The sequence below is a fragment of the Benincasa hispida genome, chromosome 12, assembly GCF_027475165.1.
Source record: "Benincasa hispida cultivar pf3 chromosome 12, pf3_genome.v1.1, whole genome shotgun sequence".
NCBI lineage: Eukaryota > Viridiplantae > Streptophyta > Magnoliopsida > Cucurbitales > Cucurbitaceae > Benincasa > Benincasa hispida.
In genome coordinates, this window is record NC_143489.1 from 38,400,001 (window position 1) to 38,472,089 (window position 72,089).

Sequence of the window (72,089 nt, forward strand, 5' to 3'; positions counted from 1 at the left end):
GTTTGGTAAATTTCTGCTCATACTCAGCTACGATCAAAGTTCCTTGCACCAACCTGAGGAACTCATCTCTTGTCGCCTCTCGATAAGAGTTAGAGTAATAATTGTCCTAAAAAATCTTCTTGAATTCAGGCCACAACAAAGCGCTTGAACTATTCTGCCTAGCGGATACTACCTTCCAGCACTTTTCTTCCTCTTTTTGCAATAAGAATACATCCAACCTGACCTTGCAGTCTTCCGGATAGTTCATCACAATGAAGCACTTCTCTATTTGGTCAAACCATGCCTCTGCTTCTACGAGGTCAGCAGTTTCCTCGAAGGTCGTAGCCTTAAGGGCTCGGAGCCTCTCAATGTCATACTACTTTTCCGGGTTAGCCTGTACTGCACTTACACTAGCTACCAACCATTTGGCAATTTTGTCAAACACCTCTGGCTGGGGAAGTGCTCCACTCTCCCTCAGATGTCACCTCCTGATTTACAGGTTCTTGGGTCTTTCTCTTGCTCACTTCTGAGTTCCTCTCGACCTCAAGTTTACGGTCAGTAGGGTCAGTGTTCCCATTCCATCTGCCACCTCTTCTCGACATCTTTACCTAATTGATAGTACACATATTAGAGACTTTAACTACTGGGACTTGGACATACGCATGAACTCTCCCTCATTCCCAAAACCTTATGCTCTCATACCAACTTGTCATACCCCCTCCCAGTTTACCCTCTGAATCCGGAAGAGGATATGACGACAGCAGTTATCGATCTAGGTGCCGGCACTTACTACCTAACTCAAGTGAACCTACTTAAACTGAATATGCAACAACTTGGTACAAACACATCCATGCAATTAAACAGTGCAAGTCTTAATCATAAATCCAAAAACAGACATACATATGTCCAATGAAAATAAGATGACCAAAATAACATGTGTCCCAAAAGAAAATGAGTTCCACAAGTCCCCGACTCCTTTTTAAATGTGTGTACATCAAAACAAGTTTAACCTAAGCTTCTTTCTAAAGTCTTCAAACTTTAGGTGGCAAGCTACAGGGGAGTGAACCTCGAGGGAACTAAAATCTACCTGGAAAAGAGAAAACATTTGAAAATTGTGAGCTGGTTGCCCGGTGAGTGACACCTAGAAATACATTTCTTCTCAAAACTTTCATATGCTTTAATGTAAAATAAATAACATGTTGGAAAATAACCACAAGCAACTTGTATAGTCTCATATATTAATAATAGCATTATAATCAATCATGCTAGCAAACCTTAGTTAAGAACGAGCATTCATAGCTCAAGCTCCCAACGTCTATTCAAGGCCGTGGGACCCATACTTCGGTCCCTTAATAAAGACTGTGGCCGGGAGACCCATACTTCGATCTCTTATAAAGAACTACCTATGAGCACGTGGAGTATACTAAGTACCATCAACACCTTAGGTACTTCCTCAGATACCTTCTATACCTTTGGTACCCGGTACATTAGTAACATAACATCCATAGGAAATTCTAGCATCATTATCAGTCACATGCATGCTTCACAATTAATAACATGTAGTTGCATTTCTTTTCATACTTTCTTGACATGAGCTAGGATTAACAAAACTCATTTAAAATACAAATATAACTTTAGTTTCTTGGAAAACCATGAACATTAGCATGAAATTCATTTGAATCGCATGTCCCTTTGAAAACATTTAGTCACTCACAAATCCTTGGGCTTGGTTCTTCCTAAGCTTTGTAGGCCTCTCCAATGGACGTAATTCCTACACATAAAAGAATAAGAGTTTAGTTTCTACTTGGCCTCCCTTTTGAGACTACTCTTTTAACTAAGCTCATACTTAGTAATGGATTGCCAAAACGTCCAACATTTTCTAGGTTCAACTTCTAACGTGAATAACTTGAAAACTAGAACCCATTTCACTAAAGTTCCATTTCCAAACATGTTTAGAATTTTGTTACCAATGTTACCTCAAAGTTTCAGCATGAAACTCCTTGTGATTTAACCTGGGTCCACGAATCTTTCTCGATAGCCCTAACTGCAACTTCCTATTTGAGTACAGATTATAGGGTTAATTACCAAAATTATAACTCGAATTATAGACCTTGTCTTGCCAAGGTTCCTTCTACAAACTTACTTGGAAAGGTGTTCACGAGAACGCCTTCATGTTTCAGCTCAAAAATCCAAGCGGTTCGGTCTAGATCTATATTTATTCACCGAGTGTCTGGAAATGCTCGAAAAAATATCTCTAACTATTCCTTTCTTCTCCAACCCTCTTTCCTGTGATGTCTCCATTACAAAACTCGATTTCAGCAACTAGATTCGAAGAACATCCCAATGGTACCAAGTTTTCCTAGTTTGCTCGAGCAAAACGGCCAAAACAAGCCCTTGAAGTTCTCTTCCTTTTTATACTACTGTCCAGCCCTTCACATGAAGTCTCCTTAAGCCACCTCACCCATTAATGGAGATCAAGGGCCGAGATTAAGACATCTGTCCAGATAACTAAAAGAGAAGTCTAAAACTAAGCATTTAAGTCTGAGTGTTTCGAGCAACTTGTTACTTGCTAGGGAAACTCGATGGGGAGATGTCCTTACTCAACGGATAATTCCAGGACTCTCTGTCAAATACTTGATGGGAGGACTCGCAACGATGGGGAACTCGACATTGGAAGCTCGCTCGACACACTCCCTTACTCGACACTCGAACCCAACACGCGAACCTTCCTCGCTCACCCTCGACACTCGCCTCTTTCCTCACTCACATATACTCGACACTTAGCAACATCTACTTGATGCTCGACCCTTCTTGATCACTTATACTCGATGCTTTCCTCCTTCCTCGTTCACTCATACTCGATGCTCGGCAACATCTACTCGATGCTCGCCTAACGCTTATTCAATGTTCAAGCATCCTTTAGTACGATCAACACTTAGCCAAAATTTCTCTTGTCAAGCTAGGATGATGTGAACAAGAGCTAAACTTCCTTACTTAACATTTTTCTCCAGTTTCATACTCATCTTTTACTTTGGAATGTACAAATCCAAACTAACTTAGATACTTAACCCAACGTTTTTCTTAACTTAAAAAAGGGAAAAGTAAGGTACATATCTTACAACTTTAACAATGCATTTCTGAATGGAAAACTTATAGAGGATGTCTATATGCATCAACCACCTGGGTACGTTAACTCTGATTTTCCTAACTATGTATGTAAACTGAATAAAGCCATATATGGCCTGAAGCAAGCCCCTAGTGCCTGGATTGACACATTGAGTAAAACTCTGACTGACTGGGGGTTCACACACTCGAAGGCTGATACATCTCTGTTCATACTCAATACAAATGGCTTAGTTATTCTTCTCCTAATATACGTTGACGATATAATTGTCATTGGCGATAATAACTATCTGATTTCTCAATTAGTAACTACATTGGACAATCTGTTTGCACCTAAGGACTTGGGCAAGCTCAGCTTCTTCTTAGGTATTCAAGTTCATTATTTGGAACATGAATTCATATTAAATAAATCTAAATATGTCGATGATCTACTTCAAAGGATAGGTTTCACTGAGCTAAAACCAGCAGCCTCACCGTGCACCATGGGCAAACACCTCTCAATGAATGAAGAAGTCCCTCTTACTGATCCATACCTATATTGAAGCACAATTGGAGCTCTTCAGTACTTGACTCACATATGGTCAGAAATCACTTACATTGTAGATCATCTAAGTCAGCTTCTTACTGCTCCCATGGACATTCACTGGCAAGCAACAAAACGGGTCCTTCGATATGTTAGTGGAACAAAGCACTATGGGTTATTGTTTCAACCGAGTTCATCTCTTGAAGTATCAGCCTTCTCAGATGCTGATTGGGCATCAAATATAGACGATAGAAAGTCAGTGGCAGCATATTGTGTGTTTGTTGGTAATAATCTTGTATCCTGGTCTTCAAAGAAGCAAACGACAGTAACACGATCGAGCACCAAGTCAGAGTATCCTGCTCTTACACATGTGGCCTCAGAAATAGTTTGGATTCAGCAACTTCTCACTGAAAGTTAGCAATCCCATCCTCACAAACCCATCATTTGGTGTGACAACGTTAGTGCAGAGGCATTAGCAAACAATCCTGTGTTTCACACTAGAACCAAACACATTGAAATCAATGTCCATTTTGTGCGAGATCTCGTCCTTAAAGACAAACTTGAAATAAGGAATATACCGTTCTCTGATCAGTTGGCTGATTGCCTCACGAAGCCTTTGACACACTCATAGTTCTTCAACTTACAACCTCAGAAATAGTTTTGCTTCAACAACTCCTCACTGAAATTTAGCCATCTCATCCTCACAAACCCATCATTTGGTGTGACAATGTTTATATTTTGATATTAACCTACGATGTTTAAGTGTTTAAACCAGTTTAAAACCTCACACCACTCACGCAGGCTCATAAAATCAGTTAACAATGCTCGACATTTCGGTCATAATCCCCAGGTAGGAGGTGTTACGTAACCGTCAACTTAAGTACCCCCAACCTTAGACAGGTTTATGAACCGAATTGAGTTTGTAATCAAATTTTATAAGGTAACAATCTATTTGAACTGTTAAAACTAGTTGTTAACCTAAGTGAGCATGTTGTTTATCTTTGTTATAGATTTTAAAGTCTAAATTTATTTTATAACTAACTTAGAAAAAATTACAAAACCATAACATGCTTCAAAGGTATTCAATAAAATTAATATAACAATTATATCAATTTTTAACAAACTCTAAAACATGCATAATATATATGTTATAACTAACTATAGCATTCAATAATGCATGTAACATGTTTAACAATGGTAGGATTTTAAATCTAAAATGACATACTATATGCAAAAACATGTTTAATTTAAGAATAATACACATCACATGGATAAAATTATTAAATAAGACTAATTTGGTTCAACTTTGCCATTTTAAGCAAACAAAATACTAAATTATTACAAAAAAAAAGTACAAAAAAATAGATTCAAATTGGGAAGAACCACTCGAACCGACTCGAATCAGACCTAAACCGCCTAAACAAGACCCGAACGGCTTGAACCGGACCACCAAGGCTTCATAGGATCTTGAACTAGACCGGTTTGAAGAAGAACCGATCGAATCAGACTCTTTAACCCGCGAACTGGCTTGGCAGCGTGCAAACAAATCTACACTGGAATGCACAGCGTCGTGACGCTACATCCCAGTGTTGCAACGTTGTTCATCAACGAGCCCGTGGCATTGCAATGCTCGATGAATAGGGTCATGACACTCCTGGGCAGAATCCTCAGCTCCTTTTTTCTGCTCGACCTTGCTTGTTTCAATCTCCAAATTATAGCCTAATTTAGACTCTAATGACTTCAAATATATTATAGGTTCTAGAGTACACATATAAGCTCATCAATCGAGTACGAATTACAAATTTAACTTGGAAATCAAAGAGAAAACTAATGCCAAAATTGAATTTAAACCATATTAGTCACAAACTCAAACATGCTTAGAAATTCACCCACCAAACTTAAACTAACAATTATTGAGTACTTAAATCATGCTCTTATACTAATTGAAGGAGTAATATAATATGCAACGAAGGAAATTCATAATCAATAAGCACTCTAACTAAACTTAATTTGAGTTTTAAACATGTTACATAAGTAAAGTTCATAATAAGGTTTGAATGGTGCAATACCTTCGTAGAATTCTCCACGAATTTAGCTGGATCTCCACCTATTTGAGCTTGAAACTTCAAGTAGACCACAACCAAGGTCTTCTCTACTAAACTCAAGAAGGAATGTGTGATGGAAACACTCTAATTGAGCTCAATTTTGGTTGATATTAAGTGGGTTGTCAAGAGTTTACAAAAGGTGCAGATTTTCTGCATAAAAGTTCTAATCTTTCCCAAAATCTTAGCATGCAAGTTTAATATACAGACTTACACCATGCAAGGAGAAGAGAGTGCATGTAGGACAGCTCCTACTAAGAGTTATCATTGAAGAAGTGAGTGGGTGATTTTTTCACCCAATTCAAGCTTAGTGGATATTTCCCAAAAAATGTTGGAAAAATCCGCTAACTCAATTTTGAGTTAAAATGAATTTCTTTTTAAATAAAAAAATTTCATTTAAATAAATTAGTTTTGTAAAATTAATTCAAAATAATTAATTTAAATAAAATTAATTTTAATTTTAATTAAACCTTTTAATTAAATTAAAAAACCATTAATTTAATATCTTAATATTAAATTTATAAAAAAAACAAAATATTTAAACCATAATTTAAATATTAATTGATTCTCTAATTTCGTTCAATTTTCGATAAAATTAAACGTTTCAATTATATCGAATACAATTAATTGAAACCCAAAAAAATTGAGTTTGAACGTTTCAAATTCACAATCTTAATTTTATCCAAACATACTCAATTTGTTAATCCAATTTATGAGCTAGTAGGGGAACCTAATGGACCTACAGATCATGCTCTCCAACGATTTGCAATTAATTGGTTAAATGCTTTAAAATCGAATTAATCATTATTTGTTAACTATCAAAGCATACCACTATAGCTCGATAGTTGCACTCTTCTCACTGTAGATATATTTCTGTCCATTTTAACCATAATCGGTAAGTCGATCCTTAACAAGTCATTCGTATTTACAGCTGGGTTAAAATTACTGCTTTATTCCTGTAAATGCATCTAGTTTCTTAAGCTCCCACTAACCCTCTATTGAACTAATTCATAATACCACTTATGAATCATGTCTCTCTCTACCACAAGAGGGCGGGGCTCCGTTATTCTAGACCAGGAATTAGCACTTAAGAGAACAATCTATCTGCTAAACCGAAGATGGGTAAGAGTGTATTCCGTCTTGCAAGACTATGTCCCCAGCTATCTATACAATCCCAAAATGGGAGGCTTATTGAGCAGTGCCATTGGACTACTCTCACCTATGCAGATCAAATGATAATCCCGAATAAACAGGAGTTCATAGTTAACTCAGGATTAAGATTGAGTTATCCTAGGTTATTTTAATATGAAATAGTCAGTTTTAATAGTAAACGATCGTTATAAAGAAAAGTGACTATTTTGAGGTCCAGTCTTGATGCAAACTCATTGCATAAGATGCCCCCACTCACATGTCTCTACATGAATGATCTATGGATCACATCATTTGTGTAACACCCCGCACATTTTATTTAATAATAATGTAATTTTCAGTAACTTTATTATTTGGAAATTCAGTAATTGTACTTAGTTGGAGGGCATTTTTGGAATTTTGGATTTCAAGTATAAGTGCGGGAATTTAAGTGTTGATGTGAAAATTATTCAATTTTTGAAATTCAATTTGCAAATTAATTGCAGGAATTAATTTTCTTTTGAAAAGGAAAGGAAATAAATAGTATAAAGTGGATTAAGGAAATGATTTAAATATAATTATACTATTTCCTTTTTAGTAATTATTATTATTATATAAAATAAAAAGAAACCCATCCCTTCTCCCTCACGCACAAAACCCTTCTCCTCCAAATTTCCTCCTGCCAGTCACGACTTCCCTTCGTCGCACGAGCCAAACCCGATCTCGCCGCCGCCTCCCTCATTGTCCAAACCCGATCTCGCCCCACTCGCCCAGCCAGAGAGCCGCAGACGGAGTCGCACCGATCTCGCCAACGAAAGGAGCCATCTGAGTCGCCGCCGCCTGCTTCGCCCTTGCGCCACTCGATCCGGCTAGTTCAGCCCGCTACTTCTAGCAACGAATACCGTCGCTTCTAACCACGAATGCCGCCGACGCTCCAGCCTCCTGACCACTGCGCGCTACTGCCGCTCCAGCCTCCTGACTGCCGCGTGCCGCGCTGTCTTCCAGCAGCTTGACTCTTAGATTTTGGTAAGATCTATTTTGGTGGTTGGGTTTCTTGAAAGATTTTGGATGCCCACTAAGTTGGATTAAGGATTAAATTAGTCGCATTATTTTGATTTTAGATTTGAGCTTGGGAAATCAAAACAACAACTGTCCAGTAGATTCAAGATCATTCGACAAGAGTTTTGGTAAAAGTTATGGTCCTTATTGTTTATTTGTGGGCACGCTTTGATTATTGAATTAAGTTTGACTTAACCCTTGTATCTTTAAGGTTCCAAGTCGTCATCCATTGGGATTTAAAATCTGTTAGAAGGAGACTTTGGAGTCGAACCTTGTGAGTGGTTATTGATCAAGTTCTTTGGGTAAGCTTTTGGGTATTGTGGATTTGAATATGAGATTTCGCAATTATCGTTGGACTGAAATTTAATTGTTGTATTCGTATGTCAGGGTCGTTCCTTCATACCGTGGTCATCGTTTGGTTGCCTGATTTTATCTGTGGAATTTCGATTAAGATAAGTAATCTCACTACTAGAACTGCCCACGGGGTAGGCTTTAGTTGTATGCTAGCATGATAAGTGTATGTTATGGAAAATGTTAGCATGATAAATTATAGTATGATCTGAATCAGAGTATGTTCTGGCACGAGATCTGAATTGTTTAAATATACATATAGATACTTGAATGCTAGTATGAGATGGTATGTGTTCCCATATGATTGTATCTGATATGATGATGTTGAGGCATAAATGTATGTTGTAGAACTATGATGTTAAGGTATATATGAATGTTGTAGAATATGCTGTTGAGGTATATGTGCATGTGGTAGAGCCATGGTATCGAGGATTACATGTATGTCACAGATTCGTATGGTGATGATTTTGATGTTGAGACCGTGTGAATGTCCTTACTGATTAGTTAGATGCCCATTAGATTTTTTGTTTCCTTCGGGATTCACCAGTTTGTATTTCCTTCAGGATTCACCAGTTTGTGTTTCCTTCGAGATTCACCAGTTTGTTTTTCCTTCGAGATTCACCAGTTTGTGTCTCCTTCGGGATTCATCAAAAGTAGTGGGCATACTTAACTATAGTAGGATAGGACTCAGTCTCCTTCTTGTTTCATGTGTATATGTGCCATAGGTGGGTATCTAGAGGACATAGATGCCCAGCCTGACCCTAGTGGTGGGGTTACTTACTGAGTATAAAATACTCATTCTTTCTCATGTTGTTGTTTCAGGTAAGCGTAGAGACGCACGGGCGATGGACAAGCGGAATTTGTGATCGAGCCACTGGGACTAGTTTTTATGCTTTCGCATAATGAGATTTAGAGTTCTTTTCATGTTTCTCTTAATGCTTGTTTTGACGTTTGAAACCTGTTAGTAAGAATTGTTTTTCATATTTATTTATTAACCTTTATGATTTATGGGTACCCTATTCTTGTTTTAATGTTTGCATTTAATAAAGGACTTTTGAATTTCTTTATCTATTCGCATTTATTTCAACATAAAGGAGTGTCGTTTTAAGTGCCATGCATGCATGTATGTTAGTAACGACCTAACTTAAGTCCTAGGGGGTCGGGTCGTTACAGTTGGTATCAAAACCCATGTTTTGGATTTTGTAGATTGACTTACTACGTAAGTCTAGATAGTTCCGGTGGCATAGTAACAGATTCCTCATCATCGCAAAGTATGTTCTACTAACGAAAGTTTCAATGCATATATAAGAACAATAATCTAGTGTTTTAAATGCATGATGTCTGAGAAAGACCCAAAAATAGTTAGTTAATGTACGAATTTATGAAAGGACATGGCACCTAAACCTAGAACAAGAAAGACAGTTAGAGAAGAAAAGCAAGCTGAGAGAGCTGAGAGTAGCCGACTGCTCGGGCAGCTCCAATTCCCCCTGTGACCCAAGTTGATGAAAAGGCGATGGAAGCAAGAATTAGTGAAGCTGTTGCAACCGCTCTAATGGGAAAGCTGCAGGAACTGATTCGTAGCACGATGGCAGGACAGCCTACCCAGACCCAGGCTCAGGAGGAACCGGTGCCACCCGAGCCGTTACAATAAACCCGACCGTAGGACAGAGACATGCAGGGCTTGTCTCTTGAGGTCAAACATCTGAGGGATTTCCGAAAGTATGACCCTCGCCCCTTTGATGGATCTTTGGGGGACCCCATCAATGCAGAAATGTGGCTATCATCTATTGAGACAATATTCCATTTTATGAGGTGCTCGGAAAAGCACAAGCTTCAATGCGCAGTCTTCATACTGACTGGTAATGCGGAAATCTGGTGGCGTTCAGCAGAAAAGATGATTGATACTGGTGGTGAACTTACAACCTGGGAGTAGTTCAAGGAACGCTTTTATGAGAAGTACTTCTCGGCCAACACCCGATACAATAAACAAGCAGAATTCTTGAACTTGAGGCAGAGGGTTTTATCGGTGGAAGAATACGAGCAAGAATTCGATAAGCTGTCTCGCCTTGCTCCTGAACTAGTAGCCACAGAGGCAGCGAGGACTGAGAGATTTATCCAGGGCCTGAGGAGTGGACTGGGGGGGATGGTGCATGCCTTAGATCTAGAGACATATGCTGCGGCACTGCGGGCCGCCGTGAAGATTGATGCCGACTCCCAGGTGAGAAAGGAATATAGAAGCTCGCTCGGGATTGGCACCTCCGCAGAAAAGGAAGGCCGAGCATAGGGCTCCTGACCATCAGCAGAGGAGCAAGAACATAGTGAATGTTCCAGTCAATTGAGACAATAGGGTTCCCAGGCTGTAACTGGCAGGGAGGACAGGCCGATATGTACCACTTGTGGTAAGCAACACTGGGGACGTTGTATAGTCGACTCTGGGATTTGTTTCCGATGTGGCCTGAAGGGGCATATGTCAGATAGATGCTCGGGGAGGAATGCGCCTAAGCATAGAGGCCAACCCCTAAGCTCATTCCAGGGAGGCTTGAGCCGCCAGCAACAGCAGGGGAGGTATTTTCTACCACTTGGCGTGAGGCCGAGAAGTCAGGCACCGTGGTGACAGGTACACTTCCCATTTTGGGACACCATGCTCTCGTTTTATTTGACTCTGGCTCTTCGCACTCATTTATATCTACTATATTTGTGAGGGGTGCCATGTTAGACTCAGAACCTTTGCCATTTGCATTGTCCATTTCCACTCCATTAGGAAAGATCATGTTAGTTACAGAAAAGATAAAAGCATGTCAGGTAGAGGTAGCCAATCGCGCATTAGATGTAACCCTGATAATTTTAGATATGCGCTATTTTGATGTTATATTGGGTATGGATTGGTTAGTTGCTAATCATGCCAACATAGATTGCTCCTGTAAGAAGGTCATCTTTAACCCTCCTACAAGAGCAAGTTTTAAGTTTAAAGGGGTTGGGACCGTAGTACTACCCAAAGTGATATCTGCATTAAAGGCCAGTAGACTATTCGAACAAGGAGCTTGAGGCTTTATGGCCATTGTGGTGGACACTAGAGAGAATGAAGTCACCTTGACTTTAGAGCCAGTAATGATGGATTTTCTAGACGTTTTTCTAGAAGATCTTCCCGGACTGCCCCCGCAGCGGGAGATAGATTTTGCCATTGAATTGGAGCCAGGCACAACCTCTATTTCGAGGGCTCCATATAGGATGACCTTAACAGAGTTGAAGGAAATGAAGGTCCAATTGCAGGAGTTGTTGGACAAGGGTTTCATACGCCCTAGCATGTCACCATGGGGTGCACCTATTTTGTTTGTGAAAAAGAAGGATGGATCGTTACGTCTGTGCATTGATTATAGAGAGCTGAACAAGGTGACCGTTAAAAACAAGTATCCCCTTCTCAAGATCAATGATTTGTTTGACTAGTTACAGGGAGCTACGATATTCTCTAAGATTGATCTTCGGTCAGGATACCACCAGCTGAGAATAAAGAACGGTGACATACCCAAGACAGTTTTTCTGTTCGAGGTATGGACATTATGAGTTCATAGTGATGTCATTAGGTCTAACGAATGCACCAGCAGTGTTCATGGATCTAATTAATAAGGTGTTCAAGGAATTCCTCGACACTTTCGTGATTATTTTTATTGATGACATCTTGATTTATTCCAAGACAGAGGCCGAGCATGAGGAGCATTTGCGGAAATTTTTGGAGACGTTAAAGGCCAATAAGCTATATGCTAAGTTTTCTAAATGTGAATTTTTGTTGAAGCAGGTGTCCTTCCTAGGGCATGTAGTATCGAAGGAAGGTGTCTCTTTGGATTATGCAAAGGTTAAGGCAGTTATGAGTTGGGCTCGTCCAACCACAGTCAGTGAGGTGCACAGTTTTCTGGGGTTAATAGGCTACTATAGACGACGATTTGTAAAGGACTTCTCTCGCATAGCGGGCCCATCAACTCAGTTGACCCAGAAGGGAGCAGCATTTGTTTGGAATGAGGCTTCTGAAAACAGCTTCCAGGACCTCAAGCATAGGCTGGTTTCAGCCCTAGTTCTCACAGTACCGGATGGATCAGGTGGTTTTGTCATTTATAGTGATGCATACAATAAGGGGTTGGGATGCGTATTGATGCAGCTGGGTAGAGTAGTTTCTTACGCTTCACGTCAACTAAAGAAGTATGAACAGAATTATCCCACACATGACTTGGAGTTAGCAGTAGTGGTATTTGCTATCAAGATCTAGAAACATTACTTATATGGAGAGAAGATACAGATCTTCACCGACCACAAGAGTTTGAAGTATTTTTTCACTCAGAAAAAGTTAAACATGAGGCAAAGAAGGTGGTTGGAACTGGTGAAGGATTATGACTGTGAAATTTTGTACCACCTGGGAAAAGCAAACGTTGTGGCAGATGCTTTAAGTAGAAAGGTAGCCCATTTAGCAGCTCTCATACCAGAAAGACTCACTTGTACAGGGAACTAGAGAGGGCAGAGATTGCAGTGGTTGTGGGAAGAGTCACGGCACAGTTACCACAGTTGTTGGTGCGACCGAGTCTAAGGTAGAAGATTATTGATGCGCAGCAAGGCAACCCTTATCTAGAAGAGAGAGTTCGTAGGGTGGAGTCAGGCTAGGACGACGAACTCTCAGTTTCAGCAGAAGGTGGCCTCCTTTATGAAGGGCGTTTGTGCGTGCCAGCGGTTAGTGACATTAAAGATGAGTTGTTGTCAGAGGCTCATAGTTCCTTATTTTCGATTCACCCCGACAGCACCAAGATGTATCGGGACTTGAAACATTACTACTGATGGAATGATATGAAAAGAAAGGTTGCAGAGTTCGTCAGTAAGTGCTTGGTGTGCCAGTAGGTGAAAGCCCCGAGGTAGAAGCCAGTAGGCTTGTTAAAGCCATTGAGTGTGCTAGAATGGAAGTGGGAGCATGTGTCTATGGACTTCATCGTGGGGTTGCCTCGAACAGTCAAAGGTTTCACTGTGATATGGGTCGTTGTAGACAGATTTACGAAGTTAGCACATTTCATACCTGGAAAGCCCACCTTTTTAGTGAATAAGTGGGCACAGATATACATGAAGGAGGTGGTAAGATTGCATGGAGTGCCCGTGTCCATCGTGTCAAGTAGAGACCCTCGTTTCATGTCTAACTTCTGGAAAAGTCTCCAGGCAGCTTTGGGGACCCGGTTAGACTTCAGTACAGCTTTTCACCCTCAGACTGATGAGCAGACAGAGAGATTGAATCAGATACTGGAAGACATGTTGGGGGTCTGTGCCATAGAGTTTTCAGGAAGCTAGGATGTTCACTTGCACTTAATTGAGTTTGCTTATAATAACAGCTACCAGTCTACTATTAGAATGTCACCCTTTTAGGCCCTATATGGGAAGAGTTGCAGGTCCCCTATGTGTTGGGATAAGGTAGGAGAGAGGAAATTGTTAGGATTTGAATTAGTGCAAACCATGAATGAGGCAATATAGAAGATCAGGGCTCATATACAACTAACTCAGAGCAGACAGAAGAGCTATGCCGATGTAAGACGTAAGGACCTGGAATTTGAGACTGGTGTGAAAGTGTTCTTAAAAGTGGCACCCATGAAAGGTATTCTGAGGTTTGGCAGGAAGGAAAAGTTGAGTCCGAGATTCATTAGACCTTTCGAGGTCCTGGAACGAGTTGGCCCTGTAGCTTACCATTTTCCTTTGCCCCCAGCGTTGTCTTCAGTTCATAATGTCTTCCATGTTTCGATGCTAAGGAAGTATGTGGCAGACCCGTTCCATGTAGTTGACTACGAGCCCTTACAGTTGAATGACAACTTGAGCTACGAAGAGAAGCCCATAGAGATCCTCGCTCGAGAGGTAAAAACATTACACCACCGAGAAATTTCTTTTGTGAAAGTCCTGTGGTAGAATCAAAAGTTCAGGGAAGCCACCTGGGAGCGAGAGGATGAAATGAAAGCCTAGTACCCGGAGCTTTTTCAAGGATGAACTTTTGAGGACGAAAGTTCTTTGAGGGGGAAGAATGTAACACCCCGTACATTTTATTTAATAATAATGTAATTTTCAGTAACTTTATTATTTAGAAATTCAGTAATTATCCTTAGTTGGAGGGCATTTTTGGAATTTTGGGGTTCAAGTATAAGTGCAGGAATTTAAGTGTTGATGTGAAAATTATTCAATTTTTTAAATTCAATTTGAAAATTAATGGCAGGAATTAATTGTCTTTTGAAAAGGAAAGGAAATAAATAGTATAAAGTGGATTAAGGAAATGATTTAAATGTAATTATACTATTTCCTTTTTAGTAATTATTATTATTGTTATTATTATTATATAAAATAAAAAGAAACCCATCCCTTCTCCACGCACGAAACCCTTCTCCCCCAAATTTCCTCCTGCCGGCCACGACCTCCCTTCGCCGCACGAACCAAACCTGATCTCGCCGCCGCCTCCCTCACTACCCAAACCCGATCTCACCACCACCTACCTCATTGCCCAAACCCGATCTCGCACCGCTTGCCCAACCGGAGAGCCGCCGATGGGGTTGAACCGATCTCGCCAGCTGGAGGAGCCATCTGAGTCACCGCCGCCTGCTTCGCACTCGCGTCGCTCGATCCGGCTAGTTCAGCCCGTCGTTTCTAGCCACGAACACCGCCGCCACTCCAGCCTCCTGACCACCGCATGCCATCGCCATTCCAGTCTCTTGACCGTCGCGTGCCGCATCGTCTTCCAACAGCTTGACTCTTAGATTTTGGTAAGATCTATTTTGGTGGTTGGGTTTCTTGAAAGATTTTGGATGCCCACTAAGTTGGATTAAGGATTAAATTAGTTGCATTATTTTGATTTTAGATTTGAGCTTAGGAAATCACAGCAGCGACTGTCCAGCAGATTCAAGATCGTTCAACAAGAGTTTTGGTAAGAGTTATGGTCCTTATTGTTGATTTATGGGCATGCTTTGATTACTGAATTAAGTTTGACTTAACCCTTGTATCTTTAAGGTTCCAAGTCGTCGTCCATTGGGATTTAAAATCTGTTAGAAGGAGATTTTGGAGTCGAATCTTGGGAGTGGTTGTTGATCAAGTTCTTTGGGTAAGTTTTTTGGTATTGTGGATTTGAATATGAGATTTCGCAATTATTATTGGACTGAAATTTAATGGTTGTATTCGTATTTAGGGCTGTTACTTCAAACCGCGGTTATCGTTTGGTTGTCTGATTTTATCTGTGGAATTTCAATTAAGGTAAGTAATCTTACTACTGGAACTGCCCACGAGCCAGGATTTAGTTGTATGCTAGCATGATAAGTGTATGTTATGGAAAATGTTAGCATGATAAAATATAGTATGATTTGGATCAAAGTATGTTGTGGCACAAGATCCGAATTGTTTAAATATACACATAGATATTTGAATGCTAGTATGAGATGGTATATGTTCCCATATGATTGTATCTGATCTGATGATGTTGAGGCATACATGTATGTTGTAGAACTATGATGTTAAGGTATACATGAATGTTGTAGAACATGTTGTTGAGGTATATGTGTATGTGGTAGAGCTATGGTATCGAGGATTACATGTATGTCATAGATTCGTATGGTGATGATTTTGATGTTTAGACAATGTGAATGTCTTTACTGATTAGTTAGATGACCATTAGATTTTTTGTTTCCTTCGGGATTTACCAGTTTGTGTTTCTTTCGGGATTCACCAGTTTGTATCTCCTTCGAGATTCACCAGAGGTAGTGGACATACTTAACTACAGTAGGATAGGATTCGGTCTCTTTGTTGTTTCATGTGTATATGTGCCATAGGTGGGTATCTAGAGGACATAGATACCCAACCTGACCCTAGTAGTGGGGTTACTTACTGAGTATAAAATACTCATTCTTTCTCATGTTGTTGTTTCAGATGAGGGTGGAGATACACCAACGATGGACAAGCGGAATTCGTGATCGAGCCACTGGGACTAGTTTTTATGCTTCTGCATAATGAGATTTAGAGTTCTTTTCATGTTTCTCTTAATGCTAGTTTTGACGTTTGAAACCTGTTAGTAAGAATTGTTTTTCATATTTATTTATTAACATTTATGATTTATGGGTACCCTATTCTTGTTTTAATGTTTGCATTTAATAAAGGACTTTTGAACTTCCTTATATATTTAGCATTTATTTCTACATAAAGGAGTGTCATTTTAAGTTCTATGCATGCATGTATTTTAGTAACGGCCTAACTTAAGTCCTAGGGGGTCGGGTTGTTACAATTTGTATCAGCATACAAAATGGGCCGCATCCAATAGTGTTACCAGAATGAGATACCTAATTTCATCCATATACTTACTATTTAGGCTATTTACTATAACTTGATTCTATTAATGTCACTACATAAAGTTAAAGTATTCATACTATAGTCATTGATTTGTTTATTGGTTTTTCATAATGGAATGCAATATCAACAACTTTATCGAATAAAAAACTCAATAATATCTTATTGATAAATAGAATGAACTGCTAGTTTTTAGGACATTCCCAACTGTTAGTTAGTATAAAATGAATAGGAAATTGAATCATTTACTCCCATTTATCCCAAGAAGGAAGCCATGTTAATGTTTAGACTTGATCCCTTTGCTCTTCTATTGGAATCAACCCCTGTACTTTGTCAAGTTGGCCAAAAAGTAGACATCATAACCACAGCCACCACCTTAACTCTAATGCTCTCACAATCTTCACCTCACTTCGTTGCTGCTCTCAAAATGTCCCATGAATTTTTCAACCTCTTTGACTCCGATGAGACTCACCATTCAAGATTTTCACTTGAAAGATTTTACGTTATTATGTACCAAATGGAACTCCAAGGTTTTTCTTCAATGCACTTCTCTATTATACCACAATTAAACGCTGCCTTCCTTACATTTGAGGGTAATAATTCAAGTAAGTATTCTCTCTCCATTATCAATCTTGGTTCCTATATTTAATAATTAAATCATGAATGGCAGTCGTTTTGATCTCGATTGATGATCATTTCGTTTTCTTTTTTTTTATTTTTGAAATTTAGTTTGTCGTTTCTAGGTCAAATGGTTATCAAATGAGGTGTTACTTTTTCTTGATTGGTTTGAATAATAATCAAGAATCTTGTTTTCCTTTTACTAGTGTTAATAATATTGTTTTCCTATTCAAGAATCAAGAATCATCTTTTGAATCCCATTTGATAACTATTCCGTTTTTAGTTTTTGATTTTTGAAATTTATATTTGTTTTCTTACCACCTTTAATTCCTACCTTGGTTTTCATCATTCATTCCTAAGTTGCCATTTGTAACAATTCTATTCTACGTTTTTTTTCTTTTTTTTTTTCTTTTGAAATTTATGCTTCACTTTTGCTAGGGAACCCTAAAATTCCTACTCAAATTTTATCGTCAACAATAACTTTTTCATAATTTTCAAAATATGGCTCAGGCTTTTAAAACATTGATAGAAGTTAATAACTAAAACGTAGAAACTAATTAAGAGATAAACATGTAGAATTTATAAGTATAATCTCTGAAAAACCAAATGATTATCAAATGGAGCATTGTTGTCTTTTTGGTTTCAAGAATCGTTATTTTCCTTTTTCATAGGTATGATTAAGTTATTGCCATTTTTAATTAGGTCAAGAACCGAAAGCGATGTTGCGCCAATTGGATTTGTTACCTTACGAAGTGAAGCTAGAGGGGCGTATGGATTATAGAACTTTTGTCTCAATTGACTCAAAAGACTTCAAACGTGTTGTTTTAGAATTAAGTGCTCATTCTGGTGATTTTTATATCCACTATATTCTTTCTCGAGATCTTATACTATTTAATCATAATTATAAATAAGTTTCTAAAAGTTTTATTATTGTCACAGTTTATGTTACTTTATCGGATTCACAAGTCAAGTTTTCTAATGAAAATAAGGAGATTATTTTTACCAAAGAGGTATTTTATGTATAATGTGTTTCTTTAGGAAGATATATTGATGTAATTTTGTGAGATAATGGTTTTTAGTAGTTAATTAATTGGTTGATGCTGTGCAGCAAAGAGAATGCATAATTGGAGGTATTAGAAAAAGAGAGGAAGTTCAATATTTAATAACACTCCATCCCTTGCTGTTTTTTCTTGATTTGAGCCATCAAGCACAAAGGGTGTGGTTGTTCATGCAAAAGGATTTCTCAAGTATACTCATTCTTCCCTCTGGAATGTGGACTCAATTTTGGGTTTATTTCTCTCATTGACATTGAAGAATTTTATAAAGTTCTTATTTTGTAAAGAAAGACATTAATATTTTTTTCTTCCTCAATGTAAATACACCTAAAATCTTAGTTGCATTAAAGTATATATCATCCAACTTCTTTTCTTCTTCCTAGAATTATCATTTTAGGTGTCAATAAAAGTATTGTTAACAATCAACCATCAAATATAAATAGAAAATGTAAAGCAAAAGAGATCGCCACAAAAGTTTGTGTGATTCATTAACAGTATGTTAGTCTACATCTATAGGATAGATGGAGAACAGTTTTATTAGAAAGAATAATACAGATTATAGAATTGAGGCATTCTAGAGTTAGAGTTTATATAGTACACTTTTCTAAATCCTAGAGTCGTAAACATAAATGACGTAGAGCTGGTAAATACATAGATTACTTAGTTGTTTGAAGCACAACATGTCAGATTCAAGACATTCTAACCATTATCAAAATTCTAAGGAATGTGACCTCACAATCTTCCTTAAATTTCTAGAATGAAAAAGTATTCTTAAGAGTAAGAGAATGTATTTTTCACGCATTTAGGCAATCCGAATGGAACCTAAAAACTATGTTGTTTATGAGAGAGACAATTATATGTGCATGGTGAGTGCAAAGGAAACAAATTAAACGTGCGTTAAATTTAAGAATGACTTGAATATGAAAGAAAATTAGTAAGAAAAAAGTCTCCAAATTTCTATTTGAATGATCTAAATTTATAAAATTATGATAATTTAGTTGGTTTCAATTTTACTTTTAGACATTTGAATAAAATGGCCAAATAGTACACAATTTAGTGAAAACTACTTATTATATATAAGCATTTTTTTTTTTAATAATAACATATAATATATTAACTCAAATGCATACTCTAAAGTCATTTGATTTTTGTTTTATCTATTTCTGTAATCCCTTAGATCACTTTTATAATTATAATTTTTTAAAGAATATCAGTGTAGATAAATTAATCTCTACACTTTTAATTAAAAGCTGGAAATTAACCTCAAAGGAAGCATAGTTCAATTTAGATATGAATGTGCTAGTAATCATGATTCCTTTATTTCAAATCCCTACTCCAAATTGTTTGTACTTGAAATTAGAAAAAAAAATAAAAACATTTTTAATCATCTCATGAGTACTTTAAATTGCATGTCAAACACCAAAGCCAAAAGTTTAAGAGTAAAAATTACCCTTTTATAATTAAGGTAAAGCTAAAACTAGCTATATTGAATATGTTAGGAATGTAAACAAAGTCTCATATATATTGATCACGAAAGGAAGTGAACATGAATATATAAGTGAAGACGAGATATATATGTGTGTGTGTGTTTGTGTGGAGATAATTGAAGGTTTACTTTAACCTTTTAGAAGTGTAGGTTATAATCACACTCTTGAACTTATATAATTATTTTGTAATTAATTTTTTTAGGAATATTGTGTAATTAAATTAAACCATGACATTATAACTTCTTTTATGTGACATTTTGAAATATGGGCACAAGTATAGTTACAACTTTTAACATCTTTGTTGGAGATTTGGTTTGTTGGCGTTATAATTTTCTCTAAGGAAGTGGTTCTACAGATGTCTCAAATAAAGTCTTAACATCCAATTGTGACATCAGAATATTTTCCTGCAGAATATTTTTCTTATCTAAAAATATTCATCTGTGATATTTAGTCTGATATGTACCTTTTTGAAGCGCGACTTTTTATTCCAAATACAGACTTATTTCTTTGATCAGATTGGATTATTTAAAGTGAGTTTTGTAGACCTTTTAGAGTTGCCACATTTGTTTAATTGAGCAAGACGTTTTCTGTACTTTGGCCAAACTATTCTACATCGTGTTCTTGCTCGTTTGCTCAGTATTTTGCTATGCAAGCACTTCATCTATTGAGTGCAACACTTTGAAGAGTTTCACGGTCTTAGGGGAGCTTAAGCCATTGCTGCCAGAGAAGGGATTCTCAGTCTTAGGGGGAGCCTAAGACTCAGCTTCAGAGAAGGAGTTCTCTATCTTAGAGGACCTAAGGTTTATTAGTGAAAGGAGTTCGCTGATCCAAGAGGAAGACAATCAAGTTGAGAGAAGTCTCAAACATTGTCGGGTGTTGAAGTATCAGACGTTAATATTAACATACTTAGGGGGAGCCTAAAGTTCAATTGAGAAGGAGTCTTATATCTGAGGAAGCCTAGATAATGTATGAGTTAAGCTCTACATGAGCCACTGTGCAGTTGGTGTATTATAGATAAGTACTACGTTGAAAACTGTTTAAATCTTTAATATTAATGGATTATCTTTCCTAGATACTCTACTCCACAAGCTAGGTGTTTATCATCGAACTAGGTTACCAATTGTTGTGTGCCTTTACTTCTTTACTTGTTGTTGATATTTTTGTTGTTATAGTTGTTCTCAGTGCTTTTTGTTTAACATCCACATATCAAGTGATGAGTCATCCTATTGTCTTTTTCAATTGGTATAAGAGTGGGTCACCTTTATCTCAGGTGCTTCTATTATGGACAGAATCAAGAAAGGAGACTCTACCAATTGTCCACCTGTTCTTGAAGGAACAAACTATTCGTACTAAAATGCTTGAATGACTGTCTTTTTGAAGTCGATTGATAACAAAACTTGGAAGGTTGTTGTATCTGGATGGACACATCCTACCATCAAAACTGATGTTGGGAAGGAAATCTTGAAGCAAGAGGTTTAGTGGTCTGGAGATTAAGATGAAGCTTCTTTGGAAAATTCACGTGCCTTGAATGCCATATTCAATGGTGTAGATTGCAACATATTCATATTAATTAATACTTGCGTCTCAACTAAAGAGACATGGGATATCTTGTCTGTTGCTCATGAAGGAACGTCTAAAGTAAAGATGTTCAGGCTGCAATTGGTGATATCAAAGTTTGAGCATCTTAGAATGCATGAAGAAGAATTCATTGTTGCATTCAATGTACATTTGTTATGCTCGGTTTTATGTACTAAAAGGCGTGGTTTGTAAACAATGAACATATTATTTTTTACAATAAAGTTATTATTGAGGTTTATTCAATAAAGATGTTATTGAATGTGCAAATTGCACTTAAAACCCGTAAATCAAATAAACTAAGAACCCTTGGTTATAACATGAATACTTGAACTATATGTGGAGATATAAAAGTGGATCAAGTTCAAGTAAATAGTCAAAACGGTCTATAGTGTAAGGATTAGGCTAGGACCTTATCTTGGGGATATTATGGATGTGGCCCACTTTGCATAAGATCGGACCGCAAAATAGTCACTTTTACTTTATAATGTCGTTTATTATTAAGACTAACTTTTTCAATATGATGACCTAGGTAACTCGATCTTAATCCTTAGCTAACCATGAACTCCTGTTTATTCAGAATTATCCTTTAATCTGCATGGGTGAGAGTGACCCGAGTTCACCAACTCAATAAGCCCCCCATTTTAGGAATAAGATCGAGTTGATAGTTGGGGACATAGTTTTGCAAGATGGAATTCACTCTTACCTAATTCTAGAAATAGTAGATAGGTTGTTCTCTTAAGTGCTAACTTGAGTCTTGAACAAGAAGCCCCACCCTCTCATTGGCCCAAGAGGGACTCAGTTTGGTGGTTGGACCATAAACCGATTGTTCATTAGAGGATTAGTGGGAGTTAAGGAGCAAGATGTAATTATAGGGGTAAAACAGTAATTTTGACCCAAATTGTAATTACGAACAACCTGTGAAAGATTGACTTACTAATCATGGTTATGTCGAGTGGATAAAAATATATCTACAATGAGGAAAATACAGCTACTGGGCTATAGTGGAGTATCCTGGTAGTTAACGAATGTTGGTTAATTAGGTTAAAAAGTTTAGCCAGGAGTATCCTGGTGTTATTATTCTGATTAGCAATTTTGTTTCAGATTGGAATTAGGATTCATTTATTTATGAATGCAATTATTCTTCTATCTTTGGTTTGTATATGGGTGGATATAATAAAGGATGTGATTATTTATGTATTTTGGTTTTAATTTTGTACATGAGATTCATTAGTTAATATTAGAGTTTAATCTTTCCTTTTTATGGATATAATATGCTTTAAGTTTTAAAATGGAATTGCTAAGGATGTTTAAAGCAAATTAACTAAATTTCACACTTTTTAATTGCTAGTGTTAAATCATCAATTGACCCAAAAAACTTAAGTTGATAGATAAAGGTAAATTTATTATCATATCATCTAAAAAAGCTCTAGTAAAGAGTCGTTTTGTTTGACTGATTAAAAAGATTGTGAGGAAAAATGAAAACATTGAGGAAAAAAATTAGAAAATGGAAAACATTTGACCCTTTAGCTTCATTTATTTAGCTTTTATCAATAAAATTTTATAATCGTAAATATTTGACTCTTTTTCCTTACGAATGTTCTCATCACATGCTTGATGTAGACCGATCCTTCTGTAATGTAAGAAGAAGCGCTAGAAATGTAGTGATTTCTCTCTTGTTCTCATCATAAAGACCAAAACTTAGAGATAGTGGAATATCTCCTTCATATAGCCTAAACTTAGACATGCTTTATTCATTTAGGTTCAACGATGAATAAGCATTGGACTAAGCTTAGAGATAGATTCTCAAGAGAGTACATTGATTCATGGAAGTGGCAAAGTGTCATGTAAATAGAGAGGGGAAAACGAGATGTCCGTGTAAAAATTGTCAGAATTCAATGTCTCATACATTAGATAGAGTAGAATGACATTTATTTTCTAATGGAATATCTCCTTCATATAGTCAATGGATTTATCATGGAGAACCTGTAAATGTAACTCAATCTCAAAGAGTTACGACTCTTTTAGCTCCTTCAACGGATGATGGATTAAGGGAAGAACCTACTGCACACAATGATGATGATTAGTTGTTCAATCTTTTAAATGATTTGTAAGGACCAATGAGAGAAGGGTAATATGATGAAGATGAAGAAGACTTTGGAGATGAAATGTCTAAAAACATCGAACAAAGGGATACTTCAAACGTTTTTTAGGAGTTGATGGATGAAGCATGTAATCGTTTGTACCCTAGTTGTACAAAATTTTCCTCATTTAACTTCTTGGTGAGATTGATGCATATTAAAGTTCTCAATAATTGGAGTAACAAATCCTTTGATATGTTGCTAGATTTGTTGAAAGATGCCTTTTCAACTAGTGCATGTATACCTAGTTCTTTTTATGAAGCCAAGAGAAAATTATGTGACATGGGACTAGGATATGATTCTATTCATGATTGTAAATACGATGGGTTTTGTTTTGAAAATGATATTCTAATTGTCAAAGTTGTCTAGTGTATAATGAGTCTCGATACGAAATAAAAGATGGCAAGAATAAGAAGATCCCAAACAAAATTTTATGTCATTTTCTATTAATACCGAGGTTGAAGCGATTCTTTTCATCAAAACACATTGCTTTTGAGATGTGATGGCATAAGGATAAAAAAGTTAAAACCAATGGTGTATTGCGACATCCAGCTGATGCTGAAGGGTGGAAATGTTTTGATAAAGAGTTTCCTGAATTTGCTTCAGACCCAATGAATGTTCGGTTAGTCTTAGCTTTAGATGGATTTAATCGATTTGGGACTATCAGTACTGCGTATAGAATGTGCCCCATGATGCTTGTTCCTTACAATTTGCCACCAAGGAAGTGCATGAAGGAATCTAAGTTTTTCATGTCTTTAATTATACTAGGACCAAAGTCTCACAAAAAAGAAATTGACATCTATTTATAACCACTAATTGAAGAGTTGAAAGAGTTATGAGACAATGGTATGCGTACTTACGATTGTGAGTGGGGGGGGGGGGGGGGTACTTTCAGTTACGTGCATGCTTGTTGTGAACCACTAATGACTTTCCTGCATGCGGGACTTGTCAGGATGGAGTATCAAAGGTTATCAAGCATGTCCCATTTGTAAACAAGATAGATCGTTGTTTAAGATAAGAGGAAAAATCTCTTTCATGGGCCATCGACGTTATCTTTCAGATAACCACAATTGGCGTAAGAGTAAGCAACATGATGATAAATTGAAGCGTAGACCTCCATTCGTTGTAATGAATGGAGATGAAATCCTAGAACAAATCAATGCACTAAACTTTCCAGTATTAAGTAAGCATCCATCCAAACAAGATAAGAAAAGAAAAAAAGTATATTTATTGAGCTCTCATACTGGTCTAAACTAATGTTACAACATAAGTTAGATGTCATGCATATTGAAAAAAAATATATATGATAGCTTGCTTGGGACTTTGATGAATATTGAAGGAAAAACAAAAGACACGACAAATGCCTGTTTGGAATTTGAAGATTTGTATATACAAAAGGACTTACACATACAAAAAGAAAGATCTAAATTTGTAAAATCACATGTGGCATATACTTTAACTACAAGTGAGAAGATAGTTTTTTGTAAGTTCTTGAAATCAGTTAAGTTTGCTAATGGGTTTGTCTCAAATATATCACGATGTGTTAGCGTGAATGATGGAAAATTATGGGGATTAAAGATTTATGACTCTCATATTTTACTCAAGCAACTTATTCCTATTGGTGTTCGAGCATACTTATGAAAGAATGTGTACACGACTATTGTAGAGCTATGTAAGTTCTCTTTGAGATTTATGTGCGAAAGTAATATGTGTTACAGACTTGGACCGATTGCAATAAGATATTGTACTCATATTATAAAAGTTTGAAAAAAAAATTTCGCTGGCCTTTTTTGATATAATGGTTCATCTTGCCGTTCACTTGCCTTACGAAGCAAAGGTCATTGGTTCGGTTACGTATAGTTAGATATACCCTATTGATAGAAGCTTGTGAACCTTGAAACAATACGTAAGAAACAAGCTCGTCCCGAGGGTTCAATAACAAAAGGATTTATCATGAAATAATCTTTGACTTTTTGTTCCATGTATCTATCTGGAATAGAAACTAGATTCAATAGGGAGTCATGTAATGATGATTCAATTCTCCATGGCCCAAGTTATGGAGATTTTGATGTGTTTAGGCAAAATGTACGACCATTATTAGGGTCAATTGCGAAGGTGCTAATTGAAAATGAGAAACGAATGGCACATGGTATGTAATGAATAACAACTCTGAGATAAGTCTTATCATAGGTATGTTTCAGATCCAATATGTTTAGTTAATATCCTTAGTTTTCAAAGTCGATATTATATCTAATGTTGAATTTATGACTAAGGAACATTTGAGACTGATTCATACGCGATCAGACACAACATCAGAATTATCTCAAAGGCATCAATCACAATTCCCTACTTGGTTCAAAGATCATGTATGTATACTTCTTCAATTGGATATTTGAACATCAATAATGAGTTAAAAAATATTGAGTTTCAATAATCCATTAAATATTAATAGGTTTACTCACTGCATTAAAGAGGACAAACATCTAATGATCTTTACTCAATATCACTTGGTCCTTCTAATCAAGTCTGCTCTTACAATGGTTGCATTGTCAAAGTTCATTTTCACTGTATTGATCTTGACAATAAAAGACCAACTCAAAATAATAGCATCATGGTGCCGGGAGAAACGGAAGGAATTGAAACTAATTACTATGATATACTAGTTGATGTATTGGACTTAGAATATAGCAAAAGATGACGTGTGATCCTTTTGAAATGTAAGTGGTTTGACACAGACCCTAAGAAAAATAAAGTACGATAAGATTTAGGGTTCATGTCAATAAATACATCTCATTATTGGTATACAGATGAGCCCTTCATCTTTGCAACTCAAGCCAAACAAATTTTTTACATCAACAACAATAAACTTGGCAATAATTTGAAACTTGTGCAAATTGTCCAAAATAAATGCATATGGGATGTTTCAGAAGCAAATGGAGGTGAAAATGATGAATTAAAATTGTTGGAAGTAGTTGGAAGGATTGAGGTCGATGAATCTATCCAGGGTCTCATATTATGTCAAGATGATGTTAATCCTACTATTGTAGAACCTCAAGTTAATCCACAACAATTGAATCAGAGTATACCATATTCAGACAATAATGGTTTAATAAATGATGAACCCGAAGATGTAGAAGCGTCTACTGAGAAGTGTTCTAGTTCAAATCAATATCTAGATTTTGATGATCAAGATAGTGAATAATTGTATAATAACACTAGTGTAATTCATAATTTCAGGTGTTATTCATGTTTTGTCTGGTTGTAGAATTATTGTAGGGCAACATCAAGATCATCTAGTAGATGAACTAGTTAGGGAATCTAACACTTTGACTACGTGTAATTTTAATTTTTGGTGTTATGTACATTCAAAGTATATTTGATATTATTCATATTTTGTGTGGTTGTAGAATTATGGTAGGGCAACATCAAGATTGTTTGGCCAATGAACTAGTTAGGGAAGCTAATACTTTGGCTACGAGTAATTCATAATAATTCATTATTTCAAGTGTGGTTGTAGAATTATGTTAGGACAACGTCAAGATCGTCTAGCAGATGAACTAGTTAGGGAAGCTAAACTTGGCTACAAGTAATTCATTATAATTCATTATTTCAAGTGTGATTGTAGAATTATAGTAGAGCAACGTCAAGATCGTCTAACAAATGAACTAGTTAGGGAAGCTAACACTTTGACTATGAATCCCTCGATAAAGGCAAGAACAACCATCGCATCAGGTGATAGTAGTATGTCTTAGGTTGAACATCTAAATATTATTATAACCTTTAATTGAAGTAATACATTTGATCTTGTTACAAGATCTAATTATAAAACAAAATGGAAGCGTGGGAGAGGGCACAACCAAAACATTAATTTGGATATATATGTACATTGACATGGGTGGATCCCAATTACTATTTCTCAGGATGTTGGAAAACCAGTAAGCGTCTTTACTATAAAGTTTGGCTACGTCATTGGGACCGCGACCCAAGACACAATTTCATTGCGTTATTCTAAGTGGAAGAATGTATCTAATGATGTCATTGCCACCATAAAGGCTAGTTTATAGGTAAGTTTGATGCCTTTATTGTATTAATCTCATATGTGTACTTACCATAACTTTTATTGAAAATGTAGATACATTCTATTGTGGATCTATCCTCGAATGTCGTCGATAAGTACATATATCAGCAAATAAAGAACTTATTTAAAGAATATAGATCAAAATTGCATAAGTATTATTGTAGCTTTGAGAATCCTGTAATTGCTCGTGAAAGTCCACCAGACAAGTTAACAAATAAAGAAGATTGAACGATTCTTTGTGATCTATGAGAGACTCCTGAATGGAAAGTAAATTTAATATTTTTGTTGTACTTACTGTTGACATAAATTATTTGTACTAATAAATTATAATTTTTGTAGTAAAAAAGGGAGAAGAACAAGAAGAGTAGAGAATATCTTGATTTCAACCATTATTGTGGGTCGAAATCCTTTCTTCAAATGCAAAATGAATTGGTATGATATGATGCAAATTCATTATTGTTTTATTCATTTCCCATTGAATCTAAAGAGTAAATTTGTTTATTGAATTATAGAAAATCGAGAAGGGTGAAGAAGTAGACCAAGTGGAATTGTTTTACAAAAGTCACTTCTCAGAGAATGACGGGTGGATAAGCGAAGCCACCAAAGAAGCATATGTAAGTTATATTATATCATACATGCGTAATTTTATATTAACCCTTATATATAATATATAACCTCAAAAACCATTATAAACATAGTTTGCAATGCAAGAGGAGATTAGAAAATCCTCACAAGATGGGCTTGAACCAACAATGGAGAAAATTATTTGTGAACGAGTTTTAGGAAAACGATCAGGCCACACTAAATGTCTTGGATGGAACCCAAAACCCAATTTAGCTACATTTTCCTCACAAATTGAGAAAGATATTAGGAATAAGTATGAAAAGCTTGAGGCAGAGGTGACAAGCTTAAAGGAAGAAAATGTCATGTTGAAGTCAATAGTTTCGCTGTTTCAAGATCAATTGACTGAAACCACAAGACAGTTAGTTGCACAAAAAAAGCAAGGAGATGGACCTTCAAACTACTAGGTACATTATGACAACTTTAAGTTCTTGGTTAGTAGATTTAGAAAATTTGGTTTTTGTGTGGCTATCCTACAGTTATGGTAGCCACATCAAATATGAGCGTTTTAGTGGTTTTAGGAACTTCATTTGTTTGTTTTGTGGCTATCTACAGTTATGGTAGCCACTTTAAATATATATGTTTTAGTGTACTTGTTACCACTTTGTGGTTTAAATGGCGTTTAGGTTTACGGTGTTCGTGGTGTTCATGTTTGTAGCTTGAGAGTAAAATGGTTCTTCGTGGTGTTCATGTTTTAATATAAACATTGATGGCATGTTTGTAGCTTGAGAGAGAGATCAATCCTCATAACCATGTTAAACAAGTCTTTGTGTGATTGTTAAGATCTTTTTGTGCATTTTTCTTTATTGATTTTAAGAAATCTTTAATAATATTTGTTTTTCTTGTTTTAGGTTGTTCGTGTAAATTATTAAAGATATTTTTTTTGGAGATTGCGAGAATATTTTGTGAGATGATTACTTAGTTTAGTTGAGTATTTCACTTATTTTGGCTTAGGGTATTTTGGCGTAGAGAAGATTAAACTTTTTTTTTTTTGTAGGGGATTTGTAAGAAGCTAGAAAAACTCAAATTTAATTGTATACATAGTTTTTGTTCGAAGAATTTTATAGCTTATGTATTGAATATTAGTCGTATTTTTAAATATATTAGCTTACTTTTGTTATATTTATCCTCAATTGATTTGTTTGAAGATTAATTTTAATTTGTGCATAATTAGGTATTAAGGAAATAAAAAATTGGTTATTAATTATTACAAAAAAATATATAAAATTATAAACAACATATGCCGACGTAAATAAACATTGACAGAAATCTATCTATCGAACTAAAATTGTTTGTTGTATAGGACTATGTTTTTCCTGATGCAAATTGTATTTTGTTGGGAAAACACATATGCTGATGCAAACAATTGCATTGCCAAAAATGGAATTTATGCCGATGAAAATAGTTTCGTCGGAAGGAACTTCTCTCAACATGGATATGACGACGATTATGCCGATGCACAAAAATGCGTTGACATAACCTATCCCGATATTTTTAATACTTTCCCGACGATTTTTGCATGGGGGAAAGTGAAAATTTTTGTAGCACCAAGCAAACCTTAGAACTTATATGTATTAAAAGATTGTACGTTAGTAGCTGAATATGTGTTAATTGTACAATACATTTTCTTTTATATTTGACTTTTTATCGTTTGGGTAAGTTTTAAGTGAAAATTTTTTATTTTGAAAAATTGTGGAATTTTATGTTTTAACATGAAGTTTGGATTATACTTGTAACAAAATTGATGTAAGAATTGGACACAAAAAGAAAATTGAGAGTATCTATAATGAAAAAAACAAGAAGAGATATTTATATAATTTTTTTTTTAAATTGGTTTTTTTTCTAACTCAAGAATTTTTTTCGTAAGGCTAAGAATATTAATGTATCTTTTGAAAATTGAAGGATATTTTTTTAACAAGTATTAATAGTTTGTGTACATATACTAACAGTACGAGTATTTTTTAAGTTTATTTTGGTTAAATTATTATTTCGGTCCCTATGCTTTGAAGTTTGTTCAATTTTAGTTCCTATACTTTCAAGTGTCTAATTTTAGTTCATTTACTTTCAATAAATCCTAAATGTAGTCCTACTATTAGTTTATTATGGTTTGTTTCATTATTTTGTTTATTTTTTATTAGCATTTTCACTAAGAATTTAAAAAAAATAAAAATAAAAATAAAATCACATATTGTGTTTCTTTGCATGGAAATTATTATGAATTTTTTAATTAATTTTGAAAGAAAAAATAATATAAAGGCACTAAATTTAAGATCTACTTAAAATTCAGGAACTAAAATTGAACATTTGGAAGTATGGAGACTAAAATTGAATAAATTTCAAAGTACAACGATAAAAATGGTATTTTAACCTTTTTTTATTTTAAGTTTAAGGATATTTTTTAAACTTTTGAAAATTCAAGGATATTTTTTAATTTTTTCTAAGTTCAAAGTTATATTTGAAACTCTTAAAAGGTTCAAGGGTGTTTTTGACCCAACAAAAAGTTTAGGTGCATAGCCAAAAAATAGTTTTTTTATTTTAAAAAATGAATATTGTTATGTCAAATACTTTATTGAAAATGGATTGAGGGACCAAAATATAGACTAAATTTATATTAGCTACGTTTTTTTGTACTCTAATTTAATTCTTTTACTCTATTATTTCCTTGACAGTAATTTAGTTTTTGTTTATAACAATATCAAAGTAAAAAAAGTTAGGAATGAAATTTAGTTTTGCTTTAAATTCCAACTCTATCTTTTTCTTTTGGGTCATGAAATGAATTTTACCTCTAAAATTTACATCGAATAACATTCTTAGTCTATTCGTCAGTCTTTTCTTTATTAATAACATCCTTTTTTTTCACTCTTCTTTTCTTTATTAATGACCGAAAGTATGACCAACAATAATGGACACGGGAGAACGAGTGGTGAAAACAGTTCGGTGATCCAAAACTAGCACGATCGATACAACACTTAACTGGTTCGAACTCCCAAGAGAAGAGTGTTCATTTTTTTTTCTTCTTTAATTTTTTGTAAATGAGGAAGAAGGATAAATAAATAAATCAAAAGAAGAATAAATATTCACATATTTTTGTGTGTAAATAATTGGGGTAGGCCCTTACTCTCCTTAATATAAATAAAATGAGAAGCAAATGGAATATGAATCCCAATTATCCCAAGAAGGAAAACCATGTTAATGTTTAGGCTTAAACCCTTTGCTGTTCTTTTGAATTCAACCCCTGTACTTTGCCATCTTGATAAGGAAGTTGACATTAGAAGCACAGCCCATAAGTTAACCCTAATGCTTTCACATAATACTTCCTATCCATTCATTGCTGCTCTTCAAATGTCACCTGAATTTTTCAACCTCTATGATTCCGATCAGACTTACCAGTTCAGATTTTCCCTTGAAAAATTTTATATTATTATGTACAGAATGGAACTTCAAGGTTTTTCTTCAATGCTCTTCACTATTATGGGACAATTAGACGCCATTTTCCTTACATTCGAGGAGAATAGAAGTAAGTACTACTCATTTTCTTTCTCTCCATAAATCAATAATCTTTCTTCCTATATCTTTCAAGACTTATTCAAGAATAGTCTTTCACCGTGTTTGAAAACCGCTTCGTTTCTGTTTTTCGGTTTTTGAAATATGGGTTTGTTTTCTAGCTCTGTTTGATCTCTCAACTTCTCGATAATGGATTTGATCACTATTTTAAGAACACCCTTTTAAATCCCTACTCAAATTTGAAATTAATTCGTGTAAGGACTCATTTTCTTCTCTCCACAAATCAATCTTGCTTCCTATATTTTTCAAGAATTAATCCAGAATAATCTTTCACCCCATTTGAAAACCATTCCTTTTTTGTTTTTTGATTTTCAAAACTTGTGTTTGTTTTCCTCCATTCTAAAACCCTAGTTTTTCCGTTTTATATTCTTATTTTCTCCAAATTTTTCGATAATATATGGTTTTGATCTCTACTTGAAGAAAATCCTTTAAAATTCCTACTCAAATTGTAAAAGAAAAATTAAACTTTTAAAGATTATTATTTAGGATGAAGTCACATATAGACACTTATTAAGAGGGAATTCAAGTAGAATTATATTTATAAGGTGTACTTTTTTCTTTAAAAAAAAAAAAACAAATGATTTTTCTTCAATTTTCAAGAATCAAGCATAATCTTATTATCCTTTTCCAAGTGTTGATAATTGAATATTGTAATTTATAGATCAAGAACCGAAAGTAATGTTGCGTCAATTGGATTTGCTACCTTATGACCTTGACCTAGAAGGGGAGATTGAGTATACAACTTTTGTCTCAATTGATTCAGAAGACTTCAAACGTGTTGTTTTAGAATTCAAAGCTAATTCTGGTGATTTTTTTTTTAAAATTCTCCCTCCTTGAGATCTTATAATATTTTATTATAATAAAGTCTCTAATTAACATTTTGTTGCTGTTTATTGTCACAGTTTCCATTACATTTTCGGATTCAGGAGTCAAATTTTCTAATAAAAATAAAGAGATTATTTTAACCAAAGAGGTATTCCATATTATTATGTCTTTAGAAAATTTACTGATTTAATTTGTTGAACATGTTTTAATGTGAAGTTGGGTTGATGTTTTGAAAGGAAAATCAATGCATAATTGGAGGTGTTAGAGAAAGAGAGGAATTTCGATTTATAATCACAGTGAACCCCAGTATGTTTTTTGTTGATTTGAGCAATCAATCACAACGGGTGTGGTTCTTCATGCAAATGGATTTTTCAAGTCTAATGATTCTTCCATTAGGAATGTGGTCTCGATTTTGGGTCTATTTCCCAGCTCAATGTCATACAACTATACCTAAATTTACCTAATATTCTGTAAAGAAATACCTTTTTTCTTTCGATTTTAGTTGGATTAAACACTCTTCTTCATAGAATAATCACTATTTGTGTGTCGATTGAAGTATTGAAATTATAGCGAAGGTGAACTATGTTATAGTGCTCGAACTTTGGTATTCAAGTGAACCCATAATCATAATCAAATATCTAGAATAAGGATTTATTTGGATCGATTTTCTTAGTGCTTAAAAAGCATAAAAAAAAGTGTTTTCTTAAAAATTTGGTAATGAAGTTAAGAAAATATGTATATGAGAAGGAAACACATTGTAGTTGTATTAAATTTCTTAATGACTTGAATAATGAAAGAGAAAATTTGAAAAACCTTCCAACTTTCTAGTTGAATAATCTGAAGTTATGTAGAAAGTTATGAAATTGTGATAATTTAGTTGGTTTCAATTTTACTTTTGAATGCCTTGGGAAAATTTTGACATTTGAATAAAATTGCCAAAATAGTGGAATTAAGTGAATAGTACTTATTAATAAGCATTTTTATTAACAAATGTTAGTTAAATGGCATGCTCTAAAGGCTTTTTAAAATCTTTTTTTATGAATTTTATGATAATAAATTCTTTTTTGAAGAATCCTTGTAGTTGATAAAATTAATCTCTAAAATTCTAATTCAACACTACAAGTTTAAAAGAAACAAGAATATTTTTAGTCATCTCCATGTGCATTTAAATTGAATGTCAAATACTAAAGGTAAAAGATTAACAGTAAAACAACCGTTTTTAAGGTGTTAACGGATAAAATTAAAACTAGCTACATTGTATAGTTTTAACTTTCTAAAACCATAGCTTTCAATCACACTCCGGAATTTATATACCTATTGTAATTATTTCAACTCTTGAGCTTATATATGTAATTATTTTTTTTTTTAACAATATAATATACTAGAGAAATGAGGGTTCAAGAGGTGCAGCAGACTCATCTAGGTTGACACAACCATAGCACCCCCATCATATCCCAGATCTAGTAAATATGCATTTATTCAAAAGCCAGAGTGATGTTAGTACACGAGGAGCTAAAGAAGAGCTCAAAGAGAATTAAAAAAAAAAAAGCAAATCGAGACTAGAGGAAAGCCTTCCAGTTTAAATGATTTGTGATTATTCGTGTAGAGTTGCATTATTTTATGAATGAATATGTCTTTTCAAAATATAACCAACTTGGAGAAGGGATATGACCACTAATTAGTCTATAAATATGCATATTCTTCAAATTTGTTTTTACTTCTTTTCATAAGCATTTCTCCTATTGAAACTTTCTCCTTTTTTATAAAGTCGTTGAAGTTGGTACATTTTCACAAACTATAGTTCGTTGGATCTTGTGGACGAAGTACTGCCTCTGTAAGATAGGTAATTTGCTCTATTCTGGGTGACAACTACTCATGAATATCACATATATAAGAGTGAGTAAAATTATCTTAAGGAGACAACGTGAAGTTTTTAGGCTAATGTTTTATCCGATATATAAGGTTCTATACTTTCTGGTATTTTGTGATACTATTCATTTAACAAACTTCAGACAATTTTCCCAATTCAAACCCATATTTTGGTTTATCATTTGATGACATGATGATGTAACTGAGATTACCTTAAATGTTCTTCGTATTCTAATGTTGTGTACATAAAAATATGTTTTATTTAAGTCGTAAAACAATCTTAAAGATTTTATATTCATATATCAATTAACATTTGTGTAACCTAGGTTTTACGTGGGTGCAGTTCGTTTTTTTTTTTCTTCTTTCTTAAAAACCCATTTGGATCATATATATCGATATTAAATATTTGAGATTTGAATGTCAGAGTTTTAAATGTATGAGATAATTAATGACTATGTTTGGATTTGCGGGATAATGAATATTTGAAAGTTAATTATATATGTTCAATTTAATAATTTTGTATATAGAAACTAAAATTGAATGATTATGTAAGGCCTCAAATAATTTACACTTATAAAAGAAAGGGTAAAAAGGGAAATGTCAAAACAACAAATGAAGATCAAGGAAAGAATGTGGGAGAAAAGGTGGAGGGACCACGAGCGCATATGGGAGAAAAGAAGGAGGGACCACGAAGTTGTTACAAAAAGGCAGAGGGATTAGACGGCAGAGGTAGGAAAGGAATTTTCTAAAAGTGAGTGAACTTTTAGGTAGGAGAGAAGGCCAGCTCTCTCTAAGGTGCTGGGAATTTTCCTTGTTGTAGTTTCTTCTTTTGGGGAGGCAGGGGAGGTAATTTCAAGAGGAGAGTTTCTTCTATTTTGGGGAAGGGTCAGTAAGACTGTCGAATGCTTGTAAGGAAGGGATATTGTTGAAGAAACCATATATAAATAAGAACAAGGAAGAAGCAGTACAGTGATCCATCTATCTTCTTCTTGTCTCTATTTTCTTTCCTTTTGTTTGCTCTGTTTTGTTGCTCTATTTATTGAGCTTGCAGGGAAGAAGATCTTACAAGTGTTCAAGAGGATCTTACAAGTGGTATCAGAGCCCGCTTCATCCTGGGGCGTACACGAGCAATGGCTCAGAAACAAGTGGAAGGAAGGCTTGAAAAAAATGAGAATGAGGTATCGGAGATGAAAGAGATGTTGCTGGGTTTATGCAAAAACATCGAGAAGTTGACAGAGGAAATGAGAGAAAGCAATACAGCTCGAAAGGCTGAGGAATCGGATGCTTCTGATGGGAGAAGGATGAAAATGAAAGGCAAAGCTGATGAATCAGAGTCAAACCCCAACAATGGAGGAGAAGCATCTGATAAAAGTAAGTACAAGAGGTTAGAAATACCCGTTTTCGCTAGTGAGAACCCTGAATCTTGTGTGTATAGGGTAGAGCATTATTTTGAGATACATGAACTGTCTAATCAAGAGAAGGTCAAGGTCGTTGTCATTAGTTTTCGGCTAGAGGAGGTGGATTGGTTTAGATGGAGCTACAACTGGAGACCTATTCGAACATGGGAAGACCTAAAGAGGAGGATGTTCGAGTACTATAGACCTACCTGAGAGGGAAGTTTAGGCGTGAGATTGTTGAGGATAAAGCAAGAAGGGACTTATGCAGAGTATGTGAAGAAATTTGTCACATATTCAGCACCCCTACCCGACCTAGCTGAAGAAGTCCTTCGAGATGCTTTTGTAAATGGGCTGGAACCAACCTTGAGGGCCGAAGTGATCAGTAGAAAGCCAACCATACTTGAAGAGTGTATGTATGAAGCCCAACTAGTGAGTGACCGCAATGTAGCCTTAAAGATAGCATTAGCAGATCTAGGAGTCGTTGGGCCGTGCAAGAAGGAAGGCCCAAGCAAAGAAAATCTGACTCTGAAGAGCGGGAAGAGCATGGAGATACAAGGGACGAAAAGGATTACCCTACCAGTGAAGAACAACTTTGTGAAGAAGGAGCCCTCCATGAAAAGGCTGTCGGATAGTGAGTTTCGCGAACGACTGGATAAGGGATTATGTTTTCGTTGTAATGAGAAATACAGCCTAGGCCATCAATGCAAGCTGAAGGAGAACCGGGAATTGATGTTATTCATCACCAATGAGAACGAAGAACTTGATCTGGATCAAAAGGAAAAAGGAGAACCACAAGAGGAGGAAGAAACAGATGAAATGGTCGAAATTGCCTTAAGATCAATCTATGGCCTATCAACTAGGGGGACGATGAAGCTAAGAGGGAAAATGAAGGGAGAGGAGGTTTTAGTGCTGATTGACTGTGGAGCCACGCACAATTTTATGTATAAAAGGTTAGTGAACGAACTAAAAATACCTATGGACAAGAAAAACTTCTCTGTAGTTATTGGAAATGGGGACGCGATAGGGGGAGAGGGAGGGGATCTGCAAGGCGATTAACCTGGAACTACCCAACCTCAGTGTGAAGACTGATTTTCTTGCGATTGATTTGGGACATATGGACATGGTCCTCAGGATGCCTTGGTTATGTACAACGGGATTCATGGGAGTATATTGGCCATCTTTAACTATGTCATTTATGGCAGGGAATTCGCAAGTCATTTTGAAGGGTGATCTATCCCTAACTAAGGCAGAGATTTCCCTCAAGACTCTCACAACATCAGGCGAAGAGGATGACCAAGGTTTTTTGATAGAATTTCAAAACTATGAGTATGACAGTGATGACAAGAAGGAAGGAAAAGAGGAGCTCGAAGAGGCAGGGCTCTAATCAAAGAAAATTAGGACATATTTGAGAAAATAAAGGCTCTTCCACCTAAAAGGGCTATAGACCATCGCATTTTGACAAGCACAGATTAGAAACCAATAAATGTAAGACCATATAAGTATGGCCACTGCCAAAAGGAAGAAATTGAGAAGTTGGTGGAGGAAATGCTGAAAGCAGGGATCATCCGGCCAAGCCACAGCCCCTATTCCAGCCCGGTCCTACTAGTAAATAAGAAAGATAGAGGATGGAGGTTCTGTGTGGACTATAGGAAATTAAATCAAGCTATAGTGGATAACAAGTTTCCTATACCGGTCATTGAGGAGTTGTTGGATGAATTACATGGATCAACAGTCTACTCTAAGTTAGATCCGAGGTCAGGGTACCACCAAATCAGGATGAATAAGAAGGACATTGAGAAGACAACTTTCCGAACGCATGAAGGTCACTATGAATTTCTTGTCTTGCCGTTCGGACTCATCAATGCACCAGCCACTTTTCAATCATTGATGAACCAGGTTTTTCATCCTTTCCTACGTAAATTTGTACTTGTTTTCTTTGATGACATATTGGTGAACAGTCCTGATTTATCAATACATGAAACACACTTGGGAGTGGTCTTCAATGTACTTAAGGATCACAAGTTGTATTCAAATTAAAAAAATGTACCTTCTGTCAGGCAAGGATCCAATATTTGGGCCACTGGATATCATCGAATGGAGTAGAAGTGGATAATGGGAAGGTTAAAGTTATGAGGGAATGGCCATAACCTCAGAATGTGTCTGAATTTAGAGGATTTTTAGGGCTCACAGGGTACTATAGACACTTTGTGCAAGGATATGGGAACATAGCAGCCCCTCTTACCAAACTCCTCCAGAAAAATGCATTTGAATGGAGTGAAGAAGCCAATCAGCCTTTTATGAATCTGAAGCAAGTCATGGTCACTGCACCTGTATTATCTCTCCCTAACTTTTCAAAAGGATTTGTGATTGAAACAGATGCATCAGGGACTAGCTTAGGTGTGGTTCTTTCCCAAGATTCGAAGCCTATAGCCTACTTCAATCAGAAATTATCAGCAAAGGCCCAAGGGAAGTCAATTTATGAAAAAGAGCTGATGACAATAGTGCTAGCAGTAGAAAAATGGAGACACTACCTCTTGGGAAGCAAGATTACTGTGATTTTATACTAGAAGGCTTTGAAATTTTTGATAGAACAACAAGAAGTACAAACTCAATTCCAAAGTTTGTTAACCAAACTACTTGGTTACAATTTTGAGATTCTATACCAACCCGGGTTACAAAATAAAGCTACAGATGCCCTGTCAAGAGTGACAGGACAAGGGGAATTGTGCCCACTATCAGCACCTACTGTTATAGACATTGAAATGGTTTTGAAGGAAGTAGAGGAGGATGAGGAATTATAGAAAATCATCACCATGTTGAAGGAAGATCTAGAGGAAATGCCAAAATATAAATGGCAGCATGATCGCTTAACCTACAAGGACGGGTTAGTTCTATCTAAGACATCTAGTTTGATCCCTGCACTGCTGCATACTTTCCATGATTCGGTGTTAGAAGGACACTCAGGGTTCTTGAGAATGTACAAAAGGATGAGTGGAGAGCTATACTGGCATGGAATGAAGGCTAATGTAAAGAAATACGTGGAAGGATGTGAAATTTGCCAAAGGAACAAGTTTTAGACACTCACACCAGCAGACCTACTTCAACCCCTCTCGATTCCAAACATGATATTGGAAGATTGGAGTATGGACTTCGTGGAAGGGTTACCAAAAGCTGAAGGATATGATGCTATAATGGTGGTGGTAGACCGATTGAGTAAGTATGCTCACTTCACCCCTCTTAAACACCCATTTTCAGCAAAGCAAGTTGCTGAGATATTCATTAAGGAAGTAGTAAAACACCATGGAGTACCCCTGCCCATTTTAACCGATCGAGACAAAATTCTTGTGAGCAACTTTTGGAAGGAGATGTTCTCAACAATTGTGACAAAACTTAAAAGAAGTACATCGTTTCATCCATAAACTAATGGACAAACAGAGAGGGTGAATCGATGTTTGGAGACTTATTTGCGTTGTTTTTGCAATAAGCAACCAAGGAGGTGGAACAAATGGATGGCTTGGGCAGAATTATGGTACAACACAACCTTTCAGATTTCCATTAAAACCACCCCCTTCCAGGCAGTTTATGGGAGACCACCACCACCCTTAATCAGCTATGGGGATAAAAGAACATTCAATAATACTATGGAACAACAACTACAAGAGAGGGATTTAGCACTCAATGCTTTGAAGGAAAATTTGGCCATAGCACAGAATAGAATGAAAAAGCAAGCCGATAAACATAGAAGAGAACTGGAATTCAAGGTAGGAGAAGAAGTATATTTAAAGTTGAGATCTTACCGACAAAAGACATTGGTCAAGAAAAGAAGCAAAAAGCTAGCTCCAAGGTTCTATGGGCCTTATAAAATAATTGATCGAACATGAGAGGTAGCTTACAGGCTGAGTTTGCCACCAGAAGCTGAAATACATAATGTTTTCCACATTTTTCAACTCAAGAAGAAGCTTGGACAAGGCCAGCGGATCCAACAACACCCTCCCAAGCTGACTAGAGAGTTCGAACTACAGACTGAGCCTGAAACTGTCCTAGGGGTAAGATGAAATGGAGGCATGGCAACACACTAGTGGTTAGTCAAATGGAAGGGGATGTCTGAAAATGAAGCGACCTGGGAAGATGTGAGTGTACTAAATCAGCAGTTCCCTCATTTCAACCTTGAGGACAAGGTTCATTTTGAGAAAGGGAGTATTGTAAGGCCTCAAATAATTTACACTTATAAAAGAAGGGGTAAAAAGATAATTGTCAAAACAACCAATGAAGATCAAGGAAAGAATGTGGGAGGAAAGGTGGAGGGGACCACGAGCGCGTATGGGAGAAAGGAAGGAGGGGACCGCGAAGTTGTTACAAAAAGGCAGAGGGATTAGACGACAGAGGCAGGAAAGGAATTTTCTAAAAGTTAGTGAACTTTTAGGTAGGAGAGAAGACCAACTCTTTCTAAGGTGCTGAAAATTTTCCTTGTTGTAGTTTCTTCTTTTAGGGAGGCAGGGGAGGTCATTTCGAGAGGAGAGTTTCTTCTATTTTGGGGAAGGGTTCAGTGAGAGTGTCGAATGCTTGTAAGGAAGGGATATTGTTGAAGAAACCATATATAAATAAGAACAAGGAATAAGTAATACAGTGATCCATCTATCTTCTTCTTGTCTCTGTTTTCTTTCCTTTTGTTTGCTCTGTTTTGTTGCTCTATTTATTGAGTTTGCCGGGAAGAAGATCTTATGAGTGTTCAAGAGGATCTTACAGATTACTTAATTAAATGCAAGAGAACGATATATGTAGTTATCAATTAAATTTAGCATTATTGATTTATTGTTATATTAATTTATTATTTAACTAATTAAAATAAATATAAATGAATTTTTATATTAAACATTAGGGTAGTTGTTTTAAATCGTAAACGGCCAAAAGTGTTCTCAAATATAGCAAAATGTCACTATCAATCAGTGATAGACAATGATAGACCGCCGATAAACCACAATGTACATCTATCAGTATTAAATAAATTATGTATATCATAGTCTAATAGATCTATATTTTGCTATATCTGTAAATAGTTTACTTAGTTTTCTAAATTTCAAAACAACGCTAAACATAACTAAATTATTTAAACTAATTACTCAAAGTAAATAAATTAATATAAATCAATTAGATTATTGATAATTCATAATAATAATTTATATTGAATAGTTAAAATAACATAGATATAAATTGTAAAAATATTAGTTGAAATTTAATAAGTGTAAATAATATATTTATGTTTAATACTTAAATAAAATTAATAGTAATGAATATATTATATTAATTTATAAATTAATTAAGCTATATTTTTACTGTTCATCTTCTTTATGTACAAAAATCCAACAATTATGCAAGGTATTAGAAAACTCTCGGTGTGTAAATTCTATTCTGCCTCACGACAAAGAAAGCTGCTTGCACATGAGGCATAGAAACATGCAAAATATTTGTGCAAAAACTACAATTTTAATGGACTCGATAACACACTATATAATGTATATAGTGGTGGATCTGGAAAAAAAAATATGAGAATCATTAGAGGAAAACAATATATATAAGATACCATGAGAATGAAATTCATAGTAAAAAACTTCTGGTCTATCAAATGAATGATTTCAAACTATGGTAAGTCATATTGTGGGAACCATTTGAAGGTTAATTATATATTTCTATAGAATTTCATATATGGAAGCACAATAAATTCCTTGTGAATTATGAAAATGTCGAATCCTTCCTAATTTTTTTTTTAGTATTGGGATATTTAGGAGAAGTGATTATTCACAAATCGATAATCCATTTTAGAACATTGGATCACAATTCTAAAAGAGATTGGGAGACATTTGAGTTGGCTACAAATTTTTTATGGATATTCCTAAAGTATGGATACAATCTCTACCCCTTTAATGAATAATAATAAGTCTTGATATATATGACAAACACATAATACGAACAACCAAACAACTACTTTCTAGTATAATTGATGAACGGAAGGTTATTGAGGCCTTTGATCTAATCGAATACTATTCCGTTCCCAGTCTAATTCTATAGTATTAATGTAGTAATGGGCTGATCCAAAGAAAGTCATCAATTTTTCGACTAAAATAATTATTGTTTAGGTAACTGAAGGGGGATCTGATTGAGTTGTCAGTGCTTTAATGTAAAAGAAAAGCATTTGAAAATTTAAAGCACAAGAAATTAAAATTTGAAAGCGATCGAACAAAGTGAAATATCAATGAGACAGAGTATGTAGCACTGGTCGTTTTGTAGTTTAATTTTATTTTTAATTTGCTTACTCAATCATCGACAAAGTGAAATATCACATGAGACGAAGTGATTTGTAATCTTGCATGTTGTCTTCCTAATTTGCATGTTTAAGCTTAGCTTATCATTAGTTAAATGAATATTAATTGTTTATAAACGTCAAAACTACTGGGGTTGATGCCCTAAATCTCGTAGGTTTGTAGTTTGTAATTGTATTGTACAAACATTTTATTTATCTAATAAAATAAGAGGTATTTTATTCGATATTTATTTGTATTAACTCACAAAAACCAATAAACTAAGACCCAAGGTTATCTTTTGTAACTTAAACATGTATGTGGAGACATACATGTGCATCATGTTTAAGTGATAACCTAAACGGTCTGTAGTAGATGGATAAGACTGGATATCTTATCCTCATGACACCATATATACGATCCACTTTGTAGTTATTACAATTGTTGTAAAATGCTACAAATGATCTGATCCTGGTCATTCATGTGGAGACATGTGAGGGGAGATATTCTATACAAAGAGTTTGTATAAGACCGACCCACAAAATGAATAGTCCTTCTATATAACACCGTTGCTAGAGAAGACTTGCATTTCATCAGGATGACCATAAGTGACTTGACCAGAATCCTGAGTGAATTGTGAACTTCTGTCTATAAAGACAATCCTTTGATCTACATGGATGAGAGAGACCCGTTTTGTCAACATAATATGCCCACTATTTTTTATAGTTGGGAATGCAGCTTCACAAGAAATAATTTACTCCTTCCCAATTGTTAGAGTAAGTAGAGAAATTGCTCTTTTAAGGACTGACTCTAGGGCATGAACAATGTCACACCACACCCTCTCCTCGTCTGAAAAGGGTTTAGTTATAGTTGGCCTATAACTTATTGTTCCTTAGAGGGATCAGTGGTACTTAAGAAGTTAGATACAACTACATGGGCAAAATGGTGGCCCAATTATACTTACGAGCAATTTGTGAAGAGTTAATGCACTTTGATTGGTTATGTCTAATTGACATAAAAATATATCCATAATGTGAAAAGTACAATTGTCGGTTTTTAGTGGAGTGACTGCAGTAAATGGAAGTTGATTAATTTAATCAAAAAGTTTAATTAATTAATCAAGTACCATTGGAGCTTCAAACTATAGGTTCATAAGGTCTCCTCGTTAGCTGGATTGACATTAACGAAAATCAAATTAATTTGGATTAATTTGAATTGTTCAAATTAATAAAGGGAACTTATTATATAAGAGATAATTAATATAATGTACATGATACATTATGATAAAAAGTTTTATTTGAAAGAGAATAAATATTTGAATATGATTCAAATATTAATTATACGAATATGATTCATATAAAAAGCTATAAGTTAAATCTAATATGAATATGATTCGTATTAAATACTATAGGTTAAATGAGAGAATATTAAGCTATAGATTATATTATATGTGATATAATATAAACTATGTGTTATATGTTATATTAGATTCTTTTACGTGTGTGATGGGAGAATGGCAAAGGTGTGGAATATTATGATCTTCTTTTTGCACTCTCAAGAAGACACATAAGAACTGAACTCCAATTTGGGTTGTAAGAAATTACTCATTGCAATTTGCTCTCAAAACCCATTCCTTCCGTCTCCAAATTAATCTTAAAACCTACAAAACTCTCAAAGATTTTCTATCCCTCGAGAATAACGAGGTTTCTGCATGGTAGTATCCGTAGTTTGGGTGTTTGTGAGTGAAGGGAATTCAAAGAGTTCGTAACTTGGAGAGGAAATGTGAAGATTTCGGTCTTCAAAGGTAAGTTCTCGTTCTCCCTTCGTTTCTCTCTATTGTACTGTGAAAAACATGCTTAATTAGTCATGTGAATCCTGTTTCTGTCCTCAATATGAATTAAATGTTATGTAAAATAAAAGTGGGACATCGATCCTTCTACAATGGGTATTCACATACTCTTTTAGTTGGTATTAGAGTGTTGGTTGTGTCCCAATTTTGATTTTCGAACTTTAATATAGAGTAATGGTGAGATTTTTATTCTACAATGTTGAATGTTGAATGGTTTTGCACAATTGGATGTTTTCGATATTGGCCATTAGAATCTTGCTGCTCTATTATGATTCGATTTGTAAGGATCCATTGTTTTTTGTGCATAATTAATTGCAATAGAGTCTGTAGTTTATGTCTGGATCACTCGTGATCAAGTTCCAGCTTCAATTTAGTGAAAAACAAAGTAAGAATGGAGATTTTTGGATGAATGGACGAAGAACAGCAATCATTCTTCCTTACAGCGTAAAGCTTCAACATTGAAGCTTCAGCGTTGCAACGCTGGGGAAAGTGTCGTGACACTACGAGCACTGCGTAGTGCTACGCAACGAACTTCAGATCACCAGCGTCACAATGTTGGGAGAGAGCTTTGTGACACTCAGGACGAGAGGCATGCAAGCGAGGAACCGGTCATAACCGGCGGTTCAACAACTATTTTCTTCAAATTTTAATTATTATTTGTAGTAATTAAGTATTTTTTTTGTTGTATTTCATTAATTGAATCAATATAAACTGTTATTTTAATTTAATTAATATTTGAGGAAGTCAATCTTGGTTCAATCGTTTTTTTTTAATTATGCATATGATGTATGGTTAATTTTATTATTATATATGTCATAATGTATGTTATATAGAAAAATTCCACCATAGGATAAAAATTTATTCATGCAACATTTTAATATAAATATTATATTATATATTTACATGATTCATTAAACATGCACATGCATCACATTGTATGATTGCTTGCATAAATAACATTGTATGATTATATGAATATGATTCATATAGAAACTATAGGTTAAAATAAATATGAATGAGATTCATATCAAACTATGAGTTATGATAGAGAATTATATTTTAATATGATTCAAATATAATTTAAGTTAAATATATTATATTTAATTTATTGATTAATTAATTAAGTTATATATTAAATGTGATTTAATATATAAATTAAATTAGATAACTCCTAGTTATCTAACGTATGTTGGTGGGCAGTTATAACTCCCCATCTCCCTGGCTTAATTATTAAGTTGCAAAAAGAAAAAAAAAAAAAAAAAGAAAAGAAAAGAATGATACGTTATTCTTTGTGAAGAACTTTCTCTAATTTTTTCTCTCTACACACAAAAATCTCTTTCCCTTAAAAGAACTTTGCAAAAAAATTCCTTTTGTGAAGTTCTTCCCTTCTACCAAAAGAGATCGATGGTGGTGTCCTGTTGGAGTCTATGCAGAGTTTTTCAAGAGAGATGTTCGTGGTAAGAAGTGTTCGTGACATGGAGAGGAAAGTGTTAAAGAAAGTCTTCAAGGGCGAGTCTTTTCCCTTATAAAAGGATGCTTATTTGTATTTATGTTTATTATGAATTCTTGTATGTTTCTCATTTTTTTTTTTACAATTTCAACAAAAGTTTCGAAAGTACACGCATTCACGCGTTTTCCCTTAGGAATTTGATTCCTTCAAGTGGTTTATGATATTTGCATCTAATTTTTTTTATGACCTTCTGTTTTTGTTAATTAGTTAGTAGTTTCTAATATTGTCATATAATTGCCTTCTAATTACTTTTTACTTTTGTCAATTAGTTAGTAGTTTCTCATAGATTCTGATTGTTATCTAATCACCTTCTGTTTTTTGTCATTAGTTAGTAGTTTCTGATTACCTACTAATTGTTGATTAAATTATACTTTGTTTTTTAGTTAGTAGTTTATGATTATCATCTAATTGTCTTCTGATTGTCATATGATTGTCTTATATTCTTTTTCATGTAGTAATTTATCTTATATTATTTTTCATATACTTAGTAATTTCTAAAATTGTCATTTGATTGCCTTCTAACTACCATATGACTTCTGTTGGAAATTTATGCTAGATATAAATTTAATGTGGAATAACAAAATTATATCTAAAATTCTCACTCCATAGGTTAGAGTCAAAAAGGTCATCAATCATAAAATAACAAATAATTAAGAGAAGGAAAAAATGAATGACACTAAAAATATATTGGTTCGCCCAAAACTCAAAACTAGTTCAGCCTTCTGCAACTGCAGTTTCTACTATGATGAAGATTGCAAGAAGTTCCAAACTCACGCTACAAACCTCTCCCCAAATAGTCCAATGCGAACTATTTTATTCCAAGGTACCGAGTTTCCATCCTTATGCCAATTGTCGTCGGTATCCACCCTACCCAAGAAAACCATAAAACATATTTTTATATATAAGTTGTTGAATAACCTAACGCATAATGGGCCAAAGCCCAAAATCTACTTCATGGCAGCAAGAGAATGAACTTTCCTCTAATTTTGACTTTAATATATATATGTATGTATGTATCCATCCCAACCAAGAAAACCTTAATCATATTTTTATATATAACTTGTTGAATAATCTAAAGCATAATGGGCCAAAGCCCAAAATCTACCTCACGGTAGCAAGAGAATGAATTTCCTCCAATTTTGACTTCAATTTATGTATATATATATATATATATGGAGTTTTGTCTCCACAATCCTAACATTCTCCCACTTGGAGACAAAACAACGATATTGCCTTCCATTGCAATGAACTTATCATCTTAGTAAACTCCAAGACTCAACTCTCACTACAAACTATTATCTCTGATCTTTTTGGCAAACTCTAAAACTCAACATAAAAACTATAAAATCAACAAAGTATTAAAACAGAAAATAATTGTAGCTCATCTGTGCTTGCCACAAGGTATAAGCAAGCTACATGGAACTATCTCCCAGACATAAAGGATGGTCACGTACTCCCACTTCAGCTAAGTAGTACCAACTGTAATCTTCTTCAATCCTGAACACCTTTTCTTAAAGAAGATACATTCTGCAAGTGGTTTAACTTCTTTCTTAAGCCTACTGTCAAGCTGAAGACTCTATCTTTGACTTTAGCAACTGCTTTGACCTTTCACTTTGATGTCTTTATTCATTTAAGTGGCTTCATCAATCAATTCGAATGTCTGACAACTGCGGGTTTATGATAGCCATCAACTTTCTCTCTCGAACTTTTCAATTTCTTCTGAATTTATGGATCTTGATCTGACTTATCGAAATTGGCTATCATAGATGATGGCTCGATTGTACTTCTATACAGTTTTCACTGGCATTCACTGTCCCTATAATCTTTTGGCAACACTAAACTGACATTTGTACAGTGTGAAATCTCTGTGACCAACTACCATTATCTGGGATCCTAACCTAAATTTACACTAGCGACCGTCAAACTCACAACTATAACCCTCATATCATCCAACTTGTCAGTAGATATGAGATTTATCTTCATCATAGGCATAAACCTGACATCTCGTAGTACTAAATTTTCTTGACACTCGATCTTCAAACTAATATTTCCAATTCCAAAGGTTTTGGAGACTCTACCATTCTCCATCCTTATTAGACCACGATGCCACAATGTGAAAGATGTGAGTAGACTTCTATCTGAAGCTATGTGTACGAAAGTTGCACTATCAATTATCGATTGAAATGAGTGGCTACTATTTTCTGTGCTACTCTCCACATAGACACGGGCATCACAAATTATATCTTTTCAGTTTCAACCACATTTACCTGTTGTTTTCTTTTCTGATCCTTTTTTAATTTCTTACACTGACTTTTGAAGTGACCTTTCTTGCGATAGTAAAAACACTCTTCTTCCACTTTTTATTACTGCTACTCAACTATTATTTTCAAAGTCTATCTTGTTTTTACCTGTAGTCACCATTAAAGCTGAACCTACAGCAAATTCTTTACTAATGTCTTTCTTACAAATTTCTTCAAATATGGCTAAATCATAAATCCTTGAAAAATTAAAGTGTTATCCCCAATTAAATTGGGCATTGCAGTTTTCAGGTCTCCCAACTATCAGATAAAGACATTAGTAACTGAATAGCATACATCTCATCAGTAAATTCTATATTAAAATATTTCAACTGGTTAATTAAAGTGGTAATCCCATTAATATAAGAACTAAGAGAAATTATCTCAGCCATTTGCATATCGAAATATTTCTTAAGGAGATGGGCCTTACTATTGGCAAACGATTTCTCATACTTGTTTGTGAGCGCTTCCATCAACTTTACTATCTTAGTCTCGTTGACTACAAGACTAGCAACATTCATTGACAAACACATCCTGATAATTCTACTACTTCATCATTCAGATTCTCCCAATCTTCATCTGACATCCCTTTCGATCTCTCCTTCAATGCCTTATGTAATTTTTTGTAAGTCAATAAATCATTAATCTGCATTTCCAATACCCAAAATTTTTTTCATAATATTTTATGATTCCCTCGAAACCTCTTGGCTCTATGATCTTATGACTCCTGAACCAAAAGTTGTTATACCACTTGTTGAGAATTTATGATAGATATAAATTAAATGGGAATAACAAAATTATATCTAAAATTTTAACTTCTATACGTTAGAGCCAAAAAGGTTATCAATCATAAAATAACAAATAATTAATAAAAGAGAAAAATGAATGAAAATATACTGATTCGCCCTAAACTTGAGACTATGTCTAGTCTTCTGGAACTACAGGTTTTATTACGATGAAGATTACAAAAGATTCCAAACTCATAGTACAAACCTTCCCCCAAATAGTCCACGCGAACTATTTGATTTCCTATTCCACAATTCTATATCTTGAAATAAATAATAAAGAAAAATGCTTAAAACACAAGAGAGTACTTACTAAATTCTCTCAAACTTTACTGTTGCATAAGTAAGCTTGACCGATTGCAGAACTTCTAAAGCATAATGGGCCAAAGCCCAAAATCTACTTCACAACACCAAGAGAATGAACTTTCTTCCAATTTTGACTTCAATTTATGTATATTTATATGGAGTTTTGTCTCCACGATTTTAACATCCTCCCACTTGTAGACAAAACAACGATATTTCCTTCTATTGCAACGAACTTATCATCTTGACAAACTCCCAAACTCAACTCCCACTACAAACTGTTGTCTCCAATCTTTTTGGCAAACTCCAAAACTCAACATAAAAGCTATAAAATCAACAAAGTATTAAAACAGAAAACCATCGAAAAATAACTGTAGCTCATTTGTACTTCCCCCGAGGTATCAGCAAGCTACGTGGAACTATCTCCCAGACATAAGGATAGTCATGTACTCCCACTTCAGCTAAGTAGTACCAATTGTCATCTTCTTCAATCCTGAACACCTGTTCTTAAAGAAGATACATTCTGCAAGTGGTTTGACTTCTTCCTTAAGCATGCTGTCAAGCTGGAGACTCTATCTTTAACTTTAGCAACTACTTTGGCCTTTCACTTTGATGCCTTTATTCGTCTAGGTGGCTTCATCAATCAATTCGAATGTCTGACAACTGAGGGTTCATGATAGGAATCAACTTTCTCTCTCGAACTTTCCAATTTCTTTTGAACTGATGGATGTTGATCTAACTTAATGAAATTGGCTATCATTGATGACGGCTCGATTGTACCTTTATACCTTTCATCTGCAGTTTTCACTGTCATCCACCGTCTCTCTAATCTTTTAACGACACTAAACTGACATCTGTACAGTGTGAAATCTCTGTGACCAACTACTATTGTCTGGGATCCTAACCTGAATTTACACTAGCAATTGCAAAACTCACAACTATAACCCTCATATCGTCCAACTTGTCTATAGAGATGAGATGTACCTTCATCCTAGGCACAAACCTGACATCTCATAGTACTAAATTTCCTTCACACTCGGTCTTCAAACTAATATTTCCCATTCGAACGATTTTAGAGACTCTACCATTCTCCATCCTCATTAGACCACGATGTCGTAATGTGAAAGATGTGAGTAGACTTCTATCTGAAGTTCTATGTACAGAAGTTGCACTATTAATTATCCATTGAAATGAGTGGTTACTATTTTCGTACTACTCTCAATATAGACACGGACATTACGAATTATATCCTTTTTCGTTTCAAACACATTTACCTGCTGCTTTCTTTTCTGATCCTCTTTTAATATCCTACACTAACTTTTGAAGTGACATTTCTTCCACTTTTTATTACTACTACTCAACCATTATTTTCAAAGTCTATCTTGTTTTTACCTCTAGTCACCGTTAAAGCTGAACCTATAGAAAATTCTTTACTAATGTCTTTCTTATAAATTTCTTCAAATATAGCTAAATCACAAATTCCTGAAAAACTTTAAAGTGTTATCCCTAATTAAATTAGACATTGCAGTTTTCATGGTCTCCCATATATCAGATAAAGACATTAATAATTGAATAGCATACACCTCATCAGTAAATTCTATCTTAACAGACTTCAACTGGTTTATTAAAGTGGTAACCTCATTAATATAAGAATTAAGAGAAATAATCTCAACCATTTACATTTCGAAATATTTCTTAAGGAGGTAGGCCTTACTATTGGCAAACGGTTTCTCATACCTGTTTTTGAACACTTCCATCAACTTCACTGTATTAGTATCGTTGACAACAAGACTAGCAACACTCATTGACAAATACATCTAGATGATTCCTACTACTTCTTCATTTAGGTTCTCCCAATCTTCATCTGACATCCTTTTCAGCCTCTCCTTCAATCCCTTATTTAATTTCTTGTAAGTCAAAAAATCCATAATCTGCATTTCCAATACCCAAATTTTTTTCCATAATATTTTATGATTCCCCTAAATCTCTTGGCTCTAATGCTCTTGTGACTCTTGAACCAAAAGCTCTGATACCATTTGTTGTGCATTTATGCTAGATATAAATTAAATGGGAATAACAAAATTATATCTAAAATTTTCGCTTCTATACGTTAGAGTAAAAAAGGTAATCAATCATAAAATAACAAAATAATAATAAAAAGGGGGAAAAATAATGAAAATATATTGATTCGACCTAAACTTGGGACTACGTCCAATCTTCTGCAACTACAAGTTCTATTATGATGAAGATTGCAAAAGGTTCCAAACTCACAGTACAAACCTCTCTCCAAATAGTCCAACGTGAACTATTTGATTCCCTATACCACAACTCGATATCTTAGAATAAACAATAAAGAGAAATGCCTAAAACACAAGGGAGTACTTACTAAATTCTCAAACTTTACTGTCGCATAAGAAAGCTTGAACGGCTGCAGAACTTCTAAAGTTGCCCTCATGCCAATTGTCGTCGGTTATCTACCCCACACAAGAAAACCTTAAACATATTTTTATATATAACTTGTTGAATAACCTAAAGCATAATGCGCCAAAGCCCAAAATCTACTTCACAACAGCAAGATAATGAACTTTCCTTTAATTTTGACTTTGGTCAGAATTAAACACGCACGCATGCGCGTGCACACATATTCCACCAATGAAGAGTTTTGTGTCAACATTCCTAACAATTACCTTCTGTTTTTTGTCAAATAATTAGTAGTTTTGATAGCCTTCTCATCGCATTCTGATTTTAATCTAATTAGTTTCTAATTTTTATCTATCAGTAGTTTCTGCCTATTATTATGATTTGATAACCTTATATTCTTTGTCAGTTAGTAGTTTGTCATTTACTTACCTTCTACTTTTTGTAAATTAGTTCAAAAATTGAGAGAGGAGAAAGTTAAAAAAAAAAAAAAAGAAAAAAAGAAAACAACAAGGAATAACAATAGTGGTAAGAAGTTCGATTTGAGTGGTGAAGAAAGTTCATCTGTTGAAGATGCACGAGAACCAAACCCAAAACTTTAACCTATCTCATTTTCAATAAAATAAAAAATAGAACAAGAAAAAAGTTGGAATTTATTCTTTCGGAATTTATGATCCAACAATTTCATGAAACATGTGGGCAACACTGAAATTAGAGTTTTGACATTCTAAATTCCCAAAATTGCTATTGTTTAGTGATTTCTTTTTCAGTCTTTTATCGAAGAAAACAGTCCATTTGATATGGAAATGAGTGGTTGAATCTCGAGAGAAACTATATATGTGAATTATCGTTGTTATGCCCACTTTGATCATTGTGTAGGCTTTTAATGGTAACTCGAAGTCATTATCGTGCCCTATATAATTCTAACTTAGTGATTTCAAAGTAATGATTGTTTAAGGCCATTGGATAATAACTTGATTTTTAGTTTAAATTTTATTATCATTATTTTTTTCAATAGCGAAATTCATTAAAAATAAGATCTAACTTTCTTTTTAGAAAACTATATTGATAGCACCTAAAATGTACTATCACTTACTTATTTTAGAGTCGTTCTTTGATTTTATAAGTTTATTTCATAATTTTCTAGGTCTCGGACACGAATAAGGTAGAATGGACCCTTGAAAGCGGGTCAATATGTATCAAAATAGAGCCTTAAAGCATTAATTGGAGCAAAAAAGTTGAAAATTTTCCCTGAGAGCCAGCGTGTAGAGTTCTTCAGCGCTTGCTGCAATGTCAATTACAGAATATAGATCAGGCGAGAACGTCACAGTACCTCTCAATGCTATTGTACGACACTCTTCACAATAACGTTTTTGAAGGCAGTTGCACCACAATGCTTTGCAGCGCATGTCGCAGTACTATGATTGAAGGGCCTTAATATTGCGTTGTTATAGGTAGCACTATAGTGCCAACACAAATCCTATAAATACATCATTAGCCACCTAGGTCAAGAAGGATTCGAATTTCCCAATTCTCCTGTTGCTAATTCTCTTCTCCTTTAGTTCTTACTCAATTTGGCATTGTATCTATGCACTTTTGTCATTCCATTTTGAGTTGAAGAATGATTCTTGGCTAAACAAGTAAGTTCTAGCTTGGGTTTAGGAGTTTTTCCCTTTTATGTTAACTTGTGAGACTTTTGCTTATTGAAATTGATTTCTACTTTGTCATTGGATTAACTTCTTGATTGAATCTTTATTATTGTATTCTCTTAGGATGATCTAACAAACTAGTCAAGATTATATAATCAATCGTAATTCGTAATCATTAAGTCACTAAATCATCACTAAGTAACAATCTTGTGAATTACTTGACATTCATTCAAACAAGAATCGATTAATTAACCTAGATGGAAATCATATTGAATATCTAATTAGGCATTACCTATTAGACATTCATCATAGCATAATCCCTAGATCTTAATGCAATTAATTCAAGTGTTCAGCATATGTTTCATGTAATCATATTGGTTAATTAGTTTTAATTAGGACAATCGGTATCATTACTAATTAAATTAGCTAGGTTTAGGCACAAAGTAGGATCTAATCTTACGAGTTCAATGATCGAGTAAAATAATTAGGGGAGACTTCGAAAAGACTCAAGCTAGACCTCAAAATAATAGTATTCTTTTTCAACTCTCATTCGCTCACAATTGCCTACCATTTAATTTTCATAACATTTACTTTCAAAGAATATCTAAATTCTTAAGCAACACAATTCAAACCCTTGGTCGGCCTTTCATGGTGATGCTGGGCATCCTCGACCTTCTTTACAGAAAGTCATTGATTGGGTTTAGTGAGATAAAGCATAGAAGGGGTGCAAGAAGGTTGGGTTAGTAGTAGAGCATGTTATTTAATCTATCAGAAATGTGTACGCCTTCGTCAGAGAAGACAAGACCATAACAGGATATTCATCGGCGTTAGAAAGGTCAGTAAAGTTGGAGACGGCGTTTTACAACTTTAGTTTTTGTTCAACTATCTATAGATTATTTTGTCTAACAGATTCTTAATCTTTAAAAATTGTTTAATTTAGAGGTGTGTTTGAAATATCTTTTTAAGTATTTTAGTAACTACTCGAAATAGCTTTTGATAAAATGAGTTTATAAAATAAATTGGTTTAGGATAATCACTCGAAATGAACTTTTAGAAAATTGATTTTTTTAAGTATTTTATGGTTAATCTCTCTCTAAATTTTATTAGAATTATCAAAATGGCCCAAAAGTCATCTACCTCATTTCCATTATGTTGTTATAGCTACCATCACCCTCCATTGGCCAAATCCGACTACCATTGCCATCAGTCAACTCTGACAGCTGCCTCACAGCCACCACCATCGGTAGCCACTTTGAAACCACAAGCTAAATGTTCAAACGATTGTTCTTTTTACATCACTTTCACTGTTGTCTATATTTACTTTTCATGCACACTTTACTTTTAAAGCATATTCCCAAACAAATCAAAACCTGCTCTTTTAGCTACATTATATTTTCTGTGAAATTAGTTAGGTTCTCTACGGATCGACCATCAACATGTACAATTTTTATTGGAAAGTTAGGAGGAACAAAATTTTATTTGACCAAGGGAGTTGACAAACCTTACTGTCACTCGTCACGTCACGTACAATATTTTCGGACAAGTTGGCTAAATACTTGCTTTGATGGATAACTATTCTTAGCATCCTATGATCAACTAACCAATGGGTGGATTTGAATTTCTAGGCTAGGCTTTTTCTCAACCATAAACCTCCATTTAAATTTTTGCATTTGCTTTTCATGTCATTTACATTTCATGCTTTTATATGCATCGTGCAATCACAAACAAACAAAGACTCTTGATTATCTATGAACTTCGATAACATATTACAAGAAATCCATTATAGTTTTGGTCAAAGATTATAAATTTATTTAGTCGTTGGAAAGACTCAACAAATTTTTTACCATCAATGTTCTGCTTATAAAGTGTGTGAAGTTTTGTTGAAAATGGCCTCATTTTGGGGTGAAAAGGCTTATAAGAATTGACTTTGTTGGATTGTTTTGCTTATAAAGTGTTAAATTTGGTTGAAAATAACTTTATTAGTATATATTTTCTTTTTAGGAGGTGAAAAAGTTAGAAAAGAATTGAGAAAAGAAATCATGTGATCACATTCTCAATTAAATTAACACACAAGCTCATTAATAACTCATCATTTCTTTCACATTATCATTACATATATATTTGGGGTCTTTTTAGATATAAAAAATATTTCAAAATATTTACATTTTATAGTAAAAAGTTTCATTTGAATATCGTTTATTATGATTAGGTCCTTTTTCAAGAAACAAACAACAAATTAGAGAACAACATCATGAGACAATGAGACAATAAAAAAGACAACCATTGAAGATAAGAAGAAGAGAGAAGACAACTGCGCTTCCAATGTCTTATAATAGCAAACAACACTCGACTTCTTCACAAGACTAAAATATTCCAACCTCATAATTTAGCAGACCGAATCAATATGAAAGATAAAATGAAAGCTTTTGTTCAATTAAAGCAAAATGAACATTAAAGAAACAAAGCAACAAAAAAGTACATCATCAATGGTTCAAGGTTGCATAATATATGGATCCAATAAAATAGGAAATCAACGGTTGTTGTCTGGAGGATTATAACCACCCTTCCATGGGAAATCATGAACTGCTGGCTTTGCTCCCAACCCAGCCTTCCTAACACTTCTATACTCCATCCTCATCTTACCTTCAAAAACATATACCATAACTCAAAATTAATTATTTGTTATAACCATAAATTAATTTTCATTATATTTCTCTATTTTCTTTCTTTTTTGTTTATTGTTATTACTATTTTTTACAATATATAGGGGTGAGAATCGAACCTTTGCTTTCAGAGTTGATATTACAAGTTGTAAGTCTGTTAGCTTACCTTCTTAAATGACATATTTTTTGGTTAAGCCACAGTTTAAAATGTTGACGTCTGTGAAAATGTTTTCTTTTTTGTTTTTGTTTTAGTAATATACGTGAGGTACTCGGGCTAACTTGGTAGGTGAAGAAGAAGAGAGAAGGGGAGATGAAGAAGAAGAAGGGTGGAAGGAAGAGGAAGGAGGAGGAAGGAGGGAAAAGAGAGAATTTTTTAATTATTTTTAAATTTTAAAAGGTAATCCTTGAAATATATATTTTTAAAAAATCATTTTAATAACTCAAGAAACAAACACCTATTCTTCCAAATTCGATGACCAAATAGGTCACTTTTTTCTTAAAAATATATTTGACAACAAAATAAGTGAAAACCTATCAAACGTCAAACTAAATTTTTTTTTTTCTTTAGTTCTTTTTTTTTAAGCTTAGACCAAAAACAATATGGCTAAAGATAATTCACATAGGGAACATAAATATAAAGATAATCTAAAAATAAGAAAAGTATATAGGTTTTAGAGAGTAAGTGTAATAGGAAAATAAGGGTATAATTGTAAATATAGCAATTAGGTCCGAAAGCATATATAACACAATGTAAAAGATTTTGTAAATATAGCAGATATTAGATCCAAGCCTCAAGATTTATTAGTGATAGACCACATTGCTAATAGACGACCATATCGCTAATAGGAATCTATTATCGATAAAGTCTATCACTAATAGGAGTCTATCACCAATAGAGTCTATTATAGATAAATTTTGTTATATTGGTAATTATTTAAAAATGTTGTTATATACTTAATTATTAGCCTTAACATTGTTATCTGTTGCAATTAACTAAAAAAATAGATTTTGAGAATTGTACAAAAAGGAAAGGGATATAAAAGAACTCCACAATTTTAAAATCTTCTTGTCAAATGGTCTGTTGAGTTCACCGAACTACAATGAATTTAATTATATTCTTGCAGTAAGTTTGTATAATAGATTATTATAAGCACAAATCAGAGTGAGTTTAACTCAATGATAATATATCGAGTTGTATGCACTATTCTCTCCTTTAAGATGAAAGGTTTAATTCTCCATCCTAACGTATAATCATCATTTCAATATGTGAATATCTCCGGATTAAGTCCCTCAAAATTAATTCTTAATAAAAATTATTAAATAGTAATAATAATTTTCATATAAGAAAAAACATTTTTACAATATCCCAAATTAGTTCATCAACAAAGGAAAGAGAATAAAGAAGAAAGGGAAAGAAATCTTACGAAAGGAATTAGGAATAATGTTATGTTCCATTGGAGAAGCTGTAGAGGCGATGAGAAGCACTGTGAAGAAAAGCAGTTTGAAGAACATCCAACTCCAAGCGATCTTGATAGAAGCCATTGTTGCTGTGAAAAGCTCAAGACTAATTAAGAGCTCTGTCCACGAGCGTTTAAATTAAACACCATTTCCACAACTTTAGATTTTTACAGTCAAACAAATCTGCGAACCCGCGTGGCCGTGGTGACTATGACTTTGACTGATATATGGCTGTCTCCCACTTTCTTGATTTTTCCATTAATTATTAGTTTAGGAGACGTTTCGAGAAGGAGTGCAATTGTGAACTCCAAAGAAATTAGAAAGTCTAGAGAGTTGTGAACTAGAGTTCATAGTATTAAGAGTTAATAAAACATAAAGTTGTTTTTAGTCATAGATACTATAAACTCTTTGTGCCAAACAACTATTCCTCTCTCCTCAACTCCTCAGTCAAACACCTCTTTAATGTCAATATGAGTATAATTTAAAAATTAAGATAACTACTTCATTATTTTAAGTCAAAGATTCAAATGAACTCTCTCTCTCTACATCATATATGTACATGAACATAGTTTTAGTATTTGATAATGACAAAGGGTAACACTTTTAGGGATAAGAATTAAGTGTATATCAATAATTTTAAAGAATTGCAAATTTAGCAAAATCTATTCAATGTAGTCTTTATCGTTGATAGATTTCTACTTATAATAGATTTTATCTCGTTGATAGTCTCCTACCAGCGATATGGTTCATCACTAATAAACTTCAAGGGAATTAGATCTAAATTTTGTTATATCTGTAAATTCTTTTGCGTTGATTATATTTACTAATACTTATGACCTGATTGTTATAAATGCAACTATTTTTTTTATGAGATGGTAAGTTTGAATCCTCTTGATGTAATATTCTCATAAATTAATGAGCTACTAAATTTGAAGTTTATGTTTGATAATTTTTATTCTATTTACCTATTAGAATTTGAAGTTTAATTATTGTGTTTAATACATTTTTTAACTTTCAAAAATGTGTTTCAGGAATTACAAATAATAGAGGAATTAAAATGGTAGGAAGCATTGAGAAACAAATATGTAAATAATTACGTTAAAGTGTAGGTATCTCGCTCTTAAATATGTAAATAATTATGTTAAAGTGTAGGTATCTCGCTCTTATGTAGGAGATTCAAGTCTTTTACATATTGTATTTCTTTATTTCAACCTATGAATAGAAATTATATTTTATTATATTTTTTGTGTATTTTACAAATAGAGAGTAGAAGGTGAAATACTTGTATTACAAAAATAAATAAGGAAAGTCTAATTATGGGTGGGGATCTCTAATTTCTCTCTAAATATATAATTTACGTCCACACTCTCCCTCAAACTCAAGATCGTAGAGTCGCAACTAACTTGAGTTTGTTAAATAACTGATTGAAGCGACAAGATGACAATACTTTGGTGATGATATCAGTTGGTTGGTCAGTAGTGGAAATGGGTCTTAAGAGAAGAGTGTTTTCAAAAGATGATGGTAAACAAAGTGACGATCATTCTCAATATATTTGGTATGCTTATGAAAAACGTCATTATGAGCAACATAAATGATACTGCAATTGTCACAGTGAAGTATAGTGATAGACTGTTGAGGTATTCCCATATCTACAAGAAGCCATTGGAGCCATAATGATTTTGAAGTGGAAACAGTGGAAGCACAATATTCAGACTCAGTGCTAGAATGAGGGACAATACTCTATTTATTACGCTGCCAAGAAATGAGAGAATCACCTAAGTAGAAGTAGTAACCTGTGGTAGAGCATCAATCAGTAGGATCACCAGCCCAATCAACATCGGAGTAGCAAGATAATACTAAGGATGACTAAGAAGAGAACTAAAGTCCATGTCCCAGACTAGGCTTGACATAACGAAGGATGCGAAGAATAGCAGTAAAATATATGGTCTATGGAGCAGCCATGAACTGGCTAACAATATGAACAACATACAATGTCTGCATAATTCACGATCAAATAAATAAGGTTGTCAACAAGTTGACGACATAGATTGATATCTTCCAAAGGAACACCATCGAACTGAGTCAAATGAACATTAGGATCGAGGGGTGTTAGAGCTATGGTAGAATCAGTGATGCTCGAGCAAGCCAAAAGATCATAGGCATATTTTTCTTGGGACAAACCATCAAAGTGTGTTGATACCTCAAGACTAAGGAAGAAATTAAGTGATCTTAAGTCTTTCATCTCAAATTTTTCTCCAAGGTAATGTTGTAAATCAGATATAGCTTGGGATCATCACTAGTAATAATCATATCATCAAATATAAAAGGAGAAGAACAATACCATGAGGTTGTTTTGTACGTAAAGAGTGTTATATCATGTGGACTCCATTGAAATCAAATTGAATGATGGTAGAACTGAAGATTACAAACCAATCGCGTGCAGCCTGTTTCAGACCATATAATACATGAAGAAGAAGACATGCTTTCTAGAGTGGGGGAGTAGTACTTGGTGGTGACTTTACATATATTTCATGAGATAAGGTCTCATTGAGGAATGCATTCTTGACATCCATTTGAAAAAGGAGCCATTGTTTGACAGTTGCAACTACTAAAAGACTTCGAATAGATGTCATCCGAGCCACTGGAGCAAAAATCTCTTATAATCTATGCCATATTCTTGAGAATATCCTTTTCCCACGAGTCATGCTTTATATAATTCAATAGAACTATCATAGTATATCTTTATTTATAAATCCACTTCCAATCAATGGGTCTTTTATCACAGGGTAGATCAACATAGTCCCATTTGTGTGTCTTTTCTAAGCCTAGAGTTCTTCATTCATTGCTTGTTATCATAGAGAGTTAGTACTTGCCTCATGATAAGAGGTAGGTTCAATCAAGGAAACTATAGTGGAAAAGCAAAGATAATCTTGGAGATGAGTGAGTGTTTCCCTTACTTGGGTGGAGTCACGAATGAGAGGAACTAGTTCATGTGTAGGTTCAGGTTCAAAGTGCAGACAGAAGGCTGACAGAAGTTCGTAGGGACTAGTATAGATTAGTCAAACTCAACATCATATGTAGACACATAAGATGGGAAAAGATCAATAGAAGAATCAGTAAAGAAAGGGTTATGACTCGAGAGAAAGGTATGAAATGATGAGAGACTAGAGAATATAGTATGCTCCCAAAAGGTAACATGGCGAGAGATGTATGGCCTATTAGAGAGAGGATCCCAACAACAAAAGCCTTTATGTTTGGTTTTGTTAGCCAAGAAAGTGACAAAGGCGTGCATAGGATTCTAATTTTGCATGTTCATGTAGAGGAAGGAGAACAAAGCATGCACAACCAAAGACTTTAAGGTTAGAGTAGTTAGAAGAAGTACCATAAAATCGTTCGAAGGGGGAGATGTTCTGAAGGACAGAAGAATGGAGATGATTGATGGTATAGGCAGAGGCGTAAGAGTGGCCTCACACCAAAATTTCTCAAGGTAAGAAGCAGAAAGGAGTTGGGCACGAATAGAATCCAAAATGTGTCCATGGTTTTGCTCACCCATTTTGTTGGCAGGTATGAGGACAAGAGCGCTAAATGAGAATTCCTTGTTGGGTGAGAAAAGTACGGAGACTAGAATCCTTATACTTTATGACATTATCTGATAGAAGAATTTTAATGGTATAAATGAATTGATTTTTAACCATATTAGCAAAATCAATACAAATTTGAGGTAAGGTAGAACGATTCTTAAAGAAATATATCCACGTAAAATGGAGTAGTTATCAATGAATAAAAAAATAGCGATAATCATTGACAATAGTAGTAGGAGTAAGGCCCCAAATGTCAGAGTGAATCAAGTCAAAAGATTGCTCAAATATAGAGTCTGGCTGAGAAAAAGATAATGTAGGTTATTTTGTAAGTTTCGAATTCAAACAATTAAATGGAACAAATATAGTAACATTATTCAAATTTTTAACAGAAACTAAATGACGAAGTTTTTCATAAGAAGCATGACCAAGACGAACGTGCCACTAATATATGGCAAAATTAGTGACAGAGGCAGAAATGGACAAACAAGTAGGGAGTTGAAGTGATATGAGCTTAAATAATCTTCCCACCTTATGACTCATACCAATCTTCTATCTTGTCTACAGATCCTAAACCTAACCATTAGGAGAGAAAGAAATGGTTAAGCCAAGATCACATAATTGTTCCACTGATGCAAGGTTAAAGGTCAAGTTTGGAACATAAAAAGTATTGGGAAGGCTCAATGTAGAAGTGTCAATAGTACCAATATAAGAGACAATCATACCCATCGACAGCATAAATAGGAGGAAGTGATTTTGCAGGAGTGGATGGAGTCATAAGAGAAATGTCAGATGTTATATGATTGCAACAAGCGGAATCAAAAAGCCATCGATTACCTGGTGAGACAGCAAGAGTAGAAGAAGTGGACGAAATTAACTGTTTTAATAAGTCCTGGAGATCACTTATCTGAGAATTGAGAGGTGAAGGATCATCAAAAGAGGCAGCATCAGCAACTGAAGAGGAACCAATTTTAGAACAGTTCTTTGACTTTCTAGGATGACCTAAAGCTCGAGATGATCATGTGGGATAATTGTCCAAAATATGACCACGCTTATGAAAACACCTGTGCCTCTGCTCCATTTTAGGACAATCAACAAATCAATGACTAGGGAGCCTACAATTTTGACAAAAGGTAGCCCAAAAAGTATTATGCGGATGAATGTTTGCAAGAACAACTTCAGATTACTTCGAGAGGATGATGCCCAGGAATTTTTCCTCAAACAAAATTTCCTGAATTGCAACATCTAATGACGGTAAAGTGTTGTCCCAGATAACTAGATCTTCACGTTAATAATCACAAAACACTCAGATATAACGGTTGATAACAATTCAAGAGTCAAGGGAGATAGAATGTTGATATTTGAAAATCTTTCTGTCGTTCGATGCACCAAGAACTAAACGATAGTTCAATTAAATAAACAATAGGAGGAAGCATTAGACGATCGTGTAGACAACAGTTGACTGAAGCTAGATGATCGTATAGATGATAGCTGAGGAGCTAAACGATTGTATAGACGATTGAGCGCCTAAACGCTCGTTTACACGATGCGATAGGAACTACACGATCGTGTAAACAATACTTTAGCAAAATCTCAACGATCGTAGAGGTAAGAAGAAAAGACACAGAAGTTTAAGTGGTTTGGCCAAAGGCCTACGTCCACTATGCAAATTGGGAGGTTCTCTTTTATTACTATTCAAAGTATTACAGAAAAAATGCCTTGCTCTCTCAATTTCTTATTCACTCTCTTACATTAATCTCACATTCGAATTTGTTTATATATGTGCAGGTGATTTGGTCAACGATGATGAGCTCTGGTGGTTACAACACTTAACAGAACTATGACGAGCTGACTTGAGCTAACCTTTTTCAAGTAACTCGAACTCGAGAAGGTCCAAGCATCTGCCAAGCTTGTTTAATGGAATAGTTTTGGTTAGCATATCAGCTGCATTATCAGAGATATGAATCTTCACTACCTCGACTTTTCCTTTCTCAATCTCTTGTCTGATGAAATGATATTTGATATCGATATGCTCTATTCTACTGTGAAACTGTTGATTCTTAGATAAATATATGATGCATTATTTTATGTGGTGAAATTATGAAAGGCAATGCGGTGATGGAAATGCGTTGTACAAAAAGTTTTCTTAGCAGAACCCAAGTATAAATTCTGCTGAGTTTCCTAGTAAGTCCAGGGTCGAACTCAGGGACTAGGGAACACGATATGTAGTGATAATTTTTAAGAAGACTTTGCAGTAACCAATAAATCACAGAGTTGTTTTGGGTTGTTGTTTGCAGTATAAAAAGTATGTGGCAGATTTGAGAAAAGATTGATTATGCGGTAGATGCACTGAGTATGCAGAAGAACGGGTTGAGAAGGTCTTTAGCTAGCGTTACCTAGAAATGCGTCAAACTATGTGATCATGCTACACTCATGCGACAGCAAATCATTTTCCAATGCAAATGCGGTATTTCTAGTTCTAGGACGCATGCAATGAATGCGATAGTGTCCAAAGAGCTTATTCCTAAGTCTCTACTTTTTGCCTATGCAATGATGCAAGATGCACACAAAGACAAGGTGACCGCATAAAATCATAACCTATCTCTAGGATGCATGCGATGCATGAATAGCAAATAGTGCCTATTCCTAAGCTCTTATCCCTTGATTATACGTTCTAATCTAACTCTCCCGAGTCTAGATTCTAACCTGACTTTTCTAAGCCTAGATTCTATTCTTAGACTACCCTCCCAAGTATCTCTAATGGACGAATGATGCATACATAATATAAGATAATCGCATAGCATGAAGCTCCCCAATTATGCTAGCTAAGTGCTTCTCAACCCATTCAACATATTTAGCTACTCATACATAATAAATAGAGAGTGAACAGATATAAAGAAGTAAATTCCATTTCTATAGATAAGTTCAAGTACAAAATGACAATGGAAGGTAAGGATAGAGAGCCTTGTAGCAATCCCTTGCTTCCCAAGGCTTTTACACTGTTAACTCTATTCTATTCAAAAGATAGTCCTGCTTCCGCAGGAATTAGCCCTTTCTTTGATCTTGACGTTTCCAGCACTCTTCCAAGTTCACTGGAATGTACTCTTATCACAATCTCGCTTCTCTCACTTCTGCCTTCTAAATAAAAGAAAACTAAGAACAAGGCTACTTCTAACTATGAAGAAAATTATCTAACTGTCGAACTAGACGAATCCCTTCACTGAAGGTTGCCTTCGATATTTATAGTGCTTTGGGGTGAAAGGCTTCTTCTCTCTTATGATTGCACTGATGGGATGACATTAATTCTCTGTCTGATGTGCCGAATATTTGTCACCGAAAAGTTGAGTGTACTTGCTACAGTAGTTCGTTAGTGGCTTGTCAACTTAATTCAGAATCGACCGCCATCAACTTTCTATCCCATCATGATTTATTATGCTTTACACCCAGATGCGCCCACCAAGTTGCAACAATCCTTCTTGAGTAGATATTTGCGAGCACAAATCACTACAAAGATTTGCGGTAACGCTACGCTCAACCGTTGCTTTCTTGTGATCATATTTTATGCCTTGCGCCAACGCATATTCTGCACAAAAATACAAAAGTTAATTGTTTTCATGCGTTGAACACATGCGACCGCAATGTTATGAACTTAAATTTTTTTTGGATGCAATCTTATATATCTTATCAATGCAAACCTGCATTGTTTAATAACTTAGCACTGTAATAATGTACATTTATGCCCGTTATCAGTATATTGTGCTCTAGTTATCACAATAGATTATGACTTTTATTTATATTATGATGAAATCGTTTAGTAAACCTTTCAGCCACAAACCTTCCTTCACAGCCTTAGACAATGCGATGAACTCAGCCTCTGTTGTGAAAAGTGAAGGAACTCTTATACAAGAGTACCTATGAGCGAAAGCGGATCTTTCCAATTTATTGTGATAGAATTCCACATATACATTCTAACATACAGATATGCATTGAAAGCACTAATTACTTGCATGCTTTAAAAGATAAAATACAAGAGACTGAGAGACTATTGACGACTTTCTTCAGAAAACTTGATCTCACTATGAACGAACTCCTCTCGCTCTTTCTCATCTAACAAGCAATCGCCCAGCAACACCACGGTTGTCTACACGAACAACAGGCAATAGGGATGACACCATCACTCAAAGCCCTTAGTATTCTCAAAGTGAGAATCCAAAGGGTGGACTTTGATGGAATTGGTAGAGGGGAGGAGGAAAATCAATCGTGTACTACGAACAAGCAAGTGGGAGAAAGGGAAGACTATCATATAGTCGGGTGCTTGATTGTCTAAGTCGGGGTACACGATCGTGTAGTAATTGCTAAGTGATCGTCTATGAAAAGGTAAGCGATTGTTTAGTTATGCTCAGGCGCACGCTAAGCGATCGTCTAGTAAAGGTAAGCGGGTGTGCGATCGTTTAGTAGGCAAGCGCTATCGTATAGGCTCTCAAGACTAAGCGAAACAAAACTTTCACACCGTGAGCGATTTTGCGTGTCTTTTACAAAATGAAAACTATTTTCATTTTATTCTTCAGTTACTAGAACTGAATTGAATTTCCCACTATCACACGAATTGGGAGAAAACTTTAGCCAATTATCACATAACCACCCAATTAATAAAATAATGAATATGATCATATTATATTCTTAATCTATAGTTTGATATCATATATCAATTATAATGATTTCTCCTCTACTTGATATAAATCATATTTATATCCAATTTCCTCCAAAATAATGTATCTCATACATTTAATCAATCATATCATATATAATTAACCAGTTCAATTATATTATATATAGTCGAACTCCCTTTTGTCAATTTGAACATTTCAAACTGACCCAAAAACTGATTCTCAACTTGTATCCAAGCTACCAAGGGGACCTTATGGACCTATGGCTCGAAGCTCCACGGTACGTGAATAGATAACTAAATGCTTTAGCCACGAGATCCACCGTCCGTTAACTGCAAGACATTCCACTAAAGATCGACAGTTGAACTCTTCTTACCACAAATATATTTTTGTGTCCATCGAAAATAACCAATCATGAGTACGATAACCCTTCACAGATGCTCGTAAGTACAGTTGGACCAATTTACCATTTTGCCCCAGTACTTACATCTCACTCCTTAAGTACCACTGATTCCTCTAATGAATAATACAACATAGCCCAACTATGTGTGAACACCTCTCGGGCCATGAGAAGGTGTATGGCGCCACAACGTTCAAACCTTGGAATCAACCCTTAAGGGAGCTATCTATCTACTTGCCCCTGCTTCGGGGAATGAGTGAATTCCATCTTGTGTAGCTGAGTTCCCAGCTCCCAAATCAGACGAATCCCCAAAGTGGTAGGTTTGAGTTAGCGGCCTGGCTGATCACACCCATGCAAATCAAAGGACCGCCCTCAATGGCAGGAGTTCCCAACTTACTCAGGATTGAGGTCATGTTACCTATGATCATCCTAGGGAAGTGAAGTCTCTGTCATGAACGGTGTTATATAACAAGATGTTAACACTTCGTGGTCAAGTATTATACAAACTCTTTGTATAGGACGCCCCCACTCGCATGTCCCCTACACGAATGATCATGATCAGACCATCTGTGACAAGTCACAACACTTATAACTATTCCACAAAGCAGGCTACATCCGTAGCATTACCAGGATAAGGTTTCCCTTCTATATCCATATACTACATACCATTTTGGTTATCACTTAAGACATGATCCACTTGTATGTCACCACACACATTCTTAAGTTACATAAAGACAACCAGGGATTTTAGTTTATTGGTTTGTGGTAAATGAAATAAAACATCCAACTAAGCAAAATCAAGAAGTGAAGTAAATATCATATATTATACATCACAAGCGTTCGTACAAACTGTTTACAAACTACATGACACAAGACTTTAGGGCATCAACCCGAATAGGCTATGCAATGTATCTTTCCAACTAATCAAATTTTTCCCCCATATGAAAACATAGCCTGATCCAGAACATCTTCTGTCCAAGTCCCCTGTATAGTCTGCATCTACATAACCATAGACTTCATCATTGGATGGCTCATTCTGTCTATATAAGATTTTTGCCTCCTTAGATGAACATAGATACCTTAGTATCCACTTGACTACCTCCCAATGTCTTCTACTAGGATTTTCCATGTACCTACTGACCATACTTATTGCATAGGACAGGTCTGGTCTTGTAGAAGTCATAAGATACATAAGAGATCCCACTGCTTGGGCATAAGAGATCCCACTGCTTGGGAATAAGGGACAGTCTTCATATGATTCAAATGCTCTTCATCTGTGCTCTTTGGACTATTGGCAGCTGAAAGCTTGAAGTGAGGAGTAAGAGGAGTACCTATTGGCTTAGCATTCTCCCCTCTGTAATATCTTTGAACAATATTCAAATTGGCTAACAAGCAATCTGCCCTGTTTTCTGTCTCTTTCTATCTTAATGCCTAGGGTTCTCCTTGACTCCCCTAGGTCTTTCATATCAAATTCTCTCTTAAGAAGTATTTTTACTTGTTTCAATTCTTCTTTGGATCTCCCGGCCAATAGCATGCCATCTACATAGAGAAGTAGATAGACTGGTTCCTTGAAACTACTAGTATTTATGTAAACACACCAATCAAATGAGCTCCTTTTGAACCCCATCTTGGAGATCACCTCATCAAACTTCCCATACTAGCATCTCGGTGATTGTTTTAGGCCATATATGGACTTGTTCAATAAACACACTAGGTCTTCTTCTCCACTTTTAACCTAGCCTTGAGGTTGTCTCATTCAACAGCCCATGTAGGAAGGCTTTCTTTACATCCAACTAGTCAAGCTCCAAATCTTTTTGCACAACTAGGGAAAGGAGTAGTCGAATGGAAGTATGCTTCACAACTGGAGAAAGAACCTCATGTAGTCAATGCCTTCCTTTTGAGTGAACCCCTTAGCAATAAGCCTAGCCTTAAACCTAGACTTTTGCACACCTGGAATCTCTTCTTTAAATTTGTAAATCCATTTCCATGAGATAGGTTTGTATCCTTTAGGCAAAGGTACTAATCTCCAAGTATCATTTTGATTGAAGGACTTCATTTCATCATTCATAGCCTCAATCCATTCCCTAGCATCCGAGCTATTTGTTGGTTCTTCAAAGTTGGAAGATTCATTATTACTCAAAGAAATGGCAGCACTCAATGCTACACTTGCAAAATCAAACTCTTGGTACCTTATTGGTGGTACTATTATTCTTCTAGGTCTGTCTCTTGCCAATGAGTAATTGTGTAAGTCCCCATGTGTCTCAACTTGATTACTTGTCCCAGATGAGTAGATCTTCACGTTAATAATCAAAAAACACTCAAATATAATGGTTGATAACAATTCAAGAGTCAGGGGAGATAGAATGTTGATGCTTGAAAATCCTTCTGTCGTTTACCAAAAGATTACACGATCGTGTAGACGATGCACCAAGAACTAAACGATAGTTCAATGAAGTAAACGAGAGGAGGAAGCATTAGAAGATCGTGTAGACGATAGAAGCTAGACGATCATATAAACGACAATTGAGGAGCTAAACGATCGTATTGACAATTAAGCGCGGAGCTAAACGATCGTGTATACGATACGATAGGAACTACACGATCGTGTCAACGATATTGTAGCAAAATCTAAACGATCGTAAAGGTAAGAAGAAAAGACACAAGAGTTTAAGTGGTTCGACCAAAGGCCTACATCCACTGTGCAAATTGGGAGGTTCTCTTTTATTACTCTTTAAAGTATTACAGAATGAATATCTTGCTCTCTTGATTTCTTATTCACTCTCTTACATTAATCTCACATTCGAATTCATTTATATATGTGCAGGCAATTCGATCAACGATGATGAGCTCTGGTGGTTACAACACTTAATAAAAAGAGGTCGATAACCATTCAACTGCCAGCTGCACTGTTCTACTTCTTGATTTCAAGTCTTTTTGTAAAATAAAGGATTGCAATGTAAAGGTAGCACGAACAGATTTATATCTAGGGTGAAGCCCTATAAGGACCTTAGTGAGACGGAGATGATCTGGACTAATTTTAGCTTGATCCAGATGGGTCCAAATGGGTTGAACGGCTACTAAATATTCATTGACTAATTAACCAATATCCTGGTTGAGACTAATAAGAGTACTATGCAATTGATAGTAATGAGTCAATCTAATAGATTGGAAGCATGTAGACAAGAAATCCCATCAACTTTTAGCATTATCAAAGACATCAAATGGAGCATGGATAGCAGGAATAGAATCCTAGAATGGTACCTTATATCACTGCAAATACCCCAATCACCACAAAAATGCCAAATAACACAGAAATACCATTGAGATACAAGTTGCTACAAATACCACAATCACCATAGGAATACCACTAAGATACCACACAAGTTGTTGTTGCAAATAACACAAATACCACTGAAAATACCACAAAGGCTGCTATAAGTAACACAAATATTACAAAAAATACCATTCGATTCTTGATCTCTTCAACGAGTTGGGCAGAAGTCGTCGGATCTTAGCAAAGGCAGTCAAATCTATGCTCGATGGGATTAGATCTCTTCAACAGGAGGGAGGCCCACGCTTAGAACAGATCTGCTCGTCGGGATCTAAGCAAAAGGAGTATAGATCTAAAGAGAGGCCTACGGGATTTTCAGAAGTCATCAGATCTGGGTGACGCAACCAGAGGCCCATGCACGACCAGATCTGCGATCGACGAAGATGGCTGGGCAGAGACGACTGCGTATGAGTCTGGGCGGAAACGGCTGGCTAAGCAGGTGATGTGGCGACAACTGTGTGAAGACCTAAAGATATGGCTCTTATATCATATGAACAGAAACAATATTTAGAACTATCAATAATAGGTATTCTATCAATGTCTATCAATGTCGCTCATAGATACGATCAGTGTCTATCAACATTAAAAACAGACCTTTTTTTTGTGTGTTTTACAAATAGAGAGTAGAGAGTTAAATACAAGTATTACAAAAATAAATAAGGAAAGTTTAATTATGGGTGGGAATCTCTAAATTCTCTCTAATTACATCATTTACGTTCACACAACCATTAATACAACATATATTCTCTAAATCTCTAATGTGTTTCCTTTAGAATACAACTCAAATAAAACTTTTGTATATAACTCAAGTCAACTGTCCATTAAAATGTTGAACTAAAAGCTCTAAAAAAAGAGCAACAAATGGAGAAAGATGAGAAAGTAGATCATAATAGAATATTAAAATATTTAAAATGTTGTGTGTTGAGAGTACATGTTTAAGAGAGGTATATTCTCACAAGAGAATTTTAGATCCACGAATTTAATACAAAATTAAAATAAGAAAAAGTTAAATTCAAAACCTGTCTTACAAATACGTTTTCTCCTTCACAAATATGAAAACTCTAAGAAAACGAAATTCATTTTTAAAACCAATTAAATATTGAAAGCTAACAATGAAATGTGTGAATTTTAAAGTCTCAAGAAAGTTCTAAAAGATTACGAGTCTAATAGTGATCTCTTACCTATAAATTAGAAAATGAAATTCATGGAGTTTATTCCTTTTTAAAGTTGAAGGAATTTAATCAAACACAAAAGTAATAGTTTACATTCCGTTTGGTAATCATCTGGTTCTTTATTTTTTGTTTTTGAAAAATAAATACTTCTACCTCCAAATTTCTTCCTTTGTTATCTAATTTTAAAAACCATGCCAAAATTTAAAAACTAAAAAAAGTAGCTATTAAATAATTGTTTTTGGAATTTAGGACATGGCTAAGAATTTAACCCAAGGAAGTAAGAAATTTGGAGGAAATAGGTTTTATTTTTAAAAACCAAAAATAAAAAAGGAAATGGTTACCAAACAGGGTCTAAAGGATCTTAGGGTCTGTTTAGATTAACTTAGGAAAAAATATTTTTCGAAGTCATTTTCATTTAAATATTTTTGTTAAAAAAACTATTTAAAATAAAATCACTTCTATTGTATCTCTTTCTCAAAAGTATTTTTAGTACAAGTTTGTTTGGTTTGTTATATCTAAAATTGATTTTATTAATGTTCAACTATTATAAAAGACGATTTTGTTGAGTTTTATGTCTTAAAACTAGTAGTTTGTAAACAATAAAACTTATTCTGAAAATTCAGTAAGTTTTTATTCAATATATGTATTGCTTATTTCATTTTAGAAATCCAATAAACTAAAAAACCCATGATTATTACATAAGTACTTGAACTATATGTGGAGACATAAAAGTGGATCAGGTTTGAGTAAATACTCAAAATGATCTATAGTATATGAATGGGGTTGGGTACCTTATTCTAGTAACATTATTGGATGTGACCCACTCTGTAGTTATTACAAAGAGTTTGTAAAGTGCTATAAACGATGTGATCCTAATTCGTATATGTTATGACATGAGGAGTGGGGGCATCCTGTGCAATGAGTTTATACAAGATCGGACCATGAAACCAGTCACTCTTACTTTATAACGTTGTTTACTGTATAAGACTGACTATTTCAAAGCGATGACCTAGGTAACTTGACCTTAATTCTGAGCTAACTATGAACTCCTATTTATTCGGGATTATCCTTAAATTTTCATAGGTGAAGGTTGGCTCAACAATGCCGGATCAATAAACCTCCATTTTAGGTGTAAGATCGGGTAGATAGCTAGGGACATAGAGTGCAAGACGGAATTCACTCCTATCCGCTTTTAGGGATAGTAGAGAGGTTGTTCCCTTAAGTGTTGACTCCGGGTCTTAAACAAGGGGTCCCACCCTCTCGTTGGTCTGGAAGGGACTCGGTTTGTTGATCGGATCCCAAATCAATTGTTCATTAGAGGATCAGTGGACTTAAGAAACAAGAGGTAATCTCGGAGGTAAAACAGACATTTGACCCTGTCGTTATTACGAACAACCGTGAAGGGTTAACTTACTAATTATGGTTATATCGAATGGACGTAATATACAGTGAGGGGAGTACAACTATGGCCTTTAATGGGGTGACCCATTAGTTAACGAATGGGGGTTAATTCAGTGTAAATAGTTTAACCAATTAATCTCGGATCGTTGGAGTCCATGATCTGTAGGTCTGCAAGGTCCCCCTATTAGCTGGTAAATGGATTAGCTTTAAAGTAGCGTAATAATTTAATTTGAAATGTCCGAATTAGAATTAAGGAAATTAGTAATTATATGAGATATAATTACGCATTTAATTTTAGAATTAAACGGAATTGAAGAATTAATTAATATTTAAATATCATTTAAATATTAAATTCATAAAGGTGGAATTTGTGTAAAATTAATTTAATATTTAATATTAAATTAACTCAAATTATTCCATTAACTATTTATTATTAATTTTATTAGAAAAATAATTTATGAAATTAATTTTATAAAATTAATAAAT

General features: G+C 34.8%; 1 protein-coding gene, 1 long non-coding RNA gene and 1 pseudogene across 2 annotated transcripts; 2 read left to right on the forward strand and 1 right to left on the reverse strand.

The window, feature by feature from the left end:
* Nucleotides 1-35,559: 35,559 nt before the first annotated feature.
* Nucleotides 35,560-37,210, forward strand: LOC150031983 (uncharacterized; annotated as a pseudogene).
* Nucleotides 37,211-38,948: 1,738 nt separating this feature from the next.
* Nucleotides 38,949-40,444, forward strand: LOC150031984 (uncharacterized). The gene is made up of 3 exons (XM_090308343.1): nt 38,949-39,170; nt 39,312-39,587; nt 40,316-40,444. Exons 1-3 carry the CDS (start codon nt 38,949-38,951, stop codon nt 40,442-40,444), a joined length of 627 nt encoding a protein of 208 aa, XP_090164469.1.
* A 14,792-nt stretch (nt 40,445-55,236) lies between these two features.
* LOC120074483 (uncharacterized) lies at nt 55,237-57,247 on the reverse strand. The gene is made up of 2 exons (XR_005481000.2): nt 57,021-57,247; nt 55,237-55,576 (listed from the first exon to the last, which is right to left on the reverse strand). It is a non-coding gene; the product is annotated as an uncharacterized LOC120074483 (long non-coding RNA).
* Between the last annotated feature and the right edge of the window lie 14,842 nt (nt 57,248-72,089).

Excerpts from the sequence above, each read along its gene's own strand:
- LOC150031984 (XM_090308343.1), top strand. The coding sequence starts at position 38,949 with ATGATATTGGAAGATTGGAGTATGGACTTCGTGGAAGGGTTACCAAAA. Across the intron at positions 39,171-39,311 it reads CCGATCGAGACAAAATTCTT|CAACCAAGGAGGTGGAACAA; the intron begins GTGAGCAACTTT and ends TTTTGCAATAAG. Across the intron at positions 39,588-40,315 it reads GAAGAGAACTGGAATTCAAG|GGAGGCAGGGGAGGTCATTT; the intron begins GTAGGAGAAGAA and ends TTCTTCTTTTAG.